This window comes from Nymphalis io, chromosome 1 (assembly GCF_905147045.1).
Source record: "Nymphalis io chromosome 1, ilAglIoxx1.1, whole genome shotgun sequence".
Lineage (NCBI taxonomy): Eukaryota > Metazoa > Arthropoda > Insecta > Lepidoptera > Nymphalidae > Nymphalis > Nymphalis io.
The window spans coordinates 552,828-616,903 of record NC_065888.1 but is presented as its reverse complement, the minus strand read 5'-3'; the positions used below and the strand labels follow the sequence as shown (position 1 = coordinate 616,903).

The 64,076-nt window shown below is 35.2% G+C and overlaps 6 protein-coding genes across 9 annotated transcripts; 4 read left to right on the top strand and 2 right to left on the bottom strand.

Moving 5' to 3' along the window:
• Nucleotides 1-5,928: 5,928 nt before the first annotated feature.
• On the top strand, nucleotides 5,929-12,452 carry LOC126771510 (uncharacterized). 2 transcript variants are annotated; one of them, XM_050491422.1, is made up of 4 exons: nucleotides 5,929-6,151; nucleotides 7,253-7,343; nucleotides 7,623-7,862; nucleotides 10,436-12,452. In XM_050491422.1, the coding sequence occupies exons 1-4, from the start codon at nucleotides 6,020-6,022 to the stop codon at nucleotides 10,477-10,479; spliced, it is 507 nt and encodes a 168-aa protein (XP_050347379.1). In that variant the 5' UTR covers nucleotides 5,929-6,019; the 3' UTR covers nucleotides 10,480-12,452. The 2 variants fall into 2 exon arrangements, with proteins under 2 accessions (XP_050347379.1, XP_050347372.1); XM_050491415.1 differs by having other exon boundaries at nucleotides 7,253-7,370.
• Nucleotides 12,453-12,591: 139 nt separating this feature from the next.
• LOC126771236 (serine/threonine-protein kinase 3) lies at nucleotides 12,592-38,044 on the bottom strand. Of its 3 annotated transcripts, none has more exons than XM_050491012.1 (11): nucleotides 30,851-31,510; nucleotides 21,208-21,310; nucleotides 19,992-20,150; nucleotides 19,360-19,587; nucleotides 18,737-18,945; nucleotides 18,425-18,534; nucleotides 17,828-18,142; nucleotides 17,235-17,382; nucleotides 16,852-16,958; nucleotides 15,942-16,141; nucleotides 12,592-15,805 (listed from the first exon to the last, which is right to left on the bottom strand). In XM_050491012.1, exons 1-10 carry the CDS (start codon nucleotides 30,976-30,978, stop codon nucleotides 15,969-15,971), a joined length of 1,680 nt encoding a protein of 559 aa, XP_050346969.1. In that variant the 5' UTR covers nucleotides 30,979-31,510; the 3' UTR covers nucleotides 12,592-15,805; nucleotides 15,942-15,968. The 3 variants fall into 3 exon arrangements, with proteins under 3 accessions (XP_050346969.1, XP_050346986.1, XP_050346978.1); XM_050491029.1 differs by lacking the exon at nucleotides 30,851-31,510 and adding an exon at nucleotides 37,849-38,044 and having other exon boundaries at nucleotides 12,593-15,805; XM_050491021.1 differs by having other exon boundaries at nucleotides 12,593-15,805; nucleotides 16,895-16,958; nucleotides 30,851-31,507.
• Nucleotides 38,045-38,467: 423 nt separating this feature from the next.
• On the top strand, nucleotides 38,468-39,429 carry LOC126771462 (cilia- and flagella-associated protein 20). Its single transcript, XM_050491361.1, has 2 exons — nucleotides 38,468-38,894; nucleotides 38,975-39,429. Exons 1-2 carry the CDS (start codon nucleotides 38,619-38,621, stop codon nucleotides 39,290-39,292), a joined length of 594 nt encoding a protein of 197 aa, XP_050347318.1. The 5' UTR covers nucleotides 38,468-38,618; the 3' UTR covers nucleotides 39,293-39,429.
• Nucleotides 39,430-40,099: 670 nt separating this feature from the next.
• LOC126771072 (nodal modulator 1) lies at nucleotides 40,100-50,757 on the top strand. The gene is made up of 16 exons (XM_050490770.1): nucleotides 40,100-40,339; nucleotides 40,488-40,874; nucleotides 41,373-41,532; nucleotides 41,614-41,862; nucleotides 42,137-42,308; nucleotides 42,677-42,889; nucleotides 43,655-43,736; nucleotides 43,878-44,068; nucleotides 47,017-47,531; nucleotides 47,772-47,952; nucleotides 48,028-48,230; nucleotides 48,439-48,629; nucleotides 48,701-48,856; nucleotides 48,978-49,083; nucleotides 49,250-49,612; nucleotides 49,942-50,757. The coding sequence occupies exons 1-16, from the start codon at nucleotides 40,191-40,193 to the stop codon at nucleotides 50,092-50,094; spliced, it is 3,471 nt and encodes a 1,156-aa protein (XP_050346727.1). The 5' UTR covers nucleotides 40,100-40,190; the 3' UTR covers nucleotides 50,095-50,757.
• Nucleotides 50,758-51,308: 551 nt separating this feature from the next.
• On the bottom strand, nucleotides 51,309-54,235 carry LOC126771542 (uncharacterized). The gene is made up of 4 exons (XM_050491455.1): nucleotides 54,120-54,235; nucleotides 53,635-53,749; nucleotides 52,744-52,836; nucleotides 51,309-51,653 (listed from the first exon to the last, which is right to left on the bottom strand). The coding sequence occupies exons 1-4, from the start codon at nucleotides 54,196-54,198 to the stop codon at nucleotides 51,575-51,577; spliced, it is 366 nt and encodes a 121-aa protein (XP_050347412.1). The 5' UTR covers nucleotides 54,199-54,235; the 3' UTR covers nucleotides 51,309-51,574.
• A 4,615-nt stretch (nucleotides 54,236-58,850) lies between these two features.
• Nucleotides 58,851-59,546, top strand: LOC126771473 (alpha-crystallin B chain-like). The gene has a single exon (XM_050491373.1). It carries the CDS (start codon nucleotides 58,919-58,921, stop codon nucleotides 59,414-59,416), a length of 498 nt encoding a protein of 165 aa, XP_050347330.1. The 5' UTR covers nucleotides 58,851-58,918; the 3' UTR covers nucleotides 59,417-59,546.
• The last annotated feature ends 4,530 nt before the right edge of the window (nucleotides 59,547-64,076 follow it).

Sequence of the window (64,076 nt, the reverse complement as noted above, 5' to 3'; positions counted from 1 at the left end):
AAACATCGAAAGAAATTTGCATGTGTCGAGACTTGTCTTGTATGGACATACAGTTGGTTGGATAACAACCCACAATGGAGTAGCGTGGTGGAATATTCTCCAAGCCTTAAAAATAAATAAGAGAAGGCTTTCGCATAGCTGTCGGGTATTCATAAAAATGAATGAATACAATAGCCAACCAACACAATAGACCAAATTAAGCAAGCACCTTGTTACAACTGCTATAATTGAAGAGTTATTAATCTTATGCACATGTAATGTATAATAATGTAAAATAATTTATTAAATTTAATAGTATAAAAAGTAGCAATAAAAAATAAATAAAATAATAATAAATACATAAATTCTCACTCATTCATACCACTTCCTAGCTGTACTTAATCCGTGTATTTGCGATAAGACCAGTCTATCGACAATATTGCAAGGTTTTCACAGATACCCTCTTCAATATTATATTTTTCTATTATTTAATAATATCATTTATACATGCTGCTTTGCCGCGCCGCTGGGCAATTGTTGTAGTAATATTATCTTCTCATGTCAGTGAATGTGTTTCTTGATGAGAATAAAGTTTCTTTAACCCAAAAATACCAATCAGCACGAGATACTCAGAACGGATTTTACGCAAATCCTATTGAAAATGTATTTTTCGTATTGTCTAACCGAAGCCGAGGCTTTTAGATTATTCGTATAAATGTATATATATTATGTACATTGGAATTTTTTTGGTAAAGTAAGCATACTTACGGTAGTGTCACAAAATATTTGTAAATACAACAACGTCGATAATTTTTATATAAGCAAACATTGTATAAAGACGAGAAGTAAAGATAAATTTTTAACACCAAACTTCAAGAGTTCACAAAGTTAGTACATCCTTCCTGGGACAAAGTATTCGATTCTATAATAAAATTTGATAGACCGTCAATTACAACTCGTACTAATTATTTTTTTATAAATAAGGCTTTATATAAGCTCCAAAACCTTCTCCTCGAAAAGGGAGAGGAGGCCTTAGCCCAGCAGTGGAACATTCACAGGCTGTTACTGTATACTGTACAGGATTCTGACAGCAAGGTTTACAGTTAGTATTTGTTAACGTTCACACAGGATGTATGAATAAATATGATTTTATGACGTGTAATTTTTTGATTGTTAAAAAAGTAACTACTGAGTTTCCTGCCAGTTCTTCTCAGAATATTCTACATTCCGAACCGGTAGTATTATATATACGATAACTACAATAAGCGACGATTTAAAATCGCTTGAGATAGCCCACTTGAATAAAGTATATTTTATTTTTTTATACTGTCTTTGACTACATATTCAATATTTAAAATAAGTCGTAATTGAATGTTCACTTCTGATTAAAAAAAAAACATTAACAAATGCCATTATTCTATGTTCCGTTTAGTTTATATATAAATTACGTACTATAAATAAAGTTACTAGCCACTCAATATGAGAGTGCAATTAATGTTCGAAAAAAAAACAATCGATACCTACTTTTCAGTGGACGTACATCTTTCTTGTGTATGGCAAATATTACAATGGGTGTATTTTTGTTGGCAAGAATTTTTAGAATGCCGTGTTGATTACCCAGGAAGCGTTGCAGCGTAAAGCCAGAGCGTTCTCTCGTAATGGCCTACAAGTCATTTGTTATTGCTTTGGCGAACATACCCGATAAGCTGCACTGGAGCGTGTATTTGCATTGTGTGCATTGTGTGTGTGAGTGTGCATTTTTCAAGAAACTGCAATAACAAATAATTACATAAAGATGAGCTGTTCGACACATATATATTTTTAATGTACATATGTTTGATTTGTCGATTGTTTTTATATGTTATGTTTGTTGTAATATTTGTCCTTCAATATAAATTTTTCATATAAATAATGTCCTCCAGACCGATTTTAGCCATGACGGCCAATCTCAAGAAAGATTAGCCAACTGCGCAGGAGATATTATAGTGCACAAGTGTGTGCGCAAACACAGGTGCAGAGTTCACCTCTTCCCTCACTCTCATAATCCGATGGGACGGCAATCCGACACGACCGGAAAGAGTTTAGTCTCAGGACCAACGGCTTTGCGTGCTTTCCGAAGCACGGGAGTGTGCATACTTCCAGACTCCGGTATGCTACTGAGAATTTTCTTACAGAAAAACCCAATAACTTTTAATGGCCCGACCTGTGAATTGAACCTAGGACCACCGGGTCTGCGGCCTTACATCAAGCCATTTGACTAACGAGGCAGTCACGTTCCATATAGGCCCGTGCGAAGCCGTGTCAGGCTGGGTCAAAATTAATTTATAAAAATAGCTCTGTAATAACTAACAGATTCAAAATTAATAATTAATTAAATCAAACAAGATATACCAAATAAATTTTGAAATAACCACGTGTTACAAATGTGATAAAAATTCACATTCATTTCAATACAATGTGAATGAAACATCATAATGAAATTTAAAATTGTTGATCGAACGATTCGATTATGATTGTAATCGAATGATAGATCGGTTAAAATATCAATCATGTGAGCGGCAACCCAGGAAGAGTTGTCCCCAGTGTATGATGAAATGTAACTAATTTTTAGAGCTCTGTAATCAATCTAATATCACTTTTCAAATTATCTGAAAATATATATTCCGAAATTGAAAGAAAATAAAGGAGACGAACAATTTCTAATATAGTCGTATTATAATATTCTCATCGTCGTTGACGTCAGTGGTCCACCCTATTGGTCACGTGAGTTATGTACGCAAACATTTTGAATATCATATCGTTATTATTTCACCGTTATTGACATAACATCTCAATTATTCAAATGGTATAATTCAAATAATAAGTTACTCGGAATTGCAGGTTTTGATACATGAATAGAAAAAATATTTTTCATCTTGCATCATTACGTATTGTTATTATTCCTAATGCAATCTATTTATTTGTTTATATAAGTTAATCATTACCTACTTATTAAATATCATATCGTATTATATTAACAAAATCGTGCTGCGTTTTCAGGGTCTCAATCAGGTCTGCATGTATTTATTATTTACCTGTTTTGTCTGTCTAGTAAACAAATAATTATACAATAGCAAGTATAAGTTAATCCTCCAATCATTTATAAATTTAAGTTAAATTAGAACAGATGAAATTTGAATATTTTAGGTCATATTTTTTTAATATCTAGTAAAAATCACCATCCTGTCTATCCAGTTGTTTTTACCTCGTCATCATTCAAAACTATAGTTTTTACACTAGTCAGAAATAAATGTTATATCTGTTGGAATATTATATAACAAGTAATTTAAAAAAAAAACCTAAACACAATAATTTAAATATATAAACCAAGTATCAAGCCCGTTAATCCCGCTACAAAAGCTCGATTGCAACAAAATATATTGCGTCAAAGCTTTCACAAACCTCGATTGACCATACCGTTTTATTGCTCGACAATTAACTAGATAGGGCGCAGCTTTTGTATTCCGCAACCCTTATCACAATTGCATAAAGTTAAATTTTGCATACATTTTCATATTAATTAGATTATCTGACCACTGACCACCAAACTAACCGAATGTCCAAAGAAAACATGGCAAATGTCCAATCCAGTAATGCATTTCGATTATGTCGTTTTATTAAAAATTAGGTACACAATACTTACTACATGAGCCTATATAAATAAAAAATTGACTATTTTTTTTTTAATGTCGAGGACATCTGTCAAATAACATTTGAAAAAGACCGCGAGTAATTCTTGGCGACGTTAGCGATGTTTATATTTTTTTTAACCATACTAGACTTACTTTTTCTTTTTGCTATTATTATACGTAATAATAATAATAATGTCTTCCAGACCGAATACGGCCACAGCGGCCATTCTCAAGAGAGATTAGGTCATCTACGCAGGAGATATATATATAGTGCACAAGTGTGTGTGCAAACACAGGTGCACTCTCTATTCCCTAACTCTCATAATCCGATGGGACGGCAATCCGACACGACCGGAAAGAGTTCAGGTGCAGGACCTACACGGCTTTACGTGCTTTCTGAGGCACGGCACACTTCTAACTTCCGGACTCCGGCTGCTACTAATAATTTTCTGACAGAAAAACCCAATAACTTTTTATTGGCCCGACCTGGGAATTGAATCCAGGACCTCCGGGTCTGCGGCCTTATATCAAGCTACTAGACCAACTAGGCAGACAATTATAAAATTATACGTAATATATTTTATATAATATGGTTAGTAATATTTCTATTAGATTAATCTGTGTTTTAGTTTTACATCGTATTAAAAGGTGTTGGATTCGCTTCATAAAAAAAAAAACAGTTAAAAAGAAATTGGGAAAAAATCCAAATTAGCCAGCGTATGGCCTTTGCTTAATTTATAAACGATATTTACGAACGTAGACGTAGAGTTTATTGTATATTCGTAAAGACTATAATCAAAATTGTAATAATAAAACAATATTTTATATTTTTTATCTAAATTAGAATTGATAAATTATGCTACGTTGAACAGCACAGTACAAGTACATTTGATGCACCTGAAATGATAAAAATTGAGGATTCATATTCAAAACTCCTCAAAACTAAAAAAAAAAATTTAATAATCAATATTTACTTCCAAAATAATCACTTCGGTGTAAAATGATAAATACCTACTTTATCTATTTACAAATCTTCTAAAAATAATAAACTCGTTCGTATTTGAATATAAAAGAATTAAACTACACTCGATTTCATCAAATCACGAGTGATAGGGCGATGTGCGCACGCAATCATTAGTCGCCATTCAACGGGCGCGGTTCAATCGAATTAAACCGATTGCTTTACAATTAATTCAATTATAAATTATATTTACGATATGTTGCCGCTTGTAAATTTCCGTCCGATTGTCCGAACGACGATTTATTATTTGGTTACAACTGGTATACTTTACGATTACACTTTTATGATTATCTATTTCTCATAGATATTTATTAACTTTATTAAATAGGAGGGTTAGTAAATCTATATTGTAAATTATTTACTTTATTAAAATAAGATTTATAACTACTTCTTTAATATATTTTAGTAAATAATGTGTGCTTGAACCAGTACATGATGATAAAAAATATAAAAGTTATAACTTCAACAATAATCTGTTAATTAATTATAAGATCAATGTTCAACGAAATGGAGCAAGGCTTAAAACGAATTGTATGCAAATCATGTCATTCTTGATTTGTTGAAAAGCGTGAACTATTTTATTTAATTGTATTTTTTTTAATTGTTGAAGTGATGTGCGGTGACTTACTACAGACGTCTGTGACGAATGTTCACGAATAAATATTAATTGCTTTCATTGTGTAAATGTGATTTTGAATACAAGAATAATTTATATAAATGTGGCGGATTATTTTTAAAACGTTTTTACACAAAGAGTTCATGAAGAAAGATTCAAATTGATTATCTTTCTGAATATCGTAGTAAATTAATGGTTAATAAAAAAAAGCATGAAATGCTCGCTCAAATACGTCTTCGACGCACAATAAGAACTCAAAGGCACAAAACATATTCACAACAATTTCTTATTTTTTTTATATAATATATCTAAAACTAAATCATATAAAACTACTTATGAATTAAAAAGTAAGTAAAAATTACTAATTAAGTACAGCTACTGCCATCTAGTTTTAAACATAAGAAACGTTAGACGAATGCGATTAGTGACAGATTTGAACAAAAATAAAATAAGGTAACAAAATGCTTGAAATCCATTACAAAAAATATGTTTTAACATTGCCTATTTATTTACTTTTTTAGTTTTATTTAAATTATTCGAAATGTTTAAAATACACATTTTTAAACGGGTGTAACATTCATTAACGCGAGTAACACTCATGACATTGACATTTGCTAAAGCATACTGTTTGTATTGCTACATATGTAGGTATACAGTGCGAGCGCGTAAATACGATACTGGGTTGTATTGATTTTGTGTCTATAAATTATCAGAACTGCTGTATGGTCATCCATGAATGAAAGTACAGAGTTAGAAGAGGACTTGAAGTGCAAGCTCCCAAACGTATCGATGTCAACTCAATCAAAAACAATGCCAATGATTGATTTAAAAGTTTACATCCGCGTTGTAGCCGCAGTGTTTTCGGTAAGGTGTAATTATAATATTTTTTTTTTATATATAGTTATCTATAAATTATTATAATGATTTTTTTGTTTGATTCCTTGTTTTAGATATCTCGTTTCTGTAAATTTTATTATTTCAAAAATCAAGTTTTGTCATAAAAAAAAAAAATTATCCTCATTTATATGAATTATAAATGTTCTATCATATCATAACACGATAACTACATATTTACTATAAACACATAACATGTACCAATGTTTATTTTCTTAATTATCACATTAATAGTAAGACAAACAATATCTGAACAGCATTTTATTTTTAGAAAAATATGTCATTTTGTCTATTACTTAATTCTGATATACTTACTTTGACTACTTCGTGGATCTAGTGGCTACATGTAAGGCTGCTGACGCGGAGGTTTTGGGTTCAAATCCCAGGTCGGGCCAATAAAAGTCTGGAAGTTAGAAGCGTGTACACTCCTGTGCCTCGGAAAGCATTAAAAGCCATTTTACCTGAAAGCACCTAAACTCTTTCCGGTCGTGTCAGATTGCCGTCTCATCAGATTATGAGAGTAAGGAAATGGAGAGTGCACCTGTATTTGCGCACTCACACTTGTACACTATGATATGTGCTGCGCAGTTGGCAAATTACTCTTGAGATTGTCCGCCGTGGCCGAAATTGGTCTGAAGGACATCATTACACTTACTTTATTGTTCTTATTAATTGAGATATATAAGATAAGCCGAGATGGCCCAGTGGTAAGAACATGTGAATCTTAACCGATGATCGTGGGTTCAAACCCGGGCAAGCACCACTGAATTTTCATGTGCTTAATTTGTGATTATAATTCATCTCGTGCTTTACGGTGAAGGAAAACATCGTGAGGAAACCTGCATGTGTCTAATTTCACTGAAATTCTGCCACATGTGTATTCCACCAACCCGCATTGGAGCAGCGTGGTGGAATAAGCTCCAAACCTTCTCCTCAAAAAGAGGAGAGGAGGCCTTTAGCCCAGTAGTGGGACATTCACAGGCTGTTACGGTTACGGTTACGGTCTTATTAATTTGTTAAAAAAAAATATAGTTCCATTAAATTAGTAATTAAATTTGATTATGATTTCAGATTTCTTCAGCAACAGCATTAGTAACGGCATTGCTCCGGCTATTGACACCTCATCTGTTCTATGTGGAGCCTCTAGATGGCAGCAATATTGGTAACATTCATATAATGAATAAAAAAGGTTTTGTATACTACAATACTTTTACCATGAGCCTGTTCTGGTGGATCTATAGTTGTTGATTTCTTTCACACAATATTTATATAAATTTAATGTAATGGGAAAAAAAGTATAATTATCATGATCTTTATCTCTAACTGGTCAAATAGGAATTATAAATAATTTTATTACAATTTTTATATTTCGATTGTGTAAGAATATCATTTTTTAAGCTTTGACTATGACCCTGCTCTATTTAATTTTAACATTTTTCAGTGTTGCACTACTTTATAACTGGTTTAATGGTGGCCACAAGCGCCATTGGCCTTCTGAATAGTTGTGTTGTGATGAACCGTAGTGCTGCAAAGAACACAGGCCGGAATATAACCACTTGGCTGCTGCTGGACTCCCTGTTTGAGACTACCAGGGTTGTGTACGTGTTCATATGTGAAGTTGTGATAAAGGGCCGAGGTTCTTTACAAACATATGAGATGTTGATAAGCATTGCACAATACTGTAAGTATTTAAGATATTCTAATTAAAAATCCTAGCAATTTGTCTTTTTTAAACTCAAACCATTTCTAATATTCCTTTTTTAATCCTCGAACAAGCAAAAATTGTATTTTAAAAGTAATGGTGATGATAGCTTGAGTGGTCAGAGTTGAACTGGTGACTTTTATATCAATAACCAACCATTTTACTGTTGAGTTTGCTTAATAATGGTTTTTTGACTGTGTCTAAGAGCATAGAAAAGTTAGGTTCAGAAATCACATAAATATTTATTTTTATTTTATTTTGAAAACTATTAAGAATAAATAATATCCTGGGACATTATTCACACACGAGCATCTGATCTCAAACTAAGCAGAGCTTGTACTATGGATACCAGACAACTGATATACTACATTTCTTTTGTAAATACATACTTATATAGATAATTACACCCAGACTCAGGACAAACAGACATGTTTATGCACACAAATGTCTTTCCTGGGTGGGAATTGAACACACAACCTTCGGCGTGATAGGCCAGTATCTAACAACCGGCCCGTCGAATATATACATATATTGTGCTGGAAACAATCACAAATGAGATTTATCAGCGTACTTGACAACTTGAAACCGAATCCATGAGTCAGGAGATGGATCTGTTTTATTAGCTTCAGCTTTGCCAATAATTTCATATAAAATTGCAGGATCTAATATGTTTGTGATAGCTGATGTTTCATTAAACTTATTTGTATCATTGTTTATTTCTGCCAAATATTCTTTATACTACTAGTCGTTCTGAACTGTAAGTCAATAATATTCGACCTTAGACATAGTTTCCACTTTCGCATATTCACCTTGACATACATTTATATTTTTACTAAGAATATTTAGGATTTAAATACTAGAGCTCTATATGATTTCAGTTCATGTTCAAATTTCAGAAGACTTAGAAATACAAGTAATTGATGTTGATTGTTGATTTTTCGTTTTCTTTATTTCTTTTTTAAAAATCTGTCAATTTTACGTGTAAAATTATAATAATATTAAAATTAAATAAATGTTTCATAATATTATTATAAATAAATGCCTTGTTGGTCTTGTGGTTCCCAAAGTTTTGTGTTCAATTTCTGGTATTGGTAAAAATTGGTTGTTTTTATTAAGATTTTTTTTATTTTTTGTTACTTCTATTTTTTTATAGAATAGGAAGGCGGACGAGCCTATGGGCCACCTGATAGTAAGTGGTCACCAACGCCTATAGACATTGGCATTGTAAGAAATGTTAACCATCGCTTACATCACCAACCTTGGGAACTAAGATCTTATGTCCCTTGTGCCTATAATTACACTGGCTCACTCACCCTTCAAACCGGAACACAACAATACCAAGTACTGCTGTTTTGATTTAGGTAGGCGGTAGAATATCTGATGAGTGCTCAGTATCAGCCCAGCCTGGAGTTTCGAATGGCTGTTTTAACGTTGCTGTGCCTCGGAAAGCACGTAAAGCCTTAGTGTTGCGCTTGAATACTCTATCATCATATCATTGCCTTCACATCGGCTCATAATAGTGAGGCTTTACACATAAACTTTTGCACTATAATTGCGTAGTTAGATAGTCTCCCCTTAAATGGCCGCCGTGACCGGACTCGGTCAAAAGGATGTTATCAATCAATTTAAACTACGTGAATAGTCGAGGAATGTTCGATAACGCGTCCGCTCCTTGTTGATGGAAACCGTAGCGTTCCCGAAACACGTCGAGCATTAGACGATAAATAAGATGATGACATCTTGATAGTGATGTAATATTATAATAAGCCATTTTATAGCAAAAAGTCACACGTTTCCTTCTATTCTACTTTATTGTCAAGACCACTCTTAGCAAAAGTTGAACTAATTTTAGAGGGTAAAATATGAATAATACTTATGATTTGAAAATTGTCGTTAATATCTAAGTATAGTGATAATCTTTCTAACGATAAGTTAGCTATTAAAACGTGTAAGTCGTAAATTGCAGTCCTATATTGGTAGCTGTAATAGTGTTTATACTTTATCTGCTCGGTCCCGTTTGGGTGGGTACTCATCGATAAATAATTATTTTACCGCCAATATGTATTGATTTGTACCCGTTTGAAGGGTTAATGGGTGTTATAAAAGCACAAGGAATATAACATCTGATTGGCAAATATACCATTAATTTAAGACCAGTAAGAACTGGGATATATTTTTGACAGTTTATGTGGCGGTTACAAGACGTGGTTGGTAGATACTTGCCTTTCACCACCCACATTCCCACCCAGGACAGACATTTGTGTGCATGAACATGTCTGTTTGTCCTGAGTCTGGGTGTAATTATCTATATAAGTATCTATTTACAAAAGAAAAGTAGTATATCAGTTGTCTGGTTTCCATAGCACAAGCTTTATACAAGCTTAATTTGGGATCAGATGGCCGTATGTGAAAAATGTCCCAGGTTATTATTATTATTAAAATTGCCTGTTTGCACTTTGGCGTTCGTGTAAAAATCACATAAAATTTCAAAATGTTTCCTTCGAAGCGATCAATTTCATTTTGATTTTATAAATAACGTGTTTTTTTTTCAGTATTGGACAGCTTCCTGTATTGTCAGATGATACTCAGGCATTAATATAGAGCGTTACCTTTGTTTTATGTATGCTAGATAGTTATTAGTCTTCATGTTATGTACACAGATGTAATTATTGTAGACATTCCAAAAAGTAGTGATAGAATCATATAAGTCACTTCAGGGGTGTCCGAACTATACCTAATTGCTGTTATATTTAATAGCAGAAAATATTTTTACATATGTTATGTACTGGTACAATGGCCATATATATACTCTTATGTGGACTGATCTAGCTTAGAGTAAAAGTAAATCATTTTTGCTTCAGAAGTTTTATATATAGAAACGTTGCACTTTAATAACAGTAAATACCAGTATTTTTTTTTTTTAATTTATTCTCATAATACTCAAAATAGGATGCTTTAAGAAATCCACTAATACAAATAAAGTTATATAATATAATCAATTGCGGACGAGAGTTTCGACGCCCCTGATATTATTCATAAAATATAAGGATCTCGTGTTTGCAAATGAAGTATTATTTTACGATTAAAAGTGAGATTTAGTTTAAAGTTAAGAGTTAAACTCCATAACGTATAGTATCGTGTAGTAATTAATACTTAGACCTTCACTAGAATCTTTGTTCACTGTGATCTTATTTTATATTCTTTAACAGACATTGTTCCTTTTTGTAAATTTTTTTTTTTAATGTATTCTTTTGTTAAATTCTATTTTGTTTAATTTATATTAGATGTTTATTAATTTGTCAGGAAATAAAATCTCGTGGTTTATTTATCATAACTATTATAAATCTGACGCTATATATTTGTGCAAAGTTTTCATTTGACTTCATATATATTTTTCAACAAGGTTGATCACATCAGTTTGCTAATATTGGTGCAATAATGTGTCTTCATTGATTGTCGAATGTGTGGCGCCGGTTTTATTCCTAATTACCCGAAAAAATTAATTGGAAAAACTTGTAAAAAGATAACGAGCTTAAATGAAATTAAAAAAAATCTCGATTCGAAATTTAATTTAAAAATATTGTTTCTCGTAGACATAAATATCCTGGCAGAGTTTTATTAAAAATAAGTTTGATAAATATGTAAGATGTTCTATATACTAATCACTTGTTAAAAAAACCATTGTACTTTATAAAGTTAATATTAATTGTTAAATATTACAATACTCTCGATAAAAGATAACCTAACTAACCTACCGTACGGTTTATTGTATATAATGTAAATTTGAAAATCATGTCAAATACACGGTGGAATTTAAGAACATCAAAATGTTGCCAACTTCGTATAGAGTTATTTTATCATAACTGTCTCTTAGCCAATGACACTGCTGGACTTGGAGCTCTCCCAAGGTGCGCCAGAGTTCCAATTTAAAAAACATTTTAGCGATCCCTTATGAAACACCAAATTAATATAATTTTTAAAACAACTTTTATTTTATTTTTCTTCAAAATACTTGAAATTTTTTTATGAATACATTTTATGATATTAAGGTTTGGTGAATGAGTTCTCTACGTCATGCATGACTAACTTACTTTTATTTATTTATTTAATACTTATTGCACAATATAAAAATAACATAAGAGAGTAATAGGAAACAATCGAACAACAAATGATGCGCAAAGGCGGTCTTATCGCTAATAGCGATCTCTCAAAACTTTATATACTTGTAATGTATGGGTAACATTTACTTGCTGGGAGGGCCTTGTGCAAGCCTGTGTACTCTTGACATGATCTTCAAATTTACATTGACTTCCTGCTACCGATGATATAATTGAAAAAAGAATACTCTAATACCTACCTAATAATCGCTACTTGCTTCCTTTCTCTAAATGAAATTGGGTTCTATTTCATTTAGAAAATCTAACTATAAATATATTTTTTATTCGTTTATTTAATTAAGATTATATAAATGTATATAAGTCAACTTTATGTTAAACGTTATTTGTCACGATTGCCATTAAGGAACCAATATCGAATGACGCAAATAGTGATAATTGAAAACAAAAACACCTGCTCTGAAATATCTTCGAACGTTTTTATTTAGATGTATCACGATATTATTTTTTGCACAACTGATACGACTAGTCGAGCAAATTTATTTTATATAAGATTAAATTACACAATATAAATAAAGGTTAATAAAATAACGTGTTTATAATTTATCCTTTTTTAATCTGTGAGTCATTCATCCAAAAATATAATGCGTAGAGCTATCAACACTTCAACAGGCTACAGAGTTACAAAGTGCACTTCTCGTCTACGACAAATTATAACCGGCATGTCTGTACGCGTGGCGACGTTACTTGTTGTTATATTATTATTAAATACTTCGATTTCGTCGCATCTGTGAGCGTCGTCTTGTCGAAAATGTCGAACAATCATCGACATATAACGTACGTTAAATCGGTTCAATTAATAATAATAATAATAACACTTACTGTTTGTTTGGTAATACACTTATAATATAATTATATTTTTACAGCACCTCGACCTATTATCACATTAGTAAATGCCATTTTGACCGTATTAAATTTGCTTACTACGCATAAACATTACTTCAATTAAAAGTTTGCAACCTGGCGGCAAACTTCGCTTGAAGTTATATAAAAAAAATAATATCTTGGAATATAAATAAATCTTACAATTAAAATATACGTCACTGTAAATATATATTTATATGAAAACACAGCACTAGTAATGCAAGATCGCCACGCGCGCAGCCCGCAACGAGCTCGGCCGACTCGAGCTCCTGTACGGACTCTAACATATTTACAAACTTACAAATAAACTGTTAGATGCAATTAAATCATTTATTTTTCTCTCTATTGGACCGGTTATTGTAATCCGTACAGCTCGAACCATTAACGATATTCCTTATTATTTATCACTATAAGGTTCAAAATAACTCGAACCTTTACGTCATTATTATCAAACCATGTTCCCTTTCCATTGCCTTTAACAGCATTAGTATGATCGCTTAAAGAGCAAATTAAAGCGAAATGCGCTTTTAGCAAAATTACACACATATTACAACGTTACCCTGTACAATTTTCAGAGAAAATGTTTATCTAATGTATGTGTAGGCCAATTTTAGACTTATGGCCAGCAAAATACAGAAAGGTATCAAGACATCCTTTTATAATTACGGTATCAATTGCAACAATAAATATTTAAATATTAAATGCAAATATTTCATGGCAACGTCCAACTCAAAAATAATTAACGTTATTATTAACATATAAAGAAAATATAATGTATGAAAAAAATAGCAAACAAAAGTTAGCACCGATTTACATTTTAAACAAAAATTAAATGTATTTATAAATTCATCGAAGACATCAATATAATATCATATTCTGCTGACCAATATCGCCTTTCACAATAAATATTTCGCCAAAAAATCGCGACGAAATAATTTTCAAAACTTACAATTATATATAAGCGAAAAAATTTCAATCGCAAATGGCACGACGAACACATTACCTTCCCATCGCTCCATAGATAAAAGACTCTAAATTTTAAATCTATTGCTCGAATGTACGAAAATACTATTATATTACACTTAATGGCACTTCTAAAAATTTGTAACTTGTCAATATTTAATCGAAGATTATTTATTTAGCAAAATACGATCTGTACAGGCGGGAAGAGGGGGTAGGGGGTTTGTAGAAAGGGTAAGAACTTGATAAATATTAAATTTATCACGAAAATGTAAACATTTCAAACAATCAACGTCCCTCTAACGGTTCGTTTCCCATTTCACGGGAAACGGTCACCGTATTTGTTATTAAAACTTTTTTTCTCTACAAGAACATTTTTACAAATCTAATTATTAAAATATAGCATTTGTTAAAACTGTTAAACTAACGCAAAGTTCGCAATCGACTTTGCATATAAATTTGGAAATATATAACTGTCGAATCTCACAACCCACTACAATGTACAAGAGTGAATATAACTAAGATAGAATTACATCTATAATACAATTGAGATGACACGCCTGAGATCCAAACGAGGAACTTAATCAACTAAACGACGTCTCTGAATATGAAACAAAACTGTTCACGTAAACGAATCCTCAAAAAAAACCATTATATCTACATACATAATATTGTCATGAATTAATTACAATATACTATACCCATACAAAATTACTACACGTATATTCTTATAAAGGGTTTTGTCACACAAAGAAAATTCTCGAATGCCCCGCTAGAGGACTAATTCTAATATGTATATATTAGATCAATATTCACAAAACAATTGTGTACATATAACCTCTTCATTTGATCTATTATAAAAAAATATGGAGTATTTGTGCTGTCTAGTGATACAAAACGTTTAGTTTTAAACCGTTCAATGCCATCTAGCGGGACACTGCAGGCCGTAAACTACGCGGATATGTCTCAGCTTACGTACTCACGTACGAAATCAACGTCTACTCTCTAAGCTAAGATAACAGCTTAATCTAAAACTATATCTACAGGAGAACAGGTCTCCAACGTTTGTAACGAAGTCTACGCATCACGCGCACAAATGCTTTAAATCTAAAGAGAAAATTGAAAATTTGGCCGAGAAATTCCAATTAAATGATTAAGCCGTGATACGAATGAGTAATGAATGAGATTAGGAACAACTTTTAGCAGTTTCATGAGCGATTTGGCACCTCTACTTAAGAGCACCTGATTCTTATTATTTGACTAAATATAAAAGTTCCAATTTATAGAATTTTAAATAATTTTAGGCCAGTCGTAAAGGCATTGTTTGAAATTTCATGAAAAAACTGCCTCTTATATGAATATTAATTAATATGAAGTTCAGGAGTTTTAAAACTTATTTTCTATTAAATATAGAACTCATTTAAAGAAATGCATCATTGTACGTTTCTGCAGATCACATAATAGAGTTAATGAGGTGCACAGACATAAAAATCACAGTTTGCAGATAAAATATCGCTCAGCTTGGTAAGCAATACGTACGTACGTTAAATGTTACTCCAACTCAAATTCAAATGTTTTGAACTCAGTATGAAACAAAAATATTCAATCAATTATATTTTTGGATATTTCTAGAAAAGTTTGTAATAAGGTAATATTTTTTTTTTACTAACAGCTAGTAGTTCTTTAGTACTCTTTTAGTCGTTTTAGTACAAAAGGTAATCGGTCTTTTTTCATTATCATTAGTAAAAAAAAAGATCTTTGTAAGATTTCAATAAATCACTAAACTAAAGAGTTCGCTTAAGCTGATCCGAGACTACGTTTGGTAATCAGCGCCAATTTCAGTATTACTTCAAAGCATGTAAAATGAGAAGATTCGAAAATGAACCGTTTGCGGGCAGCGAGGCCGACGGGGCGTCGGCAATCCTAGAATTGATAAAAAAATAATTAGCAGAAATATTTTGATCAGAACGCAATCACATACTTTGAGTTCCTTCTGAAATTTTCCATTTCTTTATCATGTTATCTAGAATATGTAATCGTCGGTGGGGGGCGGCGGTACCTGCGGCGGTGGTGCCTGCCCGGGGGCTCACAGCGTGGCGGCTAGAAGTTCTGCTGGCGTTTCCGCTTGAGCGAGATTGCGTCGAGGATGGGGCGGCGCTTGCGCTCGTACCGCTGGTGCAGGCGCTCGATCTCCGCCTCCATCTCGGCGTCCAGGCGCGCCATGCACGCCTCCAGCTCCCCCTCCGACAGGAACGACAGCTGCCGCACGTCACACTCATTACTGCGCGCGTCGGCGCGAGCTCAACTCGGTCGAGCGACTACTACGTCGAAACGATTCGAATGGTCTGCTAATATTTTCAAACCAATTGAAGCAGCAGGAGCCAATTGAAATGGTCACCTTTCAACTCTCATTGAAACGTTGGGTCAATTGAACACGAACCGTGTGTAGCGGCAACCATTGGATATTTTTAAAGCAATAGAGAGCTAGTTACAATTTTTACCAGAGTGCTTAATTTATCGCTAAATTCTACCAAAGAGCCCCGTAAGTAGCATTTAAACTGTTTCAAGATTTTATTAATAAAAGATAAATAAAAATATATTTTTTAAAATAGAAATGTTAATGTTAGTGAACAACTTGGTGATGTTAGTTTAAACTTAATTAGTTACTTGAAAAAACATATATATAAAAGAGTAAAGTAGTATCGTTAGCATAAAAATATGTCCGTATAAATATATATTTTTAAAGATAAATATTAACTAATAATTGAATACAAAATATTTAAATTCGAAGATCTTCCTAGATGAAAGGTTTCAACGGAACAGTATAAATCCGGAGCCGGAGTACGTCCCGACGATAGAACAACAGACTCTTGTGGAATGTGGACGTGTTTGTTAGTCGGAAACGGTTAGTGGCGGGGGGCCGGCGGGGGGCCGGCGGGGGGCCGGCGGGGGAGGGGGTGCGCACTTACGGGGCCGCAGCGCGAGCAGAGTGACGACGTGCAGTTGACTTACGAATTCGAAGTTCCCGTCGTCCAGCAGCGCGCGCTGCAGCGGCGCGACCTCCGCCGGCGCCGCCCTGCGGACACACACTCGTCACTGTCGCGCCTCCACACGCACGAGCTCATTACGTGACGAGCTCGCTAATGGTAGCAGTCCGTGCAGACGGCGGTCTGGCGCCGATGCTCTCCGGACATGTCGGATTGTCATCCCGTGTCCCTCGAGTGTGGGCGCCGTGGCCGAAATCGATTAATTATTTATCAATAGCAAGAGTACCGACTTATCGATTTGTAAACGTCAACGTTTAAAAAGTATTACATCACGTATATTTTTACAATACTCGTGTTCGCCGTACCTCTCTTCGTCCGACAGTCTGAGAGGCCCGGTGAGGGTACCGTTGGTGGCGGCCATGCTGAGATGGTTCACCTCCTTCTTCTCGAAGTGCTCCAGGAACAGCGGCCTGTATTTAGGCCGGTTCGTGTCCATGGGATCCGTATCGTGTCCTGGAAATCATAGAAATTGATGAAATTATTAGCAAATTTGACCGATTGGCATAATAACTATTGTTTTATACTTTACTAATATATGGATATGACGAATTAATTACAACAAATAAAAAAATACTACTTATTAATTCGTATAATATTTTTATATGTTAGATTCTTCAAACATTGCGATAAGTGAAAAATAATGATAAATTGACATGAAATAATCTCAGAGCCATATTTAGAATTTTTTATTGAAAAATTAGATGTGGTGAATATCGACTCGATTATATTGTTTTAATTTTTTATAACATTACAATCAATGGTGAATAATTTGTAATAATCTCCGATGGATCGCCAGAAAACATATTTTTTTATTGCACAAAATAGAAGGAGATCGCCACCGAATATGTAGAGAAACGATACACACTGGCAAGTCAGTATCCGGGAGGGCGTCACTTACGCTTCATGGTGGCGAGGTCGTGGTCGTTGATGACCATGGTGCCCAGGTCGGCGGCCAGCTCCAGCGACGCGTCCCGCGGCACCAGCGTGGCCTCCCGCGACGAGCGCGCCTTCATCGTGTCGTCGCTGTAGTCGCCCGCGCCGCCGCCGCCCGCGCCGCCCGCGCCGGCCGCCCCGCCCGCCCCGCCGCCCGCGCCCCCCGCGCCGCCCGCGCCGGGCCGCCCGTGCTGCGTGGCGGCGCGGAAGGCCTGCGTCTCGCGGATCTCGCGCGCTTCGGCGATCATGCTGCTCAGGATGCTGGGCTGCTTGGCGTTCCCTGCGGCCGACGCGGGTATTCGAATTAAGATAGCTGGCATCGGCAGGACGGAGTATTTGTGTCTCCGTGAGAAACAACATTACTGGCCGTGATGTCTCGAGATGGTGGTGGACAGCGTTAGCGTGGAGTCCACGGATGTTAGAGAACCCGACCTCAAACAGCGTGGGTATGGTGGGGGTGTGCACCGCTGTACGACCGTTATTTCTGTTTTGTTGCGCTTCGAAAACCCCAATAAATTTGCAACGAGGCAGTCAATTTATTCTACATATTATATATACGAACCTATAAATTCATGTGCTAACAAAAACTCAGCGGTTGCTCGCTCCTCTGGACTCTTAATGAGGCACTGACTCACGAAGTCAATGAACTCGGGCGACCACTGGTCCGGCTCTCTGGAAACATTATACAAATCTTTATTCGCTTGGCCATAGCACATCTATTTGGGGACCTGCCCACCTTTATGTTGGTGGATAGGTTTCCCGCCACCATAATTTTATTGACTGAACTTGATGGAGGCTAGCTTTAACTATATAGTTAAAATACAAATTAAATTCATATAGTAACTCCAGCTACATATAAAGCTTCCTGACGTACCTAAAAGACGGCGGAGGTTTGGTGGGTATCATAAATATCGCCCTCATCGGGTGTATGTCTCCGTACGGCGGTTTCCCTTCCGCCATTTCGAGAGCAGTGATGCCAAGTGACCAGATGTCCGCTACACAGTCGTAACCAATCTCTTGGATCACTTCCGGCGCCATCCAGAATGGCGTTCCAATTACTGTATTCCTTTTTGCCATTGTGTCCTGAAAATGATAAATAGATTATATACCTTTTGGAAATTGATTATATGGACAGTTTTTATGGGAATTTTTGTCAAGAAATTCCCAGCAGCATTTTAGAGTTGGCAATGTTTACAGTTAGGTTCCTAGGAAAACGTACTCCTGAACTCATTCCGGTCGTATCAAATTTACCGTCTCGTTGGATCGTGAGAATCAGGGAATAGATAGTGTGTGTGTGTTTGTGTAGTGTTTGCGCACACACCCATGCACTATGTACATTCTGTGAAGTTGGCTAATCACTCTTGGAAATGTTCCGTGGTCGGAATCGGACATCAACATGTCTTTCAATTAGTAATTTCGATATGAGCTAAATATTATTTACAGTTCGAAGAATGAAAATTAATGAGTTCAATTTTTATCACATGTCATGCAACTCACGGTCAACTGTCCAGCGACTCCAAAATCCGCTAATTTAGCGTGACCTTCAGTGTTGAGCAATATGTTCCCCGCTTTGATGTCTCTGTGTATCTTTCGTCTCCGGTGCAAGTATTCCAGCCCCTTGAGCGTGTCACACAGGATGGTCGCTATCTCGTCTTCGGAGAGCGTCTTCTTCCTCAGTCGCATTATGTCTGACACGGAACCTGCGCCGCAGTATTCCATCACGATCTGCAAAAGAATTAACGAAAACATTTTAGTGACCGTGTTATCAACTTTGTCTTAGAAATGTTCAAAAGTAAATCTTTGAGAAAATGTGATTAAATAGGAAAAGTTTGAAGGTCAGAAATTATACGTTTTGCTGGATAATCTCATTATGCCGAAAATAAATTTTGAAAGATTTATCAACTATAAAATATTGGTATATATTCCTGCATTTCATTGTTTAGTCAGTCAGTGAGTCGGTTCGTCAATTCCAGTACTCTTAAGTCTAACTTATACTTTTTCAACAATATTTTTTCGTCATAAATCCTTTCCACAACTTGTGCTACTGGAACTAGAATTACTAAATACTAAGTGAGTGGAAAATGTAGATACAATGATTGTAAAAAGACGAACTCTATGTAGCTTCTCACCCACAAGTCCGTGTTCTTGAAATAACTGCCATAATATTTGACAACGTAAGGGCTGTCGCATTGTTGCATGATGGAGATCTCCTTGATGATCTCCTGCAGGTCAGTGTCGACGGGAACTTGCTTGATGGCAAGCACCTGTCCGCTCTCTTTGTGTAACGCCTGGAATATTTAACAAATGATAATATTATAAGTTACTATATAAATATAGGTTGCCAATGCTAATTTGTGACGTTCTTTAACTTTGAGAGTACTAAGAAACATTATTTTGATTAATTTTTGATCATATATAACGTATATATTCGTTTTACACATTTGTTATTTATTTTCAAATTAAATTGTTAAATCTAAAGAATCACCCATTAATCGTACCCAGTACACTAAGACCGTTTGGAAGAGATCCCTATTTGGAATAATTCATTTCAAAATCAAGTCTGTCTTTGTTCACGTTCAATTTATATTACTATTATACCTACTATACATTATTCCAATTGGAGAAGGAATAAAGGTAAACAAACCTTAGATTTAAAAATTGTGTGTTATGCACTATAAACAGTTCTCGATTAATTTACCTTTATTTATAATCACACTATTCCACTTAACTATGTAAAACCACATTAATTCAGCTTTCGAAGTTCCGAGTACAACTTTGCGGACATTGAAAACGCCATTTTTTCGCGAATCCATAGTGAATACCGTAGATTATTCAAGATTTCGACCAATGATATCGCGTCAATTGATATCGGTGTCAAAGTTATTTATTTTGGTTAATTCTTGTTGTGGTTGGAATATTCTATATACACCGGTTCAAAGAATTCTTCGACAGTAAGTGGGGTTTAATAATATGCAAATTTAATGTTGCCTTTTAAGGCTGTTAATTAAAACCGCGATGAATTGAATATTTAATGTATCCGACCCAATCGTATGATTTACCCAGAGCCCATAGCTGATGTTTATATTAATAAAATGTAGGAACGAAATATTTATTAATAATAGTAAGCTTATCAAATATTTTACGTGCCGTTTCACATGTTTAATAATAAACTATCTTACCTGCCATTTTCCAGCTTTTATACTTGTTTCTTCCTGTTAAACTCCTATTAAACTCACTCTATTACTTACTAACTTGAGACAACAGGATTATGAGCGTATATCACAAAATGTTATTTCCTAAAGGATCAAATTGATAATCTATGTATAGCAAACCAAATATGGAAACCTTATAAACACTGCCATATGACCCTTCTCCCAGTTTGCAGATTATGTCAAAGACCTCTTCGGGTTGCCGCGTCAGACTCTCCTCTGATAGTTTCTTTAGCTCGCTGAAACAAAAGAAAATACATTTAAAAAATGAACATTAGAAGAACTTAAGTTTTAAATTTAATATTCTTTACGACTGAATAGTCAACTCCGATCCTTTGACTCCTTAGTCCTTTCCTTATTCATCAGTCTGGTTATATTATTAACTCGATTTCTGTGAAAGCTATTCGATAGGCCAGATTGCCTTTGAGCCTCTAAGAAAATATGCGCGTTTTTTTTTATAATAGTGCGTTTAACGGTTTTTTCTGTATAAGTTTGATATAATTTTATAAACAATTATTATTATTACTTATGTAAAAGTACTTTTAAACAATTGCGAACATCATGAATATTTGCTAAAGCTATATATACACTCGTAGAGAATGCCTTGATAGCGTTAAATCCACCTTTTGTAACATGAAATTGTTTTTTCTCTTTGCGCAAATTTCTGGAATAAAAGTTTCCCTTGTAAAAGGTGCTCAAATTTTGTTAAAGTTTATGTGTTTTAGCAAGCATTCCTAATAGAATACATGTATGTTAATATATTATTTAAACGCGTAACTAAAACATTACTACAAATGTAACTACACCGCTTCGAATACAATGACACCATGGTCTTGATTGGAAGACTGTTCAAGCACAAAACGGCAGGTTGCCAAGTTCCACAAAATAATTTATGCCCGATGGCTATTTTTGTATGAAACAGACATTTTCTGCTATCGAAGGTGAGGAACAGATATTTATTACTTGAAAACATGAAAAAATTAAAAATTTAAGAATAAGTACTATTGTCTGTGGGGAGAATTGTAATAATAATGCAATTTTCTTACTAAATGGTCACCATTAGCTATAGATATTGGCACTGTAAGTTATATTAACTATTTCTTACAACAAAATTCTGCCACCACTTTATTCGCCAAACCGCATTGGAGCGTCTTGATGGTATGTGGCTTTGTCCAACAATGGTACATTTTCTGGAAATTACTCTCTATATTATATAATGGCGTATTGGCGGTATAAGTATATACCGTCAATACGCCCCAACCATGGGAACTGAGATATTTATATGAAATATTTATGCTGCGTGCATTACAAAATATTGCCGTTTGGAGGTAGAATGATCAAAAAGTGTGATATATCTACCGTGCCCTACCACTATTAGGACTAAAGGGAAATAATAAGCCAAAATATATCTGTCCTTTGCAAAGGTTTTAATGGAATAGCATATTTTCTGATTAACGTAATAGCAGGGCTTTGTGCAAGTCTGTCTAGGTACCACCCACTCATCACGTATTCGACCGGCAAATATCAATACTTAATATTGTTGCGTTCCGGTTTGAAGGGTGAGTGAACCAGTGCATGAACAAAAACAAGGAACATCTTGGTTCCAAAGGTGGTGGCGCATTACGGTTACGGTTAAAGACATTTATTTTCTCAAAAGATTTACATTTAAATGACTTACAGAGAAAATTACAGAACAATTAGAAAAAAAATAATTAAATCGAATAGGCGTACATAGTAAAACAGCGAATGTTACAATAAGCTATTAATACCATAATAATATCGGTACAGTGCAAGCAAGTACGAGTAGTTTGTGACGTGAAGTAAGGTGGTCAGTAAAAAGAAAACATAAAAAAGCAAATAAATATAGTGCGTCTAACAAAGCAATGACAAGTAAGGGAGGTGACACTTAAGACTCATCTGATGTTTTTAGATTTTATATTTTAAAATTTTGGTGTGCGATTGTTCATTATATAGACAGGCAATGCACAATATATAACGTGTGTATTTATTTACGATAATTCTTATAAATATACATATATAAATTAACTAATATAATATTAAATGATTATTGTCATATGTAAAATGTATAATTGATTACAATAAGTGTACATTAACAGTATTCTCTGGTACATTATTATTATCTTAGTATACATACATAGCTGAGCAGTAGTTGTAGTAGTTATTTTACATAAGATATATCCATGAGTAATGTTATTTTAAGTTAGGTGTAGTGTAGTGTTATTAGGTATTATATTATATTAGTTAAAACTTTGTTTATTTAGATTAATTTTATATAATATTAAATTGACGATGTATACCTTACATCGCATAGGCTGGTTAATATTTCGTACAGTGAAAATGTATGTCGGTGGTGGTGACAATCAAGTGTCCCATTTGCCAATCGGTCTATCTATTTTAAATAAGTTTCTTCTCTTGGTGTTTTATCACACGGACAACACAACACGATAACTCAGTGGGTACTCCGTGTGATTTCGTGATCAAAAAGATTCTCTGTCTCTTAACGAAACATCAAAATCCATCAAAAAAAAATAAAAACTGCTCGGTTACTGAGTAAAGAAGGAGCAACAAACATTCTTTTAGTATCTTTTTTTTTTTTTTTTTTATAGAATAGGAAGGCGGACGAGCATATGGGCCACCTGATGGTAAGTGGTCACCAACGCTCTTAGACATTGGCATTGTAAGAAATGTCAACCATCGCTTACATATCCAATGCGCCACCAACCTTGGGAACTAAGATTTTATGTCCCTTGTGCCTGTAATTACACTGGCTCACTCACCCTTCAAACCGGAACACAACAATATCAAGTATTGCTGTTTTGCGGTAGAATATCTGATGAGTGGGTGGTACCTACCCAGACGAGCTTGCACAAAGCCCTACCACCAGTAAATCTGTTATGTTAGTAGCGATAATGATAGTATTGATATTGTTTGAGTTAATCTTAAATCTTAAGTGGATTTAAGAGATAAGCTTGTCAACGGTCAAATTCAAGACGAGAGCCTTGGTGATTGCTGTCGCCCGTGACACGTCAGATGTTGCGTCTGTAATTGCAGTGTTTACTGACCTTGACAGTGAGACGAAAACAGACACTACTAGACGATGAAATTAAATGAAAGAGTGTTTGTTTAGTACAATTGAATTCCAAAGCTTGCTTTCAATTTCAATATAACACAATATAACAAGGCTTTGCTTTTAAATGCTTTAGGTTCAACCTGTAATGTTTACTTATATTTTGTAAATAAATAAATAAATAAATAAATAAATAAACAATGCGCGCGATATAAATTACCCAGAAAAAAAAATGGAAGTTTGTAGGTTTAGTTAAACACGGTAGAGGAATAGAATATCAGGAATAGAAAGGATCGTTTTACGTTAACATTTCCTGTTTATTGAGAAACTTTGAGTTATATAAACTTTAGAGTACAGCTTTTAAAAGCGATGAAACAACTGTACATCATGAATACTTATTACATAAAACTGCTTAATGCTTAAAATATCGTTATATACATTTTATTATAATTGCGAAAGTGAGTTTGATTATTTATTTCTTTGATTTTTACGCTTTCGCGTCTGAACTACTCAGCCGATCGTCATTATATTTTGCTTACACTTTATCAAGAGTACAGAAAAGGACATTCGGTAACATCTGACCCCCTTACTCGTAAGCGGAAACATTATTAAATTAATTGTTTTGTAATAAATACAAAAAATAGATAATTTCCATTATAAGCTTAATTTCCTGAAAGTTCATTGACCTATATGTATGTATAACGTAAACATGGCGCCCTATAAAAAGCAATGGTTACGAAATTCAGGGTCAATGAACGTTTATCATGCAAGTTAACCCCTGATGTCATGTTCACCCCATTGTCTATCATATTTGGTACTAAGTACAAACAGACAATTAAACCTATACATATAAGCATAATAAATGGGAAATATATATAAATATTATAGCTAAAGAAATGTCTAAATGACTATATATAATATATGTGCTTTTGCGAGTGTTTTTGGTGTTGAATCCGTTATTATTTTGACCATAAAGAGAGAATAGTTAAAAAAGTATAAAAAGAAATTTTAAGAATGCAATTAAAAATATAAATTTTAAATTTATATTATGCGAAAAGTGAATTATTGGTATTATATTAATCTTAATTTAAAGCAAATAAATTAATCTAAATAAAAGATATAAGCGACAGACACATTTGCGTATTTATTAAATTTTTCGCCGATATTAAATATAGCATAACAACTCCCGTTCCTCGCTGGAGCTTTGAAATCTCTAATTATAGAATTTTAGTGGGCTTATTTCATATTAGCTCCAAAACAAGACTTTTTATGAGGTCATCGACAGTTACTTCACTTTGACTTCACCTGCAAGCAAGCCGTCCATTCATTAACATTTTTTAAAGACTAAATTATTTAAAAAAAAAATGCAATAATTTTGTGACTGCAATAACGAATGTTCGCTACTTAAGCTAGACAAAACATGTGTATTTTCCATACATATACTTTATGTTTTCACGACCGTCTATTTATTAACACAAATAAATAGCGAAAAGAATGTTCATCTATTTATATATTTTTTTTTCTTAATATTTTATATTAATATCGAAGACAAAGAAGACAGAGAAGAAAGCTATCCAATACTTGATTGTAAGTGGTCACTGTCACTGCGGAACATTATAAGAAGTATTAATTAAATCTGATTACAATTAGTCCATTTACGATCAATGTACTGCCAACCATGTGAAATAAGATGTTCCGTCTCTTTGCCTGTAATTAAACTGGCGCTCGCTGTTTGGCGGTTGAATAATTAATGAGTGGTATCTACCCAGACAGACTTACACAAAACCCCACCACGAAGTGAAAACCGAGTATAGATTTAAAATAAAGCTTTCCACCTATTTAAAACTGAAGGTTATAAAACACTAGTAAATTATGGTTTATTAAATACCACGAATCACCGTAAAGCGTGAATTCAAGCCGGTTCTAATTAAGTGCTTGAAATGTTTATATTGTTCAAATATTTCAAGAAATAAACGCCTCTGAATATCTTGAAAAGACAAAGTATGTAACAAAAGGAGAAAGATACGCGGATTCCTAACGCTGATGCAGCCACGTCGGTGATGACGAGGAACAAACTTAAACAGGACATGAATATTATCGAGACATACGTTTTGTTTGTTTGTCCTCTGCAGATTTATGCAAAAACTACTAACTCGATATTATACTTCAACATTAGTACAGCTTGTATTTCCAGAACGGACGTCTACTTGATACACATACTTATATATATTTTTCCATACTATGTCAACATACTGGATACATTTATCGTTATCAAAATTTATAATACATAATTACTTTAACGCATACTCTATACATATAAAAATGATATCAACTATAATTTTATCACATTGTAATTTGAATCATAATATTTTTGGTTATATAAGAAGATTTTAAATATATAATAAAAACAGTGGCGGATTTAAACATTTTCAACTATAGTCTATATACATTTTTACCACATTGCACACAAAATAATGTTAATATATTTTACAAAATATGCCGCCCCGTAAATTTGCCGACCTAAGCTCTAACCTACTCAGCCCGCTGGTAAATCAGCCATTGAGTATAAGCTAAGGGGTTGCTTGGTTATCGATACTGATTGATTTATAATATTAGTTAATATTTCTGTTCTGGTAAAATTGAATATATTCTTAATTCAATCGCACAAAGTCGGCTCGGAAAGCTAGTATAGAATAAAATGGTTGAAAATTCCGAAAGCGCTCTGGGAGCGTCTCATTAGTCGTTAAAAAATAGTCAGTAGTGATGTCGCGGCAACACGTGTTTGTTGCTCGGACATCTGTGCCCGGGAAAGGAATGCGATTTGTTTTAGTTTTATTATAATATAAATAAACCGACTAACGATAAACGAAAAAATAATTCAAAAAGTGACAATATAATGCAGACGAAATATTAAAAATAACGGAGCAGTAACTTTTTTTTTCATTTCCTTACAAAGGCAGACAGTTAAATGTAGTTCATTATTGTTGCTAATGCCTACGAGGTTGGAAAAACAATTTATTCAACATCTATGTCAAATGCAGATCTATGTGAAATCCCGTTTGCCTAAAATTACTGGCACTCTTAACATATAAATGTTGTTGTTTGACGGTAGAATAATTTAAGGGTGATTGGGTTGACCTGCATTCACTTGAGGCTCGTATAGGCGGGCTGGCCGTCAGTGCGTCACGGTAGCATGCGCAAGCGATCGCATGGCGCTCTTCCTTAAAACGGAAAGGGTACCGCTGGTTTTTTTGTGGGTATTCCGATGTTCGGGGCGCACTCGGCGCCTTGGACATCGGCGAGCCCCACATTCCCCCCACGGTTCCCCCCACATTCCTCCAAGGGAACCGTGTAATGTGTTTTTCCAACGTTAAAAAGAAAATGGCCTACATCCATAGACAGTTAATAAAATGATCGCCCCAATCATTTTATAAATGCATTCAATGTAGTCAAAAATGATTTTTAAAAAGGTACGTGGTATTTTACGATAGATTTCTGACTGCTAATAAACAATTGTAATCCATCTATATGAATAAATTTGGACAAAAACATTTGACTTTGAAATCATAATTACATTAAAAACATCTCATAATAATTAGTTTCAAATTTTAGAACGATGGTTAATAAATTAACAATACCGTTATCATTAAAAAGAATATATCATATCATATCTATTCAATCATTTAAATAAAATGCCATCTCCTGACGTATTAGCCGAGATGGCCTAGTGTTTAGAACGCGTGAATCTTAAGCGATGATCGTGGCTTCAAACCCGGGCAAACACCACTGAATATTCATGTGCTTAATTTGTGTTTATAATTCATCTCGTGCTTGACGGTGAAGGAAAACATCGCGAGGAAACCTGCATGTGTCTAATTTTATTGATATTCTGACACATGTGTATTCTACCAATCCGCATTGGAGCAGCGAGGTGGAATAAGCTCCAAACCTTCTCCTCAAAATGGAGAGAAGGCTAAGGCCCAGCAGTGGGACATTAACAGACTGTTACTGACGTATTACGTTCATGCAGAATATTATGCAGAATGCTAACGGTCAATTAAAAAAACTATTTACGTTCTATGTGTACATAATTTACCGCAATTATAAATATTTATTAGTAATCAAACTTTGTTCTTTACATTCAATAACTCCATTAAAATGTCATATTACATATGGCCTATTATTCGATTTAAAATTCGATTAAAAATTTTAAAAAATATTCGTTGATTTATTCGCATATTATACGAAATTTTAAGCAATTAATTAATGTATACAGACAGTAATTTTAAATTTATTTAGAGTTTTTATCAAGAGCTAAGTATGACATGCTTGTCCCTCAAAGATATTTCTTCCAGGAAACCAAAAAATATTTATATATAAATAAGAGGCAGACACACTAATATTACAGGTACCGACATAGGTAGGTATATAGTATTCTTCAATACATTACTTATTTTTTTAACCATTCGAAGATAAGTAACACTTTGAAATGATAAATAAATAATTAATTAAATCATCAATTAAACGCAAGCGACGAGTCACAGCTGTTTAAATATTACGTTAGCAATATGACACCATACATTGACAGACTAATCATAATTGGACACTGATAATATTGATAGTGTCATTGTACTTGACATTTTCAATTAAAGGAGTGTATAATATTATGAATCCAAATAAATAATACACCACCCTTACGATACATGGTGGTAGGGTTTTGTGTCTGTCTGGGTGGATTCCACCTACTCATCTCATATTCTCCCACCAAACAAAACTACTTAGTATTCATTTGTTTCGTTCTGGGGCGAAGGTTGAGGCAGTGTAATGAGGGAACAAGGGAAATAACATCTTATCGTTGGTTGGTTGGTTGTTAATATTTCTTACAGCGACAATGTGCAGACATTACACGACGATGACACTATCCGCCAGAATTTTACTTTGAGTCGTCACCTGATTAGATCTCAGAGGGAACTTATCTGCTTAATCATTAGATTACAATCTAACGGCTTTACTCATAAACATATTTTAGCGAGTGACTTGATTAATAATGCTGTCTCTTACTACGAATGTCAAATCAATAATGTCAGAAAGAGAGAAACCAGTGTTTAACTAAATAGCCGCTATTATATTATTACTAAGCAAAGTTTATAATTAAGGCCGTGTATATATTATTATATAATGTTATATATTTTCTATCTAATATAGATAGGCTTCTGACGGAGAGTAGACAACTGTGGTGAAGATATTATAGCACTCAAGTGTGTTGGCAAACACAGATGCACACTCACAATTCTGGCAATCCGACACGACCGAAATCAGACGCAGAATCAGCGATTATACGTGCTTACCGAATTTCCCGCATTTTAACTGCCATCTCGCCGTAAACATTAACAATGTAAGAAGTTAATTAAAATTCTTACAGCATTCTAAGTTACAGGAGACATACCTAACATTAGCCGTCGGTTCAGTGCGTATAAATGACATTTGAAGGAAGCAATAAAACGTAAACTGTTTAGTGGTAGAATATCTGATCCTTACCAGCAATAGACTATTACCGAAAGATAATCAATTCGGAATGTTCCTATTTTAAAAACATTACATACAATATTTAAGGACGCTTTTAATGAAACTACCGTAAAGTTAACGAACGTTAACTATATAATTTGTCATTTCACACATGTATAAATATATATAATACATAAATATATAAAATACATGTATATATCTCGAACGTGGTTTATCTCGTTATTCAATATTATAACGAGACAATAATATAATATCAATTCTTTTGTTCCATTGTGTTACTGTATCTTGATATGATATTGAATTCTCTGATCTCGATCGGGTGTCACTTTTGAGAGTAACTACCGATTTTTTCACTCGCGGTATCCAGCGACTCGATGGAGAAAATACAAGTAGCACAATAGACAAGTTCAAAATATCGATACATTAAAAAAAAAACTACAAACAAATTGACTTATGAAATGAGATGTGACAATGATACGTATAAGTTGTTCGCACACTACGCCCATTAATGATCCTGGCTAAAAAAAAACATAAATATTTCTCTTTACAGAGGTTGCCTGGAAGAGATCACTGTAAGTGATAAGGCCGCCTTGGCATACTAGATGTTCTACTTGCTATTATATGTTACTAAATGTTTGTAAAGTGTGTGCAATAAAGGATTAATAAATAAATGATTGCTCTTAAACTTAACACTACCTTTATTTTTGAAGTCGAGTCTATTATATGTATGTCTGTAGGCGTAACACTTTTCATATAGTATATAAACATTTAGGTATTTTATTTATAAAAAATATATAGAATCAGTCATGAATCAGTCTTATTTTCACAAAGTTTGCAATAATAAAACGCTATACATTTACATCCGTATGAACTATTACTATTTATAAAAATTCGTGACAATAAACATTTTTAAATAACTCGTTAAAATCAAAGATATTACAAATACACAAACATCATATAAATATAACTGTTTATATACTGTAACACCTACACTACACTACACACACTACACTGGTGAGTGCTGGGTAATAACAAAGTCCGAAAAAATCACTTACACAAAAAAGGCGACTTATCACAATCTACAACTTATATCCCTCAAAGTAAATTCTATTATTGAATTCGCGCTTCTATAATTTTAGAGGAAAACGATAATTGCAATGCTTACCCCTGAGGGCGTTCGTTGGCGTCCATTCGTTCAGCGCGTCTTTTCTTACAGGTATTACAATTGAGGGTCGGGGCACCCCCTTCCCACATGCCACCCTTCCAAAACACGAGCCTACCCTCCTCGTCCATGAGGCATCGGCATCTTCACGACTAATGCATCTTTTCATATCTCACCCACTCATATTTGTAGACAAATTTTCTTTATCAAGACAATCGTATAGCAAAACTATTAAGAAACAATGATCACAGTCACAAAATCGCGTGGGATAATTTCACAAAAAAAAATACATCACAGTATTCCACGGAGCATGATAGTCTAATTAGAACAACACTCCAAACACATACAAATACAATTCCAAACTCGTTTACCAAGTAAACACTTCATGACTTCATTCTGTGAGAAGTTAATACAGTTCAGTCGATAAAGGCAATGTCCGACCACTATGTAAAATCAAAAACCAATTTATTCCAAAATAGTCCACGGTGAGTTTAACGCGCAATTTTTTGTAAAGAATATTTTAAACGTAAGTATATTTACGTAATGGCACGTCCGCTGCAAACATTTAAAAGCGATTAACAAAAGTTAAATCCGAAAATAAACTCTGGTATCCTTTCCAAGTCATAATAACCGGTCGAAGCGTGCGCGACTAAGCGAACGTCCCTTGCGCCGGCTCACACTAGACTGCACTTTGTTTCCATGATTCCATCCCGTTGAATGTTGACAGATTTGGAAATATGCAAAAGAATTCTTAATGTGATTCACGCTTTGAGTTTTTCCTTAAACTCGCTTGCGTCGATACGTAAGAACTAGACCTAGCTAGGGCCGGAAAGATGGTTAGACATATCGATTGCAATTTTAATTTTGATAAGTATACATTAACGGAGGACAGGGAGCTTTGGCGCACCTTGGGAGAGGCCTATGTTCAGCAGTGGACAACGATTGGCTGTTGATTGAAGTATACATTTGAGGTTTCGAAAGTGCTTATAAGTGGCATAAAACTATATTGCGGTTTAATATTCTTTAATATTCGGTTTAATATTTTTCAAAACTGAAGTTTTAAAGACGATCTTGTTCCATTGCTATCGTTAGGTGTTGGCTATTGTAGGACCAGCAGTACTCGACCTGCGGCCCGCCGGGCTTTGTGGTTGGCCCAGCAGCACCTAATGTTAGTTTATTTTAAATTTAAAATTTTACTAACATTTAAATAATTTGATTAAAACAACTTGTGGCCACGAATACAAAGTGTTAGAAACGTCAGGAAATAATAAAAAAAAATTATAAAATCCGTTCATAGCTATTTAATTTTTAACAATCCCGAAACCAAGAAATCATTACGTAAATATTTTTAGTTTGCGGCCAGCGACACCATGACTAACACGTGTTTGTAGCCCCTATAAAGAAAAGGTTGAGTATGGCTGGTATAGACGTATGGAGGATAATACATATATACACTCACGTTTTATATTTGTATGTAACTACTATATGTAGCCTGATACTTTTTGATTCGGGTTTGATTTTTGCCATACTAAAAATGTCATCAAAGAATTAAACAGTCTCATAAATGTGTTTTATGAATCGCATCGTAAAGCATTGTCACTTCTCCAAAATATATCACAATGGTAACATAAAACAAATTCTGCCTGTTGTTTATACCGCCGTCTATGTCACGCGAGCACGCCGGGAGACGGGTGGGCGGCTCCAGATAAATAAAACGGCGTGTTGGTCCATCTATAAATACAACGGATCCTATGCGATACATCGACACGATGACCTTTTTATTGGCACGCTTGTACTCCGTTGTATTGACACTAGATTGACCTAGTCTACAATACGAGGAATTATTAGATGAGCATGAATACGACTGAATAAACGCGCAGTACGAATCGTGTTCGTTTTGCATCGCAAATATTTTAAAATTACTTTTCTATATATTTTGTTTCTGAACAATCAACTCTTTTCTTCAAACGATTTAAAAAATACATCTTTATAAAAAGACGTATTTGTCTAAATCTATGATATAAAACCAAATCCAATGAGTATATAACTAGGATTTGGTTTAAAAAAAATATTAACTACATATTCCGTTTATACATGGAAGATTATTAAACAAATCAAATACCTATTTGTTACGCATGAACAACGATATCCAATTATATTCTAATTGTTCAATTAATTAATAAATAAAAAGTAGGTATGTAAAAAAGTACCGCTAATGTTCTTTATATAACCTACCTTTGTATACAACTAGCATAAATACCAGTCGGATACAATGCTATAAACATGTGAACTATCCCATGACATTAATGTTACTTGAACTACGGGAAAGTACGTACTCACGCACAGAGATATTTGAAATTAGACACATATATAAACTACCCGCATTATTAAAATTAAAAAAAGGAGATTGAAACCAATAATGATGTGAAATAAAATGAAACGGCATTGTGCTAGAAACATCCTACATTAAGGATAAACAATTAGGTCGTGAGAGAGGACCGCACGGGAACGCAATTTATCTTAACACTTGTCAAGAAAAGCCGATGAAATGTTGACGCATCTGTTTCCGCTAGTGATATTTTTGCGAGCAATCTACAGAGCGTTGAACCTAAAACTCATAAAGCTATACCTGTTGGTATGTTGAGTTTCCACGTAACGATTTCTAATCCAACATATTTAAATAAAAGAGGTCACAGCAATATCGGGAGTGCCAATTTACCATAAAATCGTGATCTTACAAGTTTCTATACTTATTGATGAAAGTTCAACCGTTAACAAGATAGTAATGGTAGTCAGTGGAAAGAACAATTCTCTGTTTTACTTGCAACTGCAGATTTATTTACATTATTTTCTTATATTAACGAGCATTATGCTCGTATAATTAAGCGAATTTGTTTTCTTTATAATTCATGTTATCATGAATTATATAGAAAACAAATTCGCTTAATTATAATTTATTATAGTTATATAATAAAAAACGAAGGTATTCAAACATCTTCAAACTGTGTATGTACACTTAATTGGGTAAACGGTTAAGTGTTAAAAGAAAATCAAAGGCGATCAAATTTATCAACAGCTAATTGTTACTTCAGACGAAAAGAGAGCAGTACTCCGACACGGGACGGGTCAGCCTAGATCGACGACCCAGAATCTGGGAACAGCGCACGATCTAGCTCGAGATGCGGAGCCCACGCGTTTTGCAACAAATCACACGGCAAACTTTGTCAATGGTGATTATGAACTACATTTAAATTTATTTTAAACTGTAATTTAATATCGGCGAGATATTAAATTAAAGGGGAGGATTTAATACCTGCCGTGTTAGATAAAAAGTAACCTATGTCCTTGCTTGGGATTCAAGCTAGCTCCATACCAAATTTCATCAAAATCTATTCAGTGGTTTAGCCGTGAAAGCGTAACAGACAGATAAAGTTAGTTTCGCATTTATAATGTTAGTATTGATGTACGAATTTGTTATGAAATAAGTTTTACAGTAAGTATAATAGGTTGGAGAGGATTAACAATTATCTGTTTAATATAGACCTTGAAACTAATACCTTTTTAAAAATATAAAATATCTAGATATTAAAGGCTTGTAAATGTATATATACATTATGCGAGTTTCAAAAAAAAAGCCAGAGAATACTTGGATCTTAACCGATGATCCTGGTGCAAAACCGGGAAAACACTACGTAGATTCCATACGCTTAAAATATTTTTATAATTCATCTTCGAGCACGACGAAGAAGAAAAACAGCGTAGATAAAGTACACATCAACCTCCAGTGAAGCAACGCGGTGGAACAAGGTCTTTACGTCAGCAACAAAAAAATCTAAAGTAGATTTTGAGAAAACACTATCACGAATAAGAACTGAAATGCATCAAATCAAAATAGATAGCTTTACAACTCGGAAATAATCCAAGTCTTTTGTATTATATAGGTATTAGTTTCAAGTACAAATTCATAACTAAATAGTGTTTCACGGTCAATCAATCAGTATCAAATCAAACGTAGATGATATACCACTGAAACAATGGCCGCAAGTGGGTTACGGCTCCTAATAGCCCGGCCTCCGCATTGACTCACTGCATTCAATGCCTTCTACATGTTAACAATCAATAAGCACACCAAAAAGGCTCCGCATTTCCAACGTAATCGATAAGAGGCTTCCTTGTTACGCTTTGATTATAAATTCAGAACTCAAGTTAGTTTCGTAAATAAAATCCTCTAATTCAATAATAAGCGAATATTCGGTATATATTTAATGTTTTTTAAAATCATCATTAACCTAAAAATATAATCATCAGGTATTAAAATCAACACTATTCCTGCATTGCGTACCTCCTATATCTCAGTAGGCTTTTCCAATTAAGTAATTACAAGTGCAGCAAATGAAAAGATGCACATAGCTCTTGATATAAAAGAGTTTTTATTAATATAAATGTTTTTTTTTTTTTATTATTTTAAACGCATACATGTTTTTTTTATCATAGAAAAGGCGGTAGTTCATTCGTAAGCTAGTATCGCAATATATATTCTACAAAAGCTTCGAGTTCAGTAATCTTGATCAAGATGCGTTGGAAAACATCATAACAATGGCCGACACGCATGGTTCCCGCGCGCGGGAATTTTGCGGTCACATTCCATAAATTAAACAAAGTATTTTTTATTGTACCCATTGCCCTGTAATAAGAATACATCGTACTGCATTCATTATAAAGAAAAATTTCGCAGGCTCGAGGTAACTGACCGAAAACCGAGTAAAATCGAATGCCTTTCGTGTCATTCATTCAATAAAGGGAATTTCCAACCTAACTATAAAACTGTATACTTTTATAGCAAGAACTGGTTTCTGATGGAGCAGAGAAAGTATCACTTGCAAGTGGGTCATTTTGTATTAATAATATGCTTTATTTTCAAGTCTTTTTGTACTTTACAATATTATATTTTAATTTTTATGCTCATACTATTCAATAAAATAAAGTCTATCACTTAATGAAAAAAGGTTATATGACCAATTAAAATTGTTGATTATCTGTTTCATTTTTATTGGAATAAAAGTCCTTTACATTTAACAAACCTACTTTAATAACTAATACATTATTAGTACATTCTAAGAATAACTCATATCACAGCAAAAATATGGAACATAATGTTGTTGTTTATGAAGGCTCATGAATCAATGTGGGTGGCAAAGACAATTATCCTGATTAACTTTATAAGGCCATCAATGAATAATAAATTATAGGACAACCATAAATGCCATAGATTACCATAATACAAATATTGTAATATAATAAATCTGTAAGACAAGTTCGTTTTTGTTTCAATATTTTCTGAAAAGATTACTTATAAGTTATGTATATATATATAGATAATATTATTAATAATAATTTATTATTATTTAAATTAATATATTTAATATTATATATATAATATTGATATATAAAATGCAAATCAATAACTTATATCGTAGGTAATGTTATATTCTATATATATTGAATTTTTAAGAAAAGAAAATGAATTAAGCTGCATCCTCTTATAAATGTGAACAAGGAAACAAATAAAAACATAACTAAACTATAATTTCAATATAAATATCAAAGACTTATTGCCATTTTCAAAATAAAAGTATCAATTACTAATAGAAAAGGTATTTAAATAAAAAAAAATCTTATCAAATACTGTCCCATTGACGGAAGCAACTATCAATAAAAGATAAACAATGCATGTTTGTTCTCACACCCCCACACAATACTACATCTAAATAATTTAATAATGTTCTTAATTTTACTAAAACATACTATGTAATCAGTGTTTATATATTTATTTTACAAAACCTAACAATTATATAAATATAATATAACTTTACTGGCAACATTTGTTATTAACATATAAGCTATGGAATTTACCATGTAAACAGTTAAATATTAAAAGAGAGTAAGAACTAAGTAGTAAGACTGTTTTCCCAACAATACTTTACTAACATGGTATAAATCAACAATAAAACAAACTCATACTTTAATAGTAAAAATAAAAGATAATAACAGGAAATAGGACACACTTAATATGACAACTGCAGTAAGAATAGATCCAGTACTTATTTTGAGGTTTTTATTACTTCCTGAGCTTAGGAAAAAAATATCATTCCAATTTATTTTTATTCAATTTTAAATGGCATTTATGTTATGAATATCAAATAAGCTGGTTTAATGTATGCAAATATATTTATTTTTATCTCAAAAAATATAATGAATACAAATGTTTTTGTATATTTAGGTATATAACATACTCATAAATTTTATTTATGTATATATATGTAGGTAGATAATCTTATTTATATAAATCTTATTTATGTATATATATGTAGGTAGTGATTTAATATCATCAACATACCCTCAACATACCCTACCAAATTCAAAACTTTTTCTGAAAACAATTAACTATTTACAGTAGTTTTGTTTATTTTTTTATATTATGTTTATTGCTCAGTAAATATTCTAATCTAGATTAATCTTTATATTTATTCAGTTTATCTAAAAGTTTAAACAATATGGTATAAAATTCATATGAACCTTCTATTAGTTTTACTAGACTTAAATTTGTTAATAAACACAAAAGAGAACGAATATCTTAAAAGTATAAATTAAATGATTGATGAGCCTGTCAGCTTAAAAAAAATAATAGACTATTTTTACTTTCAATTTCTCTATGAAACTTTTATTTTTAAATCAACAATTGACACTTGTCATTTTTCCGATTATTATAGATTTATTTTCTTTGATATATCATTTTTGACCATATTATTACATTATTTTGTAACAAAAATCTCTAATTAATAAAAAATATTTATGACAAATTTAAAAATACCCACACAAAATTAAAAGAAACGGCGATCCCGTTGAAGCATTTGTTGCCTACTTCTAGCGGTCAGGTAAATTTAAACATACTTTTAGGGAAGTAATATATCTGCTATTTAAATGTATATATAACTCCTTACCTTTTCGAAGAATTTTCCGTCATATTCAGTGATTCACTAATACTTTAAGTAAATACATAAACAAACTTTCATTATCCTAAAATGTACCTAAAGATATGACTTATCTCTTCATTATGATTTATAGTTGACAAAATCAAATACTAAATTTATTATTTTATGATGCATGCGATACAATGCATCGCATGATTCGCGTGTAGTGTACTTATCTGTCAAAATTCACAGACAACGTTCACTTCAATCAATCGCTGTCATGAAGGCGCATTACGTTCCATTGTATCCGGCTAGCATGGATTATGTCTATAAAATTTATTCACAGTAAAACGTTAAAGAAGTATAGTAATAACATAATATATAACCTAATCTTATCCATTTATTGTTTTTCACATAATCTACTGTTGCATACTTTTATATTTAAATTTTTAATAGAATACGATACTCGACGAAAGAGAAATACGTAAAACAGTTATTTTACGTTTAATCAAAGCTTTCGTATAGATTTTTAATAATTTATGAAATTAGTTTTAGAAAAATATTCGTTTTATTCTACGTTACACTAGTTAAAAGAAACGTAATATTTTGTTTGTTGCTATGGTAATCTTGAATTGATAACAAACGCATGGCCAATGGCGGAGTTCAAAATTCTTGTGTTTACTGTCATGCTGTCAAGTTTCAATGCAAACCCGAAAAAACATTTTTTATTGATCAAACTTTTATAGTAACTACCTGATAAATGTTGGAACACGCAGAAGTTTCTCGAATACGTAGTAGAGATGTTTAAAAACACTTTTCAGTCCGGGTTTTTGTCAATTCTTTACAGTATAGGTAGCAAACCTTTGCAAATTTGGGACAAGAAAGTTCGAAATGGGCACATAAAACGAATAACAGACAATGATATACAGAGCTTAGTGTTAGAAATAGTCGGAACCAATGTCAGCACTACATATATCACTTGTCCCGCTGATCCGAAGAAAACTCTTGGCATCAAACTACCGTTTTTGGTTATGATTATCAAGAACCTCAAGAAATATTTCACATTCGAGGTTCAGGTGAGCAGCATGTATTTATTAAGAATTAATTTTAAATGTGACAGAGAAATTGAAAAAAAAATTCAAATGTTATATTTCAGGTTTTGGACGATAAAAATGTACGCAGGAGATTCCGAGCAAGTAATTACCAATCAACTACTCGGGTGAAGCCATTTATTTGCACCATGCCTATGCGTTTGGATGAGGGGTGGAATCAGATTCAATTTAATCTTGCTGATTTTACGAGAAGGGCGTATGGCACCAACTATGTTGAGACTCTAAGAGTCCAAATTCATGCCAACTGTCGTATAAGAAGAGTCTACTTCTCAGACAGATTATATTCAGAAGATGAACTACCAGCAGAGTTTAAACTCTTTCTTCCTATTCAGAACAAGGCAAAAACGGCTGTTGCTACTTGAAAATCAAACTGATGTTACCTTAGTAAATGTATTTTATAAGTAAAATTTATTTAGTTTTTGTTTTATGAAGCTTCATTTCTTAATATTCATGTATTTTGTGATTTCTCACATCAATAAACATACAGACATTTATAATACATTGCGTTTAACTGTGAAAATGTTATAAATATGCTTTATTGGTTCTTATACAAAATATAAACTCAAACAAGTTTAGTAAATGATATTTTATTGTAATTTGAAATTATGCAAAATGCTTATACATAAAGATTAAATATTTCTTATGAATATATCTGGCATTCATTACAAAAATTATAATGTGTATGTACTGTAGACAGAGAAACAAAAATAGATTTTTCTAGGGTGGAAAATACTTTTCTTAGTATAGACAGCAAATAATTTGAAGTTTTTGAAGAAAAGATTAACTTTTAGCTTGAGAAGTTTTTTAATCTAAGGAAAAAAATAAAAAATAGTGTTTATTTAGCCATTTCCCTAATTAGATAAAAATAAATTTTCAATATTTATTTATATATGGTGTACAAATATTAGGAAACAAAAACGAGAAAAAATATTTTTATAAAAATTAGTTCAGTTTTTTTTATGATATATTTTAATATATTTTTAATAAATTAAAATATATTTCAAATAAGTTCCACTTCTTTTGCAGGACCGTATATATATAACCAAGGTTTATTCATTACCTACTGATAACATTTAAAATATAACATCAGTGGCAAGTCTCTATGGCATTATTAGTCTGTTGTGATAAGTGCCAACTACTATAAGCTTTTTGTTAAAACGTAGTGGTTTTGGTTACATTATATACTCTGTGCTTTTTGTTATCAACTGTTATGTCAAGTCAAATAAGATCTGAGATTTGGTAATTGGTTAGAATGCAGAAATGTCTCTTAAAATATCTAATTTATTAAATGTATTTATAGTATATTTAGTTACATTTACAACAACATGCTATGCAAATGACATATTAGGATGTGGTGGTTTTGTGAAAAGTCATGCGAGCTTGGATTATTCCAAAATAGAGATCGGCTTGTAAGTTAACCTAAAAATCATAATTTAATCTATCGCAAATTTGGGTCATATTTTTAAAACTTAATCTAATAGTATAACCTTAAAGGGAATTATGTTTTAAAAAATAACTTATATTTCGTCGTTGAAAATTTAATTAACGAAATTTTAGGTACACGAAGGAAGGTAGCTTAAAAGAGAAAACGGAATGCGCCCCTACTAATGGATATTATTTTTTGCCATTATATGAAAAAGGCGAATACATATTAAAGGTGCATCCTCCCGCTGGGTGGAGTTTTGAGCCCTCGCAAGTTGAACTCGTAATAGATGGCGAGACAGACCAGTGTTCTACTGGTCAGGACGTAAACTTCTCTTTTAATGGTTTTGGTATAACTGGGAGAGTGATCACCGCAGGACAAAAGCAAGGGCCAAGTGGAATTGATATCCAACTCGTTAACGAGAAAGGTGATGTTAGAAGTACAGTAACAACCACTGGTGGTGATTTTCATTTCACACCTGTTATACCAGGAAAATATTTAGTTAAAGCAAGTCATTCTAAGTAAGTCGTAATATATTTACTTTTCCTATAAATGTTCATTAATTTCATTTTTATGCTGTGATCCTGTATCACATATTGTCATTGAAATTTAATCCCTTCTAATATTAGATTTTATAAAAAGTAAATTAACTGTCATTGTCACATTTATGTAGACTATTTTCAAAAAATATAACAAGTAATACTATATATTTAAATGCCTTAAGAAACCTTACCAACAAACATGTTAGTGTAAGTAACAAATGGAAATATTAAGAAATGAAAGAGTTTTTATTTAATTACAAGCTTCAATTTACTTACTCTACTATTAATAGAGCCAAAAGTATGTATAAAATTTCAACTCTAATATTTAGGTGGAGCTGGTTAAAGTTTAGTTAAAGTAAAGCCTGTAAATGTCCCACTACAGGGCTAATGAGAGCAAGAAAATATATTATGAATGATTTATTCAGAATTATTTATGTAGCTATAACTAAGTTTTATAGTAATTATTGCTTATTGTAGATGGAAAATTGAGCCATCTCAGACTGAAGTGCAAGTGAAGGAAGGCAATACAGCTCTGCCAGTGGGATCTTTGACTGTGAAGGGCTATGATGTCTCAGGATCTGTCATATCTTTCGGCAGCCCTATCAGTGGAATCTATGTTCTGCTATATTCAAAAGATGTAATTTTTTTTATATAATTATTAAAATTTAAAGTTGATTTCTTTATAATTTGTCTTAAATATGATTGTATTTCTATTTAGGAAAATCAAAAATTCCGAGTGGAAGGATGTAAAACTGCCCTACTGCAAGGAGTTCCAGATGCTCCAATTTGTTACTCAGTAACAGATGCGGCTGGCGAATTCAAATTTGGTCTAGTACCTGCTGGGGAGTACAAGCTGTTGGCTATGACCAACTCTCCTGGTCAAGTTCTTGTCACATACAATATCAAACCGGATGCTGTGCCTTTCACTGTGCTTCATGACAGTTTATACATCAAGAATGCTTTTGAAGTTAGTAAATATAGAAATACTCAATATTTACTTAAACTTAACTTTTTTTTTATCATAAATTAAGCTGTACCCATAGCTTTTAGTATGAAGAGAAAAAAAATGCAAAAAGCAATAGGCTAATTATTAAGTAATGAGTATTAAGTAATTATAATTTGTATTGTAAGTATTTTAAAGTGAACCATATTTAAGCTATTTTCTATAACAATATACTTCCTAATCTAGTAGTCAGACTTCACATATAGATGTAGTCTGAGTGAAAATGTTTGATCCTCAGGTGACGGGGTTCAACGTGCGCGGGCGGGCTCTGCGCACTGCGGACGGCGCGGCGGGCATGGCGGGTGCGCGCGTGCTGCGTGGGGGGCGCGCCGTGGCCACCACCGACGCGGACGGCTGGTTCACTCTCACGGGCCTCAAGCCAGCCACCTACACTCTCACTTTCCAGCATGGTTGGTTGGATCATTTAGTTCATTTCATTTTAAATTCGTATGGTTCCGGCCACCACCTATATGGTAATGGGACCCAATTCACCGGGAACAGCAATTCAGTAGAGGACAGTTGGCATCGAGCTGAGTCTTAAAAGTCTACCAAATTTATTTCTTTTATAAAATACTGTAACAATGGTAAGCGATTGATGAACTTTGAAAAATGTTTCACACCATATATTTTTCATCATATATTTGATAGTAAATGATCTACCAATCGTTTTTCTCACATTGGATATTCGACGTGTATGGCTTGTAATTATTAAAGAAATTCTTTGAGAAGGAGTCGTTGGCCAGTAGTGTCGACTTAGGCAAATTGTTATGTGCGACAGAGGAGTGCGAGTGGGACGAGGTGCAGCTGGTGGTGGCGAGCGGCGGGCCGGGCGCGGCGCTGCGCGCGGCGGCGGCGCGCTGGCGCGTGTGCGGGGACCTCGCGCCGCCCGAGCCGCGCACGCTGCTGCTGCGCCCCGACCTGCGCCCCGACCTGCGCCCCGACCTGCGCCCCGACCTGCGCCCCGACCTGCGCGTGCGCGCCGGCGACGACGGTATCTTACCGGCTTTGATACATGTAGTCTATGGACACGAACTACTATATTACATTATAAATATTGTGATGGACGAAATCTAAAAGAAGTCTTACCGGCCTCTTATATATAAATATATACTCATTGGCTTTACCGTGTTATGGATATTCAAAAGAATACTCAACTACATAGCCAGAGTATGTTTCTTCCTGGCATAACTGGTGCAGTACGTTGAGATTAGGGTGCGATGTGGACTACAGTCGAACGATTTTAGTTTAATACAAGTACCAAAAATATTCTAATCTACAAGTTTAAATGTCAGTTGTCTAACTTACCTGACTGTTGCTGAGCAGAGTGTGCCTATAAGATACGACAATGAAAGCTCCACTGGAGCTTTGAACCTAATGTTATTCCTAATTACATTACAGTGAGAACACCATTGTGTAACATTATTTTATGTGTAAATCAATTGTGTATATGCATTTAGTAATGTATTGTTTACATCGTCGTGATTGGTGTCACTCCTATCAACTTTATATAATTGTTCATCATCAGCAAACGATACAATGTCACAGATACACCTACCGTGAATGGAAGAGCGTTATGTATGCCAAAAATAATAATCCGTTACCGATTTGTCCTATATCGATCCCCGTAGAACGCCTGTACTCCTGGCACAGGCTCAGAAGATTTTATCGCATTTATAAATTAATTTTAATTACATAAATTATGAATATGGTGAACTTGCCGACGCGATATTACAACGTGCGGATACCATATTTTCAGGCAAATGGTGTGCGTTTCTACCTCCGGGCGATTACACGGTGAAGGTCGAAGTGAGTGAGCAGGAACAGAGGGAAGGTCTCCAGTGAGTAAATTATTCCTAATATTGTCCTGTAACTATACCGAGTAACACGACAGGCTCGTGAATGAGCGCGACCCGCACCGGCATCCCGGGAACGGGGCGCCAGTGCGGCGCCGAGCGAGTCACGAGCGGCGGGCGGCGCAGGTTCTACCCGGCGGCGCAGGCGGTGCGCGTGCTCGGCGCGGCGGCGGGCGGCGGGTCGTTCGGGCAGGTGCGCGCGCGCGTGGCGGGCGCCGTGCGCTGCGCCGCGCACTGCGCGCGCCTCGCCGTGGCGCTGCGCCCGCTCCAGCCCGACGGCGGCTACGCGGGCCCGCCGCGCTACGCGCAGGTCGTCGGTGAGTGCCCTCCGATATATAGCCACCACTGCGGTGCTCGATATTTATATACAGCTACTATTTAATATCAGCAGCGTTCTCGACATATGTACAATATCAATCAACAGCCAATCGTTGTCCACTGCTGAACATAGGCCTCTCCCAAGGTGCGCCAAAGCTCCCTGTCCTCCGCCTTCCGCATCCAGTTGGTGCCCGCCACCTTCTTAAGGTCGTCGGTCCACCTGGCTGGAGGGCGCCCTACGCTGCGCTTGCCGATTCGCGGTCTCCACTCTAGGACTCGTCTGCTCCAACGGCCATCGGTCCTACGACATACGTGACCAGCCCACTGCCACTTCAGCCTGCTAATTTTGCAAGCTATGTCGGTGACTCCGGTTCTTTTCCGGATAATCTCATTTCTGATCTTATCCTTCAAAGATACTCCGAGCATAGCTCGCTCCATAGCACGCTGAGCGACTTTGAATTTGTGGACTAGTCCCGCAGTTAGTGTCCACGTTTCGGCACCGTATGTCATGGCAGGTAAGACGCATTGGTTGAAGACTTTCGTCTTCAAACATTGCGGTATAGACGACTTGAGGACTTGACGAAGGTTGCCAAATGCTGCCCATCCCAAGCGAATTCTTCGATCGGCTTCCTTCTCGAAGTTGTTCCTACCGACTTGTATTATTTGTCCTAGGTAGGTATATTCACTAACAACTTCGAGAGGTTTCCCCTCGACGTATATCGGTCCCGGCACGACATGCCTATTGAACATGACCTTGGTCTTGTCCAAGTTCATACCGAGACCGACACACCGGGAAGTCTCGCCTAGGCTACGCAGCATTTCGGTGAGTTGTTCCAGCGACTCTGCTATGATGACGATATCGTCGGCAAATCGAAGGTGTGAGATGTACTCGCCGTTTACATTGACTCCATACCTAGTCCAATCCAGCGTTTTGAAAACGTCTTCCAACGCGTTGGTGAACAGTTTCGGGGATATTACATCCCCCTGTCTCACCCCTCTGCGCAGTTGGATCGCCTTCGTCTTACAGTCCTGGATGTGGACAGTCATTGTAGCGGCGTTGTACAGACATCTCAGTACCTCGATATATCTCCAATCGATATGACATCTCTGCAATGAGTCGAGCACTGCCCAGGTTTCGATGGAGTCGAAGGCTTTCTCGTAGTCCACAAATGCCATACACAGCGGCTGATTGTACTCTTCGGTCTTCTGCACAATCTGCCGAACAGTATGGATGTGGTCCACGGTGCTGTAGCCTGATCGAAAGCCGGCTTGCTCTGGGGGCTGGAACTCGTCAAGTCGTCTGGCGAGACGGTTCGTGACGACTCTTGAGAACAGCTTATACACGTGACTCAGGAGGGAGATTGGTCTGTAGTTTTTCAAGAGGGTTTTATCACCTTTCTTGAAAAACAGTACCACCTCACTCCCGCTCCACGTTTCCGGGGTCTTGCCATGTTGGATGACGGAATTAAAGAGGCTTGCTAGCTCTTTCAGGACCGGAGTCCCGCCTGCCTTAAGCAACTCTGTTGTGATTCCGTCATCTCCCGGAGCTTTGTTGTTTTTAAGCTGTTCTAGAGCCGCCCTAATCTCTTCTTGGTCAACGACCGGGAGCTCCTCGGAGTAATGGCGCATAAGAGGGGCGCGCTGGTCATCAATACTGATTCCCAGGGGTTTATCCGATCTTGAAGAGAACAACTGCCCATAAAACCTCTCTACTTCTCCGATAATCTCAGGCCTAGAGGTAACGACCCCACCATTTTCAGTTTTAAGTTTTGTCAGACGCGGCCTCCCAAACTTGCGAGCGAACACTTTCGATCCCCGATTTTGCTCAATCGCAGCCTTGATGGCACGGGTATTGGAGCGTCGGAGATCGCGTCGCGTCAGCGTTTTTATTGTTCGGTTTAAGGCCTTATCTGACAAAAACGATGGTAGTTCTCGTCGTTTTCTCATGAGCTCGAGTGTCTCAGCAGAGAGTTTTGGTGCGTTGTCTCTTCTCTGTGGCGGAAAACACTTGCGGGATGTGTTTTGCAGTATTTTGACCAGCGTGTCGGTTCTCTCATCAATGCTGCTTATGGTTTCCAACGCGGTGAATTGATTTTGAAGTTCCATTTGGAACTTTTCGGAGCCTTGAGCAGCTTGGAGCATGGTAGGTCGGAGAGTAGACCTCATCATTCTCGATCTTTCGGCTTTTAAGTTGATATTTAGAGTGCCTCGAACCAAGCGGTGATCACTTCCGGTATTAAACTTGTTGATCACTGAAACATCTCTAAATATGTGCCTTTTATTCGAAATGATAAAGTCTATCTCGTTCCTTGTCACGTTATCGGGGCTTCGCCAGGTCCACCTCCTCTGAGGCTTTTTTTGAAAGAAAGAATTCATCAAAAAAAGCCCCTGCGCTTCGAGAAAGTTTACCAGCATTTGCCCCCTGTGATTTCTGCAGCCCAAGCCGTAAGGTCCGACTTTCGATTCACCGCTATCTTGTACTCCCACTTTAGCATTAAAGTCTCCCATAACAACATTGTAGTGGGCCCTCGAGGTGTCGTTGAGGGCCTTTGCGATGTCCTCGTACATCGCTTCGACCACATCATCAGAGTATGTCGAAGTTGGCGCATATACCTGTACAACCTTCAGGGAGTACCTGTCGGAAAGTTTTAGGACAAGGTACGCTACCCGGTTCGACACACTACTGATTTCCACAATGCTGCTAATGAGATCCTTTTTGACTAGAAAACCGACACCACCCTGGGAGAGGTTATCACCTTCGCGGAAGTAGAGTAAGTTACCGGACTCTAGAGTTATCGTGTCCTCCCCCTGTCTTCGGACTTCAGATAACCCCAGTATATGCCATGTACAATATATGAGAGGCTTAATCTCGTTACATAAGGTATATTTTAATTTTGAAATCGATTTAATTTTGATGATATTGACGAGTCAGATCTCCCCCTCGCAGACGGCGAGTACAGCTTCGAGGAGGTGGTGCCGGGCGGCGTGGAGCTGTCGGTGGAGGGGCCGCACCTGTGCTGGGAGCAGGCGGCGCACAACGTGGCCGTGACGCAGCGCCAGCACACGGCGCCGCCCTTCCGCCTGAGCGGGCTGGCGCTGCTCGTGTCCGCGTCGCACGCGCTGCAGCTGGACTACGAGGGCCCGACGCGCGGCGTGCTGGCGGTGCCGGCGGGCGACAGTCGCCAGTGCCTGCCGCCGGCCGAGCGCTACACGCTGACCCCGCGCGGCTGCCACCGAGTGCAGCCCGCCAGCGCGCTGGTGCAGCTGGGGGGGCCGGACGTGCCGCGAGTGCGCTTCGTGGCGACGGCACACGCGGCCGTCGTCGATATAGTCTCCCCGGAACCTGCGACGGACGTGGTCCTCCAGATCGTCAAGGACGGGCAGCGGCTCGAGGAGGTGCCTCTGCAGCCGATCGAACGGGATGGTGTATACGTGTACGAGCACACCATGTATTTGGAGGAGGTGAATAAAAATAATTACTCCTTCCATATTGAAATACAATCGTGTAAGTAATTGTAACATTTTAGAATGTTAAGAGTTATTTCAAAATATTAAGAGCAACTAAGTAGTTAATAGCGCTGCATATTTTCCTTATTTAACGTGTACATAATTTACTCAGCTATCGTTAGTCTTCAAAAACAAGCACACCCATAAAGTTGCGATCCACTGAGACGAGTGTGACGTAGGCCGGCTGACCCTCAGGGCTCGGTGGCGACGGTGTCGGCGCAGTCGTCGTCGCTGCTGTTCAGCCCGCGCGGCGCCGTGCGCGTGTCGGGCGGCGCGGACTGCGCGCGCGTGCTGTCGCTGCGGGCGGCGCGCGCGCTCGTGCTGGCCGGCCGCCTGCAGCCCTCCGTGTCCGGCGTGCTGCTCACCCTGGAGGGCGGTACGCACGCATCCCATGACGCTGCTGAAAAGGGAAAACAGTCGGCGATGATTGAGTCGTAACTAAATTTTTCAGGCGATGTAAAACTGACCCAGACGACGGAAGCAGACGGCAAATATAGCTTCGGTCCGTTGGACGCGGACGTGCAGTACACGGTGCGGGCGGAGAAGGAGTCCTACGCCTTCGACGAGCCCGACGAGAACGGAATAATCGTTGCGCACAAGCTGGCGGAGATCGCCGTGACGCTTCGCGACCGGGCCGACCACGCGCCGCTGGAGGTGAGCGTGGATCTCTGTAGTAGAGGTTCTGAAAAGTAACGAGAAAATAAGATACCGCGCGTCCCAAGGAAGTCGAACATGCTGCAAATGTTTCATGTTTTATAAATTTCTAAAGAAAAGAAACAAATTACTCAATAAGACTGTAAAGTTGCATTCGACTTGAGAGCGCTTTCCAACCGGCGAAGTGTACGCTCGTGGTCCGTGGCAGGGCGCGCTGGTGTCGGTGTCGGGCGGCGCGTTCCGGCGCAACGTGGCGTCGGGCGCGGCGGGCGCGCTGCGCTTCGCGGCGCTGTCGCCGGCGCAGTACTACGTCAAGCCGCACATGAAGGAGTACCGCTTCGAGCCGCCGCACGCCATCGTCGCCGTGGAGGACGGCCAGGAGCACCGCGTCGCCTTCGAGTGCGTCCGCGTGCCCCCTCGAGCTATCTCCCCGGCCCGACAGTACTGCTGACGATCGATCGGCCTTCCAGGGGTATCCGCGTGGCGTGGTCGCTGCTGGGCCGCGTGGTGTCGCTGGGCGGCGCGGGCGCGGCGCGCGTGTCGCTGCGCGCGCGGCCCGCCTCCCCCCCCGCGCAGCCGCACTGCGCGCAGCAGGACGCCACCTCCTCCGACACGGGACACTTCAGGTACGCGCCCCGTGACGAGTGCGTCGCTTCGCGCGCTTTAAAAAAGTTTTAATTCCAAACTGTAATATGGTAATTTGTTTCGTGTTTCTTTAATATATTACTATATATACTAATGTTTCAGAATACGTGGCCTTTCGCCTGGCTGCATGTACGTCGTGGAGCTGAAGGAGTCGGTGGAGCCTGAACTGGCTGGCATCGTGCTCGCAAAGCAGCCGCCTCCATTTGAAGTAAGAGTGCTTAATACTAGACGTACCAAACCTCCAAACTGTTACAATTAATAAGATAAAGTTTCTTATGAATTACTAGATATAAGTTACAATTTTGAAACTTACTAAATATATTTATTTGTAGATTTTATTTATATTTAACAAGAAATTTCTTAACGTATATCAGGTCAAAGAAAAAGATATCGAAGACGTCCGACTTATAATCATCCAACCCAATCACTTAACGGATGCGAACGTGTTAATCCGGACTCCCAACATTGACCACTACAAGACTCTCAGACTGACCCTCGCCTTGGAGGCGACCCCACACACCCCTATATATACAACGAAGCTGGATCCACTCGGCTACAACCAGTTCAATAATCCGGGACTAATGTACACTATGCCGAGGTTGCCGGCGGACAATAAGACTTATGTCCTTCAAATAGAGTCAACTTTGTCGAAAGTAAGCCATTCGTACGAGGAGCCGGTGTTCTACTTCAATTCAGATGGGAAATTTAGATCTTTCGATATTGACTTTGAACCAAAGGTAATAATCATTCCTATCAATGTTTTATTTCAGTGTATTTTTGAGTAATATAACACCAATATCACCGTATAACTAAGTCGTGGAGTCAGTCAGGTCTTAAAAATCTGTCATATCCTTTTTACAGCAGTGATATAACAATGTGGATAAAAAATAAAGAATCGATGAGACCTCGGCTTCCACTTCTGTTAAGTCGTTTTAATTGAACATAATCAATTTGAATTTAATTTTTTTAAACCAAATGCCCACAAGTACTGATTATTGCGGGAGCATCAATATTGAGTCGCGTCACCGCGATAATACGAGATACTAACTCGAGCCCGCCGTTGCAGCTGCGCTCGTCGGAGCAGGAGCTGCGGCACAGCCCGCTGGCGCTGCTGGCGCTGCTGGCGCTGGGCGCGCTGTACTCGCAGCGCGCGCGCCTCGCCGCCCTGCGCCCGCTCGCCGCCGCGCGCCCGCGCCGCGCGCCCCGCGAGCGCTCCTAGACTACACCGGGGCTCGGACACCTGCCCTGTTTCCACTTCTAATACTCTCGTAAAATGATGATTGATGAATGATCCACGCCATTCATGGACTTTTATTTGTCACCTTTAATATCTGACTACAAAAATACTTATTAATGTAAACCTATAAGCCTAAATGGATAATAATGGCTGAAGTGAAACGGCGGGCGGTGCTGGTCATTGTATTATTGTAACTCAGGAGACAAATAAGGAGCTCGAGGTATTGCTGGTCTCAAAAGTAGTGCCCTGTTGTGAAGAATTGTAAATACTCCACGTGAATAATTAGTTAACTTCATTGAATTTAAAAAACACGTTTCAGTCATTGAGTACTTCATCTATTTGGTTCTGTGTTTTTGTCCATTAAAATAAGTAATTACAGAAATCTTTTGATATAACAAAGTCATTGTAAACATTCCACTATGGAATTAATTTTTAAAAATATCAAAACGGTATTATTATTTATTAAATATAATAATTAAACCAAATGATAGGAACAAATTATTTAAATAAAAACGAATTATTCCATGAATTATTAAGAATGTATTAATTTATAAAGGTTGTTTTTTTTTCTATATAATTTATGTGTTGATGTGGTGATGAGTATTCCTTAGATATAAATCTGAAATAAAAGGTGTGTGGAATGTGTCTTTTGTTTTATTTTATACTAATTATACGTCTCGGCGTCATATTATGGTTATATATATTTATGATTTTACAGTATCAATGTCTATGAAGGTGCGCTTAACCGACGTTTACTGAACTTATAAAAACATCTTCAAGGATATACAGATATAATTTAGTTTTTTTCTTATTTGTAAAGTTTTGCCTAAAATTACGAATCTACTTACATTCGTTAAACATAATGTCACGTATTTATAGCATTTCTTTAAATTGTATAGTGAATACTGGAATATGTTTTTAGAAATGATGTTGCTACAAATCCTTTTTGTTTGTACAAAGATTGCGGCTGCGATGCCCGGTCTCATAAAATTTATTTTTGACTTTTAAAAAGTCTACCATGTCGTAGCGTGTAAAAAAATAAGAAGAATAAAAGCAGTAACAGATTTCCATAATAAGCTTATATCATATACACAATGACAAAGCACTGGCAGATAATACTCGGGTTTGGTTTATTCTTGATTATATAAAATGAAAAATAAAAAAGTTGATTGTCATGATTTTTATTTTAGTATTCTTATCTACACAACGTATTATTTACATTCTATTACATTTTAGTAATAATGAAAATGACATAATATCAATCACCTCGTTATTCATTTGAGAATTATTCTTAAATTGTAAATATAACTTGGAGGCAAGAGCTGTTTATTTTGTTAGATGGTTTTGCCATTTCACAATTTTAAAATTTACTTAAATACAATTTTGGCAAAATAATTTATTTCGCTAACAGTGAACTATTATTAATTAAATAACAATTTGTACTAATCTATGATAATATTTTTTATCTGTAACAGCTGTAACGCTGATGACACTCGGAGAGTGATCTTGCGTGATGATCCCATAGGCGTGCATTCTCTTTACTGTAAAAAGAAATTACATATAATGTGGTGTTCTTACGTATTTTTTTATTATAGAGACTACAATTTAAATGCTTAAATATACTTTAATGAGATTTGACACTAATGGAATTGTCCCAAGGTTTTGTATACATATTTTATTTTGAAACACATAAATAAGGTCGTAAATGGTCCATTATAATACTAAACCATATCTTATTACGGAGAAGGATACAAATACAAACTACGATAATTAATCTGCCACACTGATACATAAATTGGTAGATTAAGATAAAAAATACAGAAGAACCTTGATTATTCGAACAAATTGGGACCGAGACTAGTTCAGATAAGCGAAACGAGTTTTTTGGGACGAGATCCTAAACAACACTACATGAAAACAGTACATACATATATATTAACATTGAAATGCTTCTTTATATTTTTTTACAAAATCAAGTCAATTTTTGAGCAGCTAAGTTTGGCAGAAAAAAAAGGAGAAGGCCATATTCTTCTTGTCCGTCAAACCATTCGAGGCCTGCCTCAAAAACGGTGGAAGCCTCCGCATACAACTATTCGTGCCAACATTCGGATAATTGAGCGTTCGGACCAACTAAGTCATCGATCGGATAATTTTCCTGGTGGTAGGGCTTTGTGCAAGCTCGTCTGGGTAGGTACCACTCACTCATCAGATATTCTACCGCAAAACAGCAATACTTGATATTGTTGTGTTCCGGTTTGAAGGGTGAGTGAGCCAGTGTAATTACAGGCACAAGGGACATAAACTCTTAGTTACCAAGGTTAGTGGCGCATTGGCTGTAAGCGATGGTTGACATTTCTTACAATGCCAATGTCTAAGGGCGTTTGGTGACCACTTACCATCAGGTGGCCCATATGCTCGTCCACCTTCCTATTCTATAAAAAAAAAAAAAAATGAGCTTCTACTGTATATAAAGCTTTTATGAACCCGCGACGGTGATTTTGACTTAAGTTTTAAGGTTGATGATGTAAATTATTATATATTTATTATCTATGACAATTCACGAGAATCGAACTTTATAATGTTAGCGTAAACGCAACTTGTCAAAAAAATAACTAAGTGAATATAACTTACTTTACGAAGTATAACTCGAATGCTGCAAAGAAGCTTCTATTGGATCGTGCGTGAAGTAAGCAGAGGTTCAGCTTTTCACATTCTTCTTCGAACCTGCGTGTGAAAATGAAACAAATAATTAACCATAGATAAAATTATAGCTTATCCGCTACGAGTGTCTGCCCGCGGCTTCGTCCGCGTGCGGAGGGAGGTGTTTGATTAGGTTAGCTTTATTCTATGTCCTTTTTTGATTCTAACGTATCTATGCAAAATTTCAAGATCAATGATCGGTTAAGTAGTTAAAACTTGAAAGCGTAAAAAACTGTAACTGTCTTTAATTTCTTTTAACACTATAATTATTTTATTAAAGATTTTTTTTAGAATTCATTGAAATAAAAAAAAACTGTTGTGTTTTGAAACCCGCGGCTTCGTCCGCGTGCGGAGGGAGGTGTTTGATTAGGTTAGCTTTATTCTATGTCCTTTTTTGATTCTAACGTATCTATGCAAAATTTCAAGATCAATGATCGGTTAAGTAGTTAAGACTTGAAAGCGTAAAAAACTGTAACTGTCTTTAATTTCTTTTAACACTATAATTATTTTATTAAAGATTTTTTTTAGAATTCATTGAAATAAAAAAAAAACTGTTGTGTTTTGAAACCCGCGGCTTCGTCCGCGTGCGGAGGGAGGTGTTTGATTAGGTTAGCTTTATTCTATGTCCTTTTTTGATTCTAACGTATCTATGCAAAATTTCAAGATCAATGATCGGTTAAGTAGTTAAGACTTGAAAGCGTAAAAAACTGTAACTGTCTTTAGTTTCTTTTAACACTATAATTATTTTATTAAAGATTTTTTTAGAATTCATTGAAATAAAAAAAAACTGTTTTGAAAATATTAAGTTAAATGTGAACTTACCCTCTCTTGGCTCTAATTTTTGCAATGTCAGCACCAGAAAAACCTCCTGTTGTCAAAGATGGATTGATGTACCTCTTGATCAATTTATGTATTGGATTGTTCTCGACTGTAGTTTCTGGAATAAATAATAATATACAGTTAATTTATATACATTTATATTTTAAAATAAAATTACAGATTTGGGACGGCCAGAAATATATTATACTTAATACATATTTTTGTAATAACAATAAAATCCATTTTTAAATTAATTTGTGTGTTAATTGTTAAAGTCAAAATAATTATATTTTCAGGTATTTTATTTTTAACAATCATTAATTCCCTTTATCTATTAGTAACCGCAAGCCAGGTTAAGAAAACTTTTTAATACACTAAATTAAGAATAAATATTATGTTAACAATAAAATTAAAATGTTAACGCAGAAATTATTCCAAATGCATTTTATGGATGATGCGTAATTTGAAATACAAAAATAAATAAATACCGGTTTGTAAAATATCCAACGGCACGCACAGAACGGGTACTAGTACCGCCATTATCAACACTACGATTTTTGCGTTCATTTTTATTTATTTTATATTATTGTATACTATAATATCAGTATCGAAATAAACTATTAAAAATATTACATGGAATATATACCATGATAAAGTTCTCCCTCCTGCATATCACGTACGTAAATCTGACGTATTTCGCGCTTAAATATATTGAAAGGGTAAATATATAATATTGATTATGTTCAATTTACGAGTTCGGTTCGTAAATAAAGTCGCTTTGTGCTTTATTTACCATTTCATTATAAGATATAGAACAGTTGTAACTAGTTGTAAACTTTGGTTTGGTATTGAAAACCGTAAATGACCTAACAATAGATTGGAAAATCTTGATAAATATTAAAAGTGATGATGAATTAAGCTTAATCCAATTTTATATAAGCTTGGTTACCCGTAGCAGACTTCAAACAGGAGGTTCTCAATTCTACTGAATGAATCGTTGGTTGATATTCTATAACGAATATAATTATTATATTAAATAAGCAGTCTAATGCGTTTCCAGTGTTTAATTATTTGTAATTTTTTTTCACTGTCAATGGGGTCTCATCCGGTGTGCTTGATCGCCTCGAGATTGAACGGAGAAGCACTAGAGACATCTGTTGCACACACAGAGAGATCTTCCCGCTCCAACGACCCGTCCGTAGCAACGGACGACGAAATAGGATACCGCAGTCATAAGGGTACAGCCCTTGGAACTGCCATCACCAGACCCTATCAATAGAAGGGGGATGAGTGAAGTACCATACGGATATAGCGGATCCTACCATAGGTATGAACTGTCGTGACATATCACATATAAATAGTATATATTACTAGAACATGACTTTGCGTGGTAAATATATTGTAATCCAAAAATAAATTGCTAACAATAATCCCAACGTATTCTCAATTGACCGAACACGATTCGCGGAAACATGAAAATTATGTCAATGTTTCAATTGATCACATTAGTGTTTCACGTATATATTGTAATCCCTACTATTACACAAAGTAGTTTTGTCTGTTATTTTGTATAATCCCTTGATCATTTCATGATTAAATTGAATATTCTTCTTATATATTCGGCTAAAATTTGTTAAAAATATTTTTGATTAAATATATTTAAATTAAAATTTGACTCTATTTTTACATGAATTATTACAGCCAGCCAATCTGGATTCCGACGGGTAAAAATTTAAATGTTATTGAAAGTAGAATCTCATAACTTTTCCTTTTCCTTCCTAATTATATTATATACATACATAATCATTAATATTTATAAATAATAATTGTAATATATTTTATAATATACATTGAATATTTTAGTTTTATTTATTTAATTACTATTTTTAATGACCAATCAAATTGAATAGTTTAATGTTAATATTGAAGTTTGAACATAGAGTAGTAGACTCTAAATAAATAATAAATAGTAATAAAATTGTCAAATAGAATTGAAATATATCATTCGCTTTTTATTACTAAATAATTAGAGTAATATTAAATTCAAATAGGTTCTGTTGTGCGTCAAACGTTGATCAAACATACATCACGAGTTGTTTACAAAATTCATATAAATGAGTAGTTTATTAAGTGCGAGGTATAGGTGTGTGTTGTTTTTTCTGGCTTTGTGAATTGACTGCAAGCCCTCCATCTGCAAAGCACTCATGCCTCAGTTAAAACGTCAAACATTTGTTCATAACACCGGGTTTATAAGCTTAAAAGGGATTTGACGCAACCAACAGGGAGAGTGATGGAACTCAGGGCAAGTTGAACAAATTGCACCGAAGCCGGTTCTAAAAGAAGAAGTAAAAATTTTAGAATAATGGTAACTCAAATTGCTGTGTATACAAATGAATCTTTAGTAATGGGGGACATAGACCAGACGAGATTCATCGACCGAAATAATTTGTTCCAAAGTCCCTGTGCACCTTGTGATCTATATCAGCGTCTTGGGATTAAAAATGAAAGTTATTGGGTTCTTTTGTCAAGTTTTTGTCTACAGTAGCTCAGAGTTTGTTGGTTGTCAGAGGACACACTCCAATCTCCAGTTCGGAGAGCACGTATAAACCAGTAAGAAAAAGTAAATATAAAATAAACGATGAAAGGTGATTACTTTAGTAAATCGAACGATTGCGTCTTGGTCGTTTTGAATAATAAATAATTGAAAAAACACATATATTTTGAAACTATAAATACTTTTGTGTATTTTTAGCACGTTCATCAAGTTTAAGGTATTTTTTTCGGAATAGTTGGTTTTGTGAAAATTTATAAGCAAGCGCAGGTTGATTAATTAATAAACGTTAATCTACTAAGCGACTTCAAAAATGCACTGAACATTTTATTAATATAGCTACTACAAAACTAAAGTTGATTCCAAGCAATGTACTACAAATGTTTTATGTTTCACCTAGCAAACACAAATATAAACAACTTTGTAAATGTAAATTACCTATAGTTTGCTTTTAATAATTATTTATCATTTCTCATTTCTCCATTCTTAGTGTAAGCATAGAAGCGAGTAGTAGTAGTGTGGGGTTAGTAAGTTGTTATACCAGTGATAAAAGTACAGTACAGTACAGTAACAGCCTGTTAATGTCCCATTACTGGGCTAAGGCCTCCTCTCCCTTTTGAGGAGAAGGTTTGGAGCATATTTCACCACGCTGGTCCAATGCGTGTTGGTAGAATACACATGTGGCATAATTTCAATGAAATTAGACACATGCAGGTTTCCTCACGATGTTTTCTTTCACCGTCAAGCACGAGATGAATTATAATCACAAATTAAGCACATGAAAATTCAGTGGTTCTTGCCCGGGTTTGAACCCGCGATCGTCGGTTAAGATTCACGCGTTCTAACCACTAGGCCATCTCGGCTTTTTCTTTTTTTTTCGGTGATATACAGTGCATTATTATAGTTTTACTATAATATGACTATAAAATTAAAGAAAATAACACAATTTGAAAACTTATAAACGACAATTATTTTGGTAATTTTTATAAGGATTAATGCCGTGTCGAATAAGTTGAAATAAAGTAGTCAGGACGTGGGCAGACGTCAATAAGAGAGCTAATTTTAGCTCTCTTAATTTAATTAATTAAATTTAATTTAATTTTAGCTATTTTAGATATTGTATTATCATACTGTATACAAAAATGGGAAACTACTGAACCGATTTCGACTAAATCATAAATTTCTATAACATAAAGTAGTTTAAATAATCAAAATCGGTTATAACCTTCACGTTATTATCTATTGTTTATTATTATTTTTATCACCTTCTTTTCATTACTTTGAAGTCCATACAATATGACATCTTAAAGATAAGGGCATATTCAGACCCGCGGAGGCTTAAGCCGGCCCTCCGCAAAGACCGGTATCCCGAGTAGCATGGGACTCCCCAAGTAGCATGGGACTCCCCATGCTATTCTTGTTCAATCTAATAGATATAAGTTTTCCAGATATTAAAAAAACTGTATACTTTCACAGTAAAATATATGGGGTCATCTGGGCCTAATCTTAATAGAATAAAGTTTATTACATAGATCGTAATTGGTTTAGCCGTGTTTGAAAATCGGTAGCATAGGAAAGCATAGGAAAAAAATTATATGCGTGAAAAACAAACAAAACTTTTCGTTTTTTTGACAATTGTTAAGCAAGTGTTTCACAATTAACAAAGAATATTTGTCACAGTAACAGTAACAGCCTGTAAATGACCCACTGCTGGGCTAAGGCCTCCTCTCCCTTTTTTGAGGAGAAGGTTTGGAGCTTATTCCACCACGCTGCTCCAGTGCGGGTTGGTAGAATACACATGTGGCAGAATTTCGATGAAATTAGACACATGCAGGTTTCCTCACGATGTTTTCCTTCACCGAAAAGCACGAGATGAATTATAAACAGAAATTAAGCACATGTAAATTCAGAGGTGCTTGCCCGGGTTTGAACCCACGTTCATCGGTTAAGATTCACGCGTTCTTACCACTGGGCCATCTGTCACACAAGGCTCAATAGCCGAAATGTCTTGAAATTTTTATAAATGAGAAAAATTAATCTCGTGGGAGCATCTTTTAGAATACCTAAATATAAAAGTTGTAATAAGGATTATTATAGATATTTTTTTCAGATTGTGAGAATAAGAAAAAATGTTTACACATTTTATTGGCTGCAATTGTAAAAGAAATGCATTATGCAAGTTTATTGTGCAATGTGTGGTAAATATGTTGCAACTTAAATCATTACCTTAAATGATTGTATTATGTGCACTAAATGATTGAAATAAAAAGATTGTTTGGTTAAACATTTCTTCTCTAAAAAATATTGTTATTAATATATGCTAAAAATTAAAATTTGTAATTTTTAGTTTTAACTACTCATCCCAAGATGGCGCTATAAAGCATAATTTCATATTGAAATATTTTGTAAATATTTAAATGAAAAAATAAAATACATTAAAGGACAACATAGTATTTATTTCTTTTTTAAGAAATAAAACAACTTGAATTAATAATTAAAAAGATGACGTAGTCACTTTTCTAGAATCTTAAGTAGAATGAATAATATATGTGTCAACAGATGGCACTGATTCAATATAGAATCTCTTCCTAGAAAATTCGAGACATTTCACGCCGCTTCTCGAATATAGATAGCGCCACAATGCTGGTATATAAGCGCGGAAACTGCGGGAGGGCGCATCAGTCGAATATAAACAAACGAACTAGTTCCCTACGCGACGAAAAACAAACAAAAACAATGTCTCTTATGCCGTATTGGTTGCGTCATTTGAGGAATGTGGCTTACCGGGATCCAGTTGCCAGGATTTTAGAAGACCCATTTGCTGTGTTTGCCAAAGATCCTTTCTTTCGCGATCCGGTAAAGTTTATCAGACAGATTTCGGCCCCACTCGAGAAAGAACAGCATGGAATCGAAGGCATCTATTCCGACTCAGAGGTCAAAGTGGATGGCAAAAAAGTTGAAGTGCATTTGGATGTTCAGAATTTCACGCCAGAACAGATAGAAGTGAAAACGGTCGGGAACGAGATTATGATCGAAGGTAAGAAGGAAATTAAGCGTGAAGACGGATGGACGAAGAGTCATTTCGAAAGACGTTTCCTGTTACCGGAGGGCTTTCCCCCAGAGAGGGTGGAGTGCCACCTTGATAAGGGAAAATTGAAGTTGGTGGCGTTTAGAGCTGAACCACTCCCGGAACGAAAAATACCTATCCAAGATAAGTCTGAAGATAAGGCGTAAAACTGTATATAACCATATATATACATATGTAATGTAGCAATATTTATTTTTCAGACTGAATAGTTTTATATACTTTCGTATTTTAAGTTTGTTATGTAATTAGAAAATAAATAAATTGAACAAAATTTAATATCGTTTTATTTTTGTACTATGAGGTCTTAAAATTCTGTTAATTCTAGAATATTTTCTAAAAATAAATCATAATATTAGTTTGATTTGTGCTTTAATAATGAATTCTATAAGTAGAGTATCTAATTTTATCAGTCAAATAATGTTTTGTTAACCCTATAGGTGCTAACCTATAGGGGCGGCATGGCCAAGTGGACAGAGTACGTAGATCATGATAGAAAATTGCGAGTTCAAATCCGGTTAAGTACCATTAAGTTTCCATCTTGGATCTCAGGCTAACTTTTACTCGGTGATAGGGCTCTGTGCAAGCGCCCGTTTGATACCTACCACCAACTCCTCATATCTAGTTGAAAGTTTGAAGGGAGAGGGAGCCACGTGCACAAAATAAGTATCAAGATGTTATGTACATCTTGATATTTATTTTGTGTATGTGCGCTGAGAGCTTCGCAGATTGTGAGTCGATTTTCATAAATGATTATATGCAATATATACATACAACATATTCAAAGGTCTGAGGTGTTTATTTCCGAAGCGGTGGTAGACTTGTGACAATAAATAACTCAATATTGACTCAAAGTCAAAAATCTTTATTCAATATAGAAGCGAGACAATTTTGAGACAATATTGTTATTGTAATTTATTTATTTTTTATAATTCGCGTCTGCACACTACTACAACAATTTACAATACTAATCTAGATACTTGAAACAAACCATTTCCAGTTCGCTGTTCAAGAGCTAAAGAGCTCGGTGAATTAGCGTATTGTATTACGCTTCCCGACATCTAAATAAAACATCGAATGATTTGAATGATGTTACACTTGATATAAAAATATATCTACGTTTGAAAAGAAAGGTTTGACGAATAAAGCTGTTACATATACCTAACATTATTGTTTACGTTTAATGTATAGGCTATTCCTATCACAAGAATTAAAACAAACAAGCAACTTTGAAATTGAATTTACGCGATATAATTGGCCAAGATCTTGAATAAACTATGATTTTCATTAGGGATTTGCCAAAAAATGGCGTCTTTAATGTTGGCGAAGTTGTTATCGAATACCGAATATCGAATACAATATTATGCAGCTATTTATTTTGCAGATTTTCTTTTGTTCGTTGATTTTTATGCAGGATAAAGAAATTTTAATTTTATAAGAGTATTAATATTCTTATGTTATTTCTTTGAGTTTCTTGCATGTTCTCGATGCAATATTCACCTTTAAATTAATATTATAAATAACTGTTTCAAACACTGCTTGTTTCAGGCTACCTATATAAACTAAATATTGGTTTGATAATATATTCATACTGAAAAGTTTAAAGTAAATAAGGGCGGGGCATAAGTGCCGATGAGTATATACTTTTATAGCGCCGCAAATACCCTTTCCAGCCCCGAGCTAGTGTCAACAATTACACGGGTACAGTACGCAGCGCCTCATTTGAAATTTAGATTTTGGGTAATGTCAACGATTTCAATTCTTATCTATAACAATTTATCTTAATTAAAAACTTTGAGCTATGAAATTTTCAAATATTTGTGTTGTACATTATAATGTATACATATATTAATTAATATATTTATTAGCTACTTGGGCAGTAGCCTATTTAAAAACTTCAATTTAAGGAATAATATTATATGCATTGTTAATTATTAAAGTAAAGTAATAATGAGTTCCAGAGTGATTGTATGAGGTTAATACCTACCTAGGTTCTTCTACTTCCTTTTTTTCACCTAAATTATTTTCTGCGTCAGCATTGTGGACGCCTTTATAACACGTACCTTAATGTATATGTTTATTTCTTTACAAAGCACATCTTCCTTTTTTTTATTAACATAAAAGGTATATATATATATATACTTAACTTCTTCTTTTGTTTTATAATATCTTTATTATATCTTTGATTTATAAATCGGAAAAGTCGATGGAGATTTCGTTTTTATTTCTCAATAGCTTTTAGCAGTGTTACAATCTACTTCAAAAAGGACGGTCAACCATGGTGCTGCGGCTGATCTTTTCTATACGCCCTCTTATTGGATTATGAAAAGAGGGAGAACACAATACACTCTGTATCTGCGTTTGCCCACACACTTGTGTAGAATAATATCTTCCACGCGGGGAGATTATCCTTGATGTTAACCGCAGAAGCCGAAACTCGGCCAGGACAACTTCATTTCTGGTAATTCACAAACTTATAACGGTAGGTAACCAGTAGCTTGCAGAGTTACTCTTCATCATCATTGTCTAAAAATACCAATGCAAGAGACTAGCTATAGAGCTAGCTATCAACGCAGAATCGTACTTATTTTAATTTATGGTATTCTATTAATGTATCATTGATAAATCTAAGCACCGAGTTCAATAAAGTATAAATGCGTGAGATAAAAATCTATAACGTAACATTTTTAAAATATCGTAACTAAATTATTTTCGATAAGAACGCGAATAGCAATAAGTGTTCAGCTGACCGTACCAAAGAGTTTTACCACTTTAGTATCAAACGGAGCGCCAAACGCGAGGGTGTGTTGTGGCCTGTTCCCGATACGACAGGATATTCTGTAGTCTCGGGAATAATTGTTAATCAGACGTTTGTTAAGAACATTTTAATTAATAGTTTTAGTGATTTATATAGCAGTGAAAAGTTTAATTTTATTAAAACAGTGGTTATTAATTTTTAAATGTATAGCATTAATTTTGCTAAAATATAATTGATATTTTTATATGTTAATGTCTAAGCATTATACGTTTAGTCGTAGTTAAGAATTTAATTTAAAAAGTTTCTTATATAATATATTTTAATTTTGGAATGTATTTTGGTTCCTATTTTATATACCAATATAGGAACTGATGATTGTAGGTTCTATTTATTTTCTATTAATACTCTGACTGCCTAGTTGGTCTAAAGGCTAGATATAAGGCCCTTGATCCAGGGGTCCTGGGTTTAAGCCTCAGGTCGATCTGATGAAAAGTTAACGGGTTCTTCTGTTAAAAAATAACAGTAGAAACCCGTAGTTACGTAGTTGGAAGTGAGCACACGTCGTGCCTCGGAAAGCACGTAAAACATTAGTCCTGGGCCTGAACTCTATCCGGTCTTTCGTTCTTTAGTTTTGTGAACGAGTCGGTCTAGTCAATTCGAGTTCAAGATTATTCGTTATATTATATGCTTTAACACTTGTGACGTAATTATATCAACATTATACATACAACAATAAAAAATCAATACGATCCTTATTAAATTATTTGTCGTAAACTAAATTTTCCTACTAAGAAATACATCTTGCAAGTTTACAGTTTTCAAATTGGTGAAGTCAAGTAAGGGGCGCGGTGTAATGCCTAGAAATGTTAAGCTTAATATTGGAGGAGAAACTTGGAAATTAGAAATATCTTAAACTATTTTGTACAAGCCGAATTGCTTTATTACATTCTTTCGGATTAAAAAGTATTCTATAATATTATCATACTTCAAAAAAGGAAACTAAATGTTTGTTTGATGTTCGATTCCTATTGCTACGTGAAAGTATACAAACTAATAATCACTGACTTCTTTTTATGTATAAATAGGGATTGCTTATAGGAAAATATAATTAATAATCATCATTTAATTGACGGGCCGGTTGGCGTGGTTGGTAGATACTTGCCTTTCACGCCGATGGTTGTGGGGTCGATTCCACCCAGGAGAGCCATTTGTGTGCATGAACACGCTGTTTGTCCTAAGTCTGGGTGTAATTATCTATATAAGTACGTATTTACAAAAGAAAAGTAGTAAATGTAGTATATCAATTATCTAGTTTCCATAGTACAAGCTCTGCTTCATTTGGGATCAGATGGCCGTGTGTGAATAATGTCCCAGGATATAAATTATTATTTATAAAGCATAATCATTCGATATAAGGTCTGTTACTAATTTTTTGTAGAATATTTTTAAAATGATTCGGTGATAACTATAAAGACGGTTAAATAATAAATATATGCTTTACGTGGCATGTTTATTACATTTAACTAAATATGCAATGATTATTTATTTTAAAAACTACTCCGATGTTCACGCAATACAACTACGCTCACGCTGTTTATTTAATAGACAGTTTTATTACTTCTAGCGGCATTTTATATTTTATTTCATGTAGGAAGGTAGGCAGGCAACTTACCACCTGATAATCACCATTGCTATTTAAAATAACTTGTAAAAGTGTATTTGAATAAAAATATTTTGATTTGATTGGGTCTTGTTAACACAAGTGGTTGGTAAATATCTCTGGACAGAATATCTTGCATGTTTGGTGTAGGCAGCGTTTGGTTAAAACCAGGAGTCAGTTTCCTAACATTGAGATTTAGTTTCCATTAAGTGCTATTAAACTACAATCTAATAGTCTTTCGCTCCTTTTTCGTTTTTTTTACTTTAACATCCGTTATTGATCAGCCAGGACGTCGACTAAGTTCGAAAACGTATACCAAAATAAATACGAATAAAACCAACAGACTTTTTCAATCTTCTATTTAATTTTTTATCTAATAAACATTATGCCT

Excerpts from the sequence above, each read along its gene's own strand:
- LOC126771072 (XM_050490770.1), top strand. The coding sequence starts at position 40,191 with ATGTCTCTTAAAATATCTAATTTATTAAATGTATTTATAGTATATTTA. Across the intron at positions 42,309-42,676 it reads CACTCTCACTTTCCAGCATG|AGGAGTGCGAGTGGGACGAG; the intron begins GTTGGTTGGATC and ends TATGTGCGACAG. Across the intron at positions 47,953-48,027 it reads GCTGCTCACCCTGGAGGGCG|GCGATGTAAAACTGACCCAG; the intron begins GTACGCACGCAT and ends TAAATTTTTCAG.
- LOC126771462 (XM_050491361.1), top strand. The coding sequence starts at position 38,619 with ATGTTTAAAAACACTTTTCAGTCCGGGTTTTTGTCAATTCTTTACAGT. Across the intron at positions 38,895-38,974 it reads ATTTCACATTCGAGGTTCAG|GTTTTGGACGATAAAAATGT; the intron begins GTGAGCAGCATG and ends GTTATATTTCAG.
- LOC126771510 (XM_050491415.1), top strand. The coding sequence starts at position 6,020 with ATGAATGAAAGTACAGAGTTAGAAGAGGACTTGAAGTGCAAGCTCCCA. Across the intron at positions 6,152-7,252 it reads TTGTAGCCGCAGTGTTTTCG|ATTTCTTCAGCAACAGCATT; the intron begins GTAAGGTGTAAT and ends TTATGATTTCAG. Across the intron at positions 7,863-10,435 it reads GATAAGCATTGCACAATACT|TATTGGACAGCTTCCTGTAT; the intron begins GTAAGTATTTAA and ends TTTTTTTTTCAG.
- LOC126771542 (XM_050491455.1), bottom strand. The coding sequence starts at position 54,198 with ATGAACGCAAAAATCGTAGTGTTGATAATGGCGGTACTAGTACCCGTT. Across the intron at positions 53,750-54,119 it reads GTTGGATATTTTACAAACCG|AAACTACAGTCGAGAACAAT; the intron begins GTATTTATTTAT and ends TATTTATTCCAG. Across the intron at positions 52,837-53,634 it reads AAAATTAGAGCCAAGAGAGG|GTTCGAAGAAGAATGTGAAA; the intron begins GTAAGTTCACAT and ends TTTCACACGCAG.
- LOC126771236 (XM_050491012.1), bottom strand. The coding sequence starts at position 30,978 with ATGGACGAGGAGGGTAGGCTCGTGTTTTGGAAGGGTGGCATGTGGGAA. Across the intron at positions 20,151-21,207 it reads CATATGGCAGTGTTTATAAG|GCGTTACACAAAGAGAGCGG; the intron begins GTTTCCATATTT and ends TAAATATTCCAG. Across the intron at positions 18,143-18,424 it reads GTTAGCACATGAATTTATAG|GGAACGCCAAGCAGCCCAGC; the intron begins GTTCGTATATAT and ends CGTCGGCCGCAG.
- LOC126771473 (XM_050491373.1), top strand. The coding sequence starts at position 58,919 with ATGTCTCTTATGCCGTATTGGTTGCGTCATTTGAGGAATGTGGCTTAC.